We start from the raw sequence: 72089 nt of genomic DNA, 5'->3' as shown, positions 1-72089 counted from the left end.
CAAATGAGGAATTTTGGGTCTTGGCACTTGAATCAAGAGCCTGCATGTTTCATCACTGTGTTCTGTGAACTTCTAGAATCCCCCCATTGAGACCAGAGGCACACTCTCATTGCTGGAGGAAAGCACCAGAGCCCATCTCTCTGTAGGAAGGACACTCCATTGAGGAGCAGGAGATTGGGGAAGAGGAGCCTTGACAATGAATGATCTTTTCAACCTATTAAATGAAAATGGCCTACTGGACAGAGACCCAGTTTGGAGCAGGGAGGTGAGACTTGTAAGCCAGCCCAGTCCCATCTGAGGCCTTTACCAGTCCACCAAGACATTTTGAGGAAGGGGCAATGTCAAAGATGAGGCAGCCCAATTTCTGTTCCAATATGACATGGGCTGGGGAGCAGAGGATACTTTTAATACCTCTATATAAAGAGGTGGCAGGTACACTTCTCCAGAGCAATTTCCCTCAGTTTCTTGATCTGTACAATGGGCATAGTAACAGTACCTGGCACATAGGGTCATGGTGAAGCTTAAATAGTTTAATGTGTATGAATACTTAAAACAATGCTTGGCACATAGTACTCCATTCATGTTAGATAGTAGCTGTAATAGGTTTCTTTTTTAAACCAGAATAGTTAATAAGTTCTTTTTCAACAAAATACCCCATGGTTAAAGAGTTTCTTGACTATTATACAAGTAAGAAACATCAGAATATTCTACAAAGAAAAGCAGTAGTATCTTCTTCCCCTGGACCATTATAAGAACTATTTTGGCTGAGGTAAAAAAATAATAAGTATTTATTTGAGTACTTGCAGTGCAGAGGATACTTTTGTGTAAATCATTTCATTTAGTGCTTTCATCAGCTCTGAAGGATATTTCCTTTCCCAGAGAAGGAAGCCAAGGATCAGAGAGGTTAAGTGTCTTGCCCCTTATTGCAAGTATTGTCTGACCCTCTATGCCATTCTGGACCCAGTGACAAGAGATGAACAATGTGACCTTCAGGAAATCCTTGCAGCCCAGTTTCAGTTGGGCTTGCTCAATCCATTAGAAAAATGGAGACCCCAAATTCACCATGTTCACCTCAAAGTGTTTCACTTTTCAGGCAGTAACAAATCCTCCCAACATCACCAGAAGCCAGGGTCATTGAGCTCCAGTAGCTGACTGGCATCTCGAGAGCAGAGCCAGCTTAGACATAGGGTTAAAAGGCACGTTATGTGTGGAGGTTGTGGGCAGGGGGAATGCTGGGCTCTGGCAAGAACATGCAGTCCAAAAAGTTTTGACTCATGCTTTGTAAATTGGTTTCATGCAAGGTTGTCAATGGAGGCCTGGCTGAATAATAGAATTTTCACCACAGTTCTTCTCTCTCTCCTCTGCAGCAGTCCAAATCTGTGTGCACAGTGTCTGGAGGGATGTGATTGCTTAGCAGGACATGCCCGGTCAGGCACCACGGCTCTAGCTGGACCCATGTGGATCCAAGAGGCCATGGTTCAGAGCAGCCTCAGAGAGCAGCTTAAGTGCTCCACTAACCTCTGCCAGGCCAGCAACAGGCTCAGGCACTCTCAGCCTCCCTGTTCATTACTGTGTGTGTGTGTGATGGGGTGGGTGGGGGAATACTTCAGGAAGTTCCCATGGGATTATTTATGGCTTGACTGCATGGTCCCTGCAGTTCCGACTGTCATTGTGAGTTCCCACTATGTGCAGTTAACTGAAGAGTAGCCCCATCAGGGCCCAGAAACACAAGCAACCCAAATGCAACCATTTCCTAGAGGCAGAATGATTTATTAGGAAAGTTCTCTCAGGAGAGATGAGGTGAGAGAACTAAGTAAAAATGTCATCTGGGCCAGACCAACTTCAGTCTGGTCCCATTGGGAGCCCAGGAGCATGGGTTATACCATAAAGCAAGACTTAAGTTGAGACTTGGGGACTGGTCTTTTTTGCCCTTGTGTCAGTCATTGGTTATTGGCCAGGCAAGGGATGAGGGCTACCCACCGGGGTCAGGTGCCTCCTATTTGGATAAGACTAATTTTCTAGAGGATGGGACAGCTGTTAGTAGCCATTTGGGGGGATGTGTGCAGCAGTCCAGCCATGGGGGTCTGAGTGAGGTACCAGCAGTATCCTTGCACCATGCCCATGGGAATACAGCCAGAGCACAATTCAGCCAGAACCCCACCAAGAGCCATCCTTGTGACTCTGACTCCTAAAAAAGCCAGAAATACAAGGATCCAGGCAGCACTACAATGAGCAATATCTGTGACAGCATAGCCATTATCCCAAACACCCATCCTCTGAAACTACAAAGTCAAGATCTTCCCTCTTATCTCTTCCCAGTAGGACTCAAGCCTACAGGCTCCATCAAGTATGGTCCTAAGAGCTTCTGCCCAGGCTTCTTGAAGCCAAAGCCAGCCCTGTCTTCACACAGCCACACAGGACATCCAACAGAGCTACTCTAAAAATCCAAAGCCTCTGCTCAGAACCTTTAATACAAGTTCACTGTTGAAACACAAGTATCTGCCTCAGGTGTGGGAGAGATTAAATTAGGAGCAATCTTAATACTTTGTGGCAGAGGGAAGTTAGAAAGAGATGTCAGCTTCCCAATGATATACTTATATTAGGGAAATCTAGGTTTAAAGGTATTTCATAAGTTTACCTTTGCCTGCTAATAGAATATAAGCACCAGTAACATCATAATGAGGTAATGTGCTGTACTTCAAGAGACCCAGCAAGTTCTTTGCAATTTTTCTGATAGGGAGAGTAAGGGTGAATAAAAGAAGGGAAAATGGGAATAATTAGCAAAGTAGATTAAAGCAGTCACAAAGGTTATAGTCTCAACAGGTTGAATAGCTATGGGCTTTCTGTTTTCTCAGTGAGACAAGTAAGCTTGGTGCTGTCTTCCTGGAGTATCCAGAGATTGAAGGACTTGTCACAAACAAATAAGCAGATTTTCCTGGGGTCCTCACTGGCTAACTAGCAGTTATCTCCACCTAGTACTCCCCCAAGTCCTCAGGTCTTGGGCAAAAAGGCTATGTTCAAAGAACTCAGCCTAGGACTGGGCTTGTTCTAGTGGTTATGCAATCTGCTTATCAATTGTATGCTGGGTGCTCAGGATGGGTGAGCTGTGATAGGCTCAGGCTCAACTTTGACGGTAATTGATCCTGCTCTAATTGTTCCAGAGGTACACTGTGTCTCATCTTTATTGAGTCTATGGTTTGGGGTGGGCTAATTTTGCATGTGCACCTATATAAGAAAACTGACTGAGTGCCAGTGACCAACCTATTTGGTAAATCAGAAAAGAGGACCTATCCACATGCAAAGAAAATGTGACTCAGAGCTTAAGGCAATAAAATAAACTTCAAAACTCTTATTTACTGTTTATGTCATTTCACACCCTATGCCCATTATGCCCTCATGCCCATCCTCTTTAGGACAGGAAAATGTTTGATCTGCAGGACTTTGAGAAAGTGATGAAAGCCATGAAAACTCTTTCCAGAAAAAGAACAGATACATATACACATACAAGTTTTGGTACAATTTCAAGCATTCATAGATCTCAACCATAAACCCAAGGTTTCAAAATTCTGAAGAGTGGGGAAAGTCAAGGGGATGAGCCACTTTCCTAGCCTGATCCTGAGACGGATGTTGCTTAAGCAAGAGGCCATCCAGAAGCCCCTTGAGACAGCTAGGACCTGGTGTGGGCTCCAGTTTTTATTTCCTTTGTTCCCCTGGTTATTTTCCCAGGCCTCTGGGTCTTTTGGTGAAAGAGAAACCAGTTGCATCAGGACAGGACTTTGTGACTATATGAGAGGGAGGCAAGAGCAGGGTCACAAACTGTGGCTTGCAGATCCACATGAGAGCCTGCACAATTGCCTCTTATATTGTGGAATTTTTGTCACCCCTACTCTATTCCCCAAATGGACCAGCATATAACCCTTAAAGGGAAGGGGTTCTTGTGCTGGTTTTGAAAAGCAGCAAAGTGGTGGGGGGAGGACTGTGGAGATTTTGTACCTTACTAGAGCTAGTCTAGAGGGGAAAAAACCCTAAGGGACAAAGTCATTGTGGCCACACCACAGAAAAAGGAAAGAAGCTGAGATTCTGTAGCCTGGAAGGAGAAACAGGAGGGAAAGTGGGCTCATAAATTGGCTAGACTTGAGAAGGAGTGTGGGTTGTTACCTATGGGACACTGCTAGCTTACTACAAGAACACTAGAGGGGTTCTGAGGTGACTGGAGTCATATGTTTAGAAAGCTTTGCTGTCTCTCAGTGATCACTGGTGGATCATGTCCCCATAACTGTGCATTGTATTTTGGCAATGTTGCATCCAGAGGTGTTCTCTAAACGGTGTTCATGGATTGGAAGAATTAACATCATCAAAATGTGCATACCCAATGCAAAGTATAGATTTGATACAATCCCTATCTAAATACCGATGACATATTTCACAGATATACAGCAAACATCTCAAAAATTTATATAGAACCATAAATGACCCTGAATAGCCACAACAATATTGAGAAAGAAGAACCAAGTAGGAGGGATCACAATATGTAACATCACACTATAATACAGGGCCATATTAACCAAAAGAGTTGGTACTGTTATAAGAACAGACACACAAATCAATGGAACAGAATATAGAGCCAAATTGAACAATGCCCTAGATGAAATGGAATTAACAGATATATACAGAGCCCTCCAACCCAAAGAGGCTAAATACACATTTTTTTCAAATGCACATGGAACATTTTCAAAGATAGACCATGTAATAGGACACAAAACAAGCCTCAACAATTTCAAAAAATTGAAATCATACCAAGAATTTTCTTGGATCACAGGGGACTGAAACTACAAACCAACCCGAAGGGAGAAAACACAAAAACACTCAAAATCACAGAGACTAAATAGCATGCTATTAAACAATGAATAGGTCAAGAATAAAATTAGAGAAGAAATCAAAAGGTTTCTGGAAACAAATGAAAATGAACCCACAACAAACCAAAACTTATGGGAACAGAGCTAAGGCAGTCCTGACAGGGAAGTCCATAACGACACAGGCATACCTTAAAAAGATAGAAACATTTAAAACAAACAAGCTAACCCTAAACCTACAAAAACCAGAGGAACAACAACAAAGACAGCCCAGAGCAAGTAGAAGGAAGGAAATAACTAAGATCACAGCAGAATTAAATGACATAGAGACTAAAAGCACAATTCTAACAATTAATGAATCCAGAAGCTGGTTCTTTGAAAAGATAAACAAAATCAACAAGCCTTTCAGCAGGTTCATCAAGAAAAAAAGAGAGAAAACCCAAATAAACACAATCAGAAATGAAAGAGGAGACATTACAACTGATACCACAGAAACACAAAGGATTGTAAGAAACTACTACAAAGAACTGTATGAGAAGAAATTTGAAAACCTAGGTGAAATGGACAAATTTGTAGAAAAATATAATCTTCCAAAACTCAATAAAAAAGAAGGAGAAAGCCTGAACAGACCAATAACAGCAAAAGAAATTGAAGAAGTAATAAAAAAAACTCCCGACACACAAAATTCCTGGACCAGATGGTTTCACAGGAGAATTCTACAAAGCATTTAAGGAAGTGCTAACCCCCATCTTTCACAGACTATTCCAAAAAATTCAAAAAGATGGAAGACTCCCAAACACTTTTTATGAGGCCAACATCATCCTAATCCCAAAACCATATACACAACAAAGAAAAAAAACTTCAGGACAATATCGGTGATGAACATACATGCTAAATTCTTCACCAAAATACTGACAAACTGCATCCAACAATACATTAAAAAGATCGTGCACCATAACCAAGTGGGATTCATTTCAGGGATGGAGGGATGGTACAATATTCACAAATCAGTAAGTGTAATACATCACATAAACAAAAGCAAAGACAAAAATCACATGATCATATCAATAGATGCAGAAAAATCATTTGATAAGGAACAGCACCCATTCATGATAAAAACACTCAACAAAGTGGGAATAAAGGGAGCATTCCTCAACATAATAAAGGCTATATATGAAAGACCTACAGCCAACACCATATTCAATGGGAGAAAACTAAAATCTTTGCCACTAAGATCAAGAACAAGACAAGGCTGTCCACTTTCACCACTTCAATATAGTACTGGAAGTTTTAGCCACAGCGATTAGACAAGAAAAAGAAATAAAAGACATCCAAACCAGATAGGAGGAATCAAAACTCTCACTGTTTGCAGATGACATGATAGTGCACATAGAAAACCCTATAGACTCCACCAGAAAACTGCTTGACCTAATAAATGAATTTGGCAAAACAGTACAATACAAAGTCAATATCCAGAAATCAATTGTATTTCTGTACACCATCAATGAAACAGCACAAGCAGGAATCAAGAAAAAAAAATCCCATTTGAAATAGCAACAAGAAAACCAAAATACCTAGGGATAAACCTAACCAAAGAGGTAAAAGACCTGTATTCAGAAAATGACATGACCTGAGGAAAGAAATGAAGGAAGACACAAACAAATGGAAACATATACCATGTTCCTGGATTGGAAGAATTAACATCATCAAAATGTCCATACTACCCACATTTACACATTCAATGCAATACCTATTAAAGTACCAATGGCATATTTCACAGACATAGAACAAACACTTCAAAAATTTATATGGAGCCATAAATGACCCAAATAGCTGGTGCAATTTTGAGAAAGAAGAGTTAAGTAGGAGGGATCACAATACCTGATGCTAAAGTATATTACAAGGCTGCTGTAATCAAAACAGCCTGGTACTGGCATAAAAACAGGCATATGGACCAATGGAAAAGAACAGAGAGGCCAGAAATAAACCCAAGTATCTATGGTCAATTAATATTTGACAAAGGGGGCAGCAACATAAAATGGAGTAAAAATAGCCTCGTTAACAAATGTTGTTGGGAGAACTGGACAGCTACATGCAAAAAAAAAAAAATGAAAATCAAGCACCAACTTATACCTTACACAAAAATAAATTCAAGATGGATAAAAGACTTACCTATGACACCATTAAAGTCCTAGAGGAGAACATAGGTAGGAAAATCTCAGATATTTCACACAGAAATATTTTTACTGACATGTCCCCTATAGCAAGGGACATAAAAGAAAGAATAAACAAATGCATCTCATCAAAATAAAAAGCTTCTGCACGGCTAAAGAAAACAGTATTAAAATAAAAAGAGAACCAACTGTATGGGAAAACATATTTGCCAATGATACCTCAGACAAGGTTTTATTCTCTAAATTATATAAAGAACTTACACGACTCCACTCTAAGAAGACAAGCAACTTAATTAAGAAACAGGTAAAGGACTTGAACAGACACTTCTCTAAGAAGGACATACAGAGGATCCAAAGACACATAAAAAGGTGTTCAATATCTCTAGCTATCAGGGAGATGCAAATTAAAACCACAATGAGATACCACTTCACACCAGTCAGAATGGCCATCATGAACAAAGCAACAAACAAGTGTTGGGGAGGTTGTGGAGAAAAGGGGACCCCAGTGCACTGCTTGTGGGACTGCAGACTGGTACAACCACTATGGAAAACAGTATGGAACTTTCTTAGAAAACTAAAAATGGATCTGCCTTTTGACCCAGCAATTCCACTCCTACGTCTATATTCTAAAAACCCTGAAACACCAATTGAAAAGAACTTATGCACCCCAATGTTCAAAGCAGCACAATTTACAATAGCTAAGTGCTGGAAACAACCTATATGCCCATCAATAAATGAATGGATCAAAAAACTATGGTACATTTACAAAATATAATTCTATTGTGCTGCACAAAGAAAGACCTCCTACCCTTTGCAACAGTATGGATGAAACTGGAAAGCATTATGCTAAGCGAAATAAGCCAGGCAGTGAAAGACAAATACCATATGATCTTACCTTTAACAGGAACCTAAAGAACAAAACAAAGAAACAAGCAAAATATAGTCAAAAACACTGAAATGGAGGACAGGCTGATGGTGACCAGAGGGGAGAGAAGAGGGAATTTCAGGGAAAAATGGGAAGGGTTTACAGGAACTAATATGAAGGACACATGGACAAAAACTAGGGGTGTGTAATGGGAGGGAGGAGGGGAGAGATCGGTGGGTTGGCTGGAATGGGAGTAAAAGGCAGAAAACTGTACTTGAACAATTATTAAAGTTAGAAAAAAAGAATATAGAGCCGAGAAATAAACCCATGTCTCCATGGTCAATTAATTCAATCAATGGGGCAGGAGTATAAAATGGAGTACAAATATCCTCTTAAACAAATGGTTTGAAAGATCTGAATGGCTACTTGCAAAAGAATAAAACTCAATAACCAACATACACGATACGTATCAATAAATTCAAGGTGGATAAAAGACCGAAATATATATAGTGAACACCAGTCTGCATTCTCACCTAGAGCCTCCTAGAGTTCTCTTTTCTCCATATCCTTTCCAACACTTGTTTGTTGATTTGTTTAGGATGACCATTCTCAATTGTGTAAAGTGCTATCTCATTGTGTTTTTAATTTGCATCTCTCTTGTGGCTAGTGATGCTCCACATCTTTTCATATGTCTTTTGGCCCTTTGTATGTCCTCCTTGGAAAAGTGTCTGATCAGGTCTTTTGCCCGTTATCAATTCAGTTGTTTGTCTTCCTGGAGTGGAGTTGTGTGAGTTCCTTATATATTTTGGAGATCAAACGTTTGTCTAAGGTATCATTGGGAAATATGTTTTCCCATACAGTTGGTTCTCTTTTTCTTTTAATATTGTTTTCTTTAGCTGTGCAGAAGCTTTTTATTTTGATGATATCCCATTTGTTTACTCTTTCCTTTATGTCTCTTGCTATCAGTTGCTGCATGGAATATCTGAGATTTCCCTGCCTATTTTCTTCTGAAGGGCTTTTATGGTGTCATGATTTATATTTAAGTCTTTTATCCACCTTGAACTTAAACTTCTGTATGGTGTAAGTTGATGAGCAAATTTCATTTTTTTGCATGCAGCTGTCCAGCTCTCCCTACACCATTTGTTGAAGAGGCTATTTTTACTCCATTTTATTCTTCTGCCCCCTTTGTCAAATATTAATTGACCATAGAGGCTTGGGTTTATTTCTGGGCTCTCTAATCTGTTCCATTGGTCTGTGTGTATGTTCTTGTGCAACTACCAGGTTGTTTCGATTATAATGGCCTTGTAGTACAGTTTGATATCAGGTATTGTGATTCCTCCTACTTTGTTCTTCTTTCTCAGAATTTCTGCTGCTATTTAGTGTAGTTTATGGTTTCATATAAATTTTATTTCATTTCATTTATTTATTTTTTTGTTCAGTTACAGTTTTCTCCCTTTTACTCCCATCCCAGCCCACCCCAAGCCCTCCCCACCTCCCTCCCATTTCCACCCCCCCCCCCAGTTTTTGCCCATGCATCCTTTACACTTGTTTCCCTAAATCCTTCCCCATTTCCCCTGAAATTTCCTCGTCTCTCCCCTCTGGTCACTGTCAGCTAGTTCTCTATTTCAGTGTCTTTGGCTATATTTTCCTTGTTTGTTTTGTTGTTTAGGTTCCTGTTAAAGGTGAGATCATATGGTATTTGCCTTTTACCATCTGGCTTATTTTGCTTAGCATAATGCCTTCCAGTTCCATCTATGCTGTCACAAAGGGTAAGAGCTCCTTCTTTCTTTCTGCTGCATAGAATTCCATTCTGCAAATGTACCATAGTTTTTTGATTCATTCATTTACTGATGGGCACCTAGGTTGCTTCCAACACTTGCCTATTTTAAATTGTAACTTTCTGAGAACAGCTTTTTTACCTCCTTGGTTAGGTTAATTCCTAGATATTTTATTTTTCTTGTTGCTATAACCAATGAGATATTTACCCTGATTTCTGTTTCTGGTATTTCATTGTTGGTGTACAAAAATGTATTTGATTTCTGCATATTGACTTTGTCCTGCTGTTTTGCCAAATTCACTTATTAGGTTGAGTTGGTTTTTGGTGGAATCTATAGGATTTCTATGTACACTATCATGTCATCTGCAAACAATGACAGTTTTGTTACCTCTTTTCTAATTTGGATGCCTTTTATTTCTTATTCTTGTCTGATTGCTGTGGCCAGGACTTCCAATATTTAGTTGAATAGGAGTGGTGAAAACCCACATCCTTGTCTTCTTTTTGATCTTAGTGATAAAGCTTTTAGTTTCTTGCCTATTGTGTATAATGTTGGCTGTAGGTCTCTCGTATATGGCCTTTATTACAATGAGAAATACTCCCTCTGTTCCCACTTTGCTGAGTGTTTTTATCATAAATGGGTGTTGTACTTTATTAAATGCTTTTTCTACATCTATTGATATGATCCTGTGTTTTTTGTCTTTCTTTTTTTTTATGTGATGTATTACATTTATTGACTTGAGAAGATTGTACCATCCTTTAATTTCTAGGATGAATTCCATTTGATCATGTTGTATGATATTTTAATGTATTGCCAGAAACAGTTTGCCAATATTTGCTGAAGATTTTAGCATCTGTGTTCATCAGCAATATTGGCCTGTAGTTTTCTTTCTTTGTTATGTGTTTATCTGGTTTTGGGATATAGGATGATGTTAGCTTTATAAAAAGAATTTGGAAGTCATCCCTCTTCCTGGATTTTTTGGAATACTCTTTGAAAGATAGGGGTTAGCTATTCCTTAAATGCTTTGTACAACTCTACTGTGAAACTACCTGGTCCAGGGTTCTTGTGTGTTAGGAATTTTTTGATTAATGGCTCAATTTCATCAGCTGTTATTGGTCTGTTTAGGCTTCCTGCTTCTTCATTCTTCAAATCTTCCAGTTTTGGAAGATTATATTTTTCAAGATATTTGTCCATTTCACCTAGGTTTTCAAATTTCTTGGCATATAGTTCTTCATATTAATTTCTTATAATCCTTTGTATCTCTCTCTCTTTTTTTTAATCCTGATGTTTTATTTGGGTCCTCCCTGATTTTTTCTTGATGAATCTGCCTAAAGGCTTGTCAATTTTGTTTACATTTTCAAAAGATCAGCTCCTGCATTTATTGATCCTTAGAATTATGCTTATAGTCTGTATGTTGTTTCATTCTTATCTGATCTGTGTTATGCCCTTCCTTCTACTTGCTTTGCACAGTCTTTGTTGTTGTTCCTCCAGTTCCTGTAGGTGTAGGTTTAGGTTTTTTATTTGAAATGTTTCTATCTTTTTTAGGGAAGCCTGAATCACTATCAACTTCTCTCTCAAGAGTGCCTTTGCTGTGTTCCATAAGTTTAGGGGTTTTTTTTAGTTTTTTCAAAACTTTTTATTTTTTCCTTGATCTCATTTTTAACCCATTCATTGTTTTGTAGCATGTTATTCAGTCACCATGAGTTTGAATATTTTTTAATTTCTCCTTGAGGTTGGTTTCTAGTTTCATTCCCTTGTGGTCCTAGCTAATGCTTGATATTATTTCTTTTTTAAAAAAATTATTTTAGTTGTTGTTCAAGCATAGTTATCTGTCCTTTACTCCCATCCCAGCCCACCCCCCAGCCCTCCCCACCTCCCTCCAATTTCCACACCCCCTGTAGTTTTTGTCCATGTGTCATTTATATTTGTTCCTGTAAACCCTTCCTCTTTTTCCCTGAATTTCCCTCCCCTCTCTGCTCTGGTCATTGTCACCCTGTTCTCTATTTCAGTGTCTTTGGTTATATTTTGCTTGTTTCTTTGTTTTGTTGTTTAGGTTCCTGTTAAAGGTGAGATCATATGGTATTTGTCTTTTACCACCTGGCTTATTTTGCTTAGCATAATGCTTTCCAGTTCCATCCATGCTGTCACAAATGATAAGAGCTCCTTCTTTCTGCTGCATAGAATTCCAATGTGTAAATGTACAATAGTTTTTTTTTCAATTTTCTAGAATTTGTTGAGGTTTGTGTTGTGTCTTATCATGTGGTCTCTCTTTGAAAAAATTCGTTGTGCATTTGAAAAGAACCTTTATTTTGCTGCTTTGCGATGAGAAATTCTATATATATCAGTTAAGTCCATTGGCTCTAATGCATTATTCATTTCCCAATATCCTTGTTGACATTTTGTTTGGAAGGTGTGTCCATTGCTTACAATATGGGTTTAAAATCCCATGTTATAATTGTGTTGCTCCCTGTATCTTTTCTGATGTCCTCCAAAAATTTCCTTATATATTGAGGTGCTCCTATGTTGGGTGTATATATGTTTACAATATTTATATTTTGTTGATAGATTATTCCACTGAGTATTACAAAGTGTCTTTCTGTGTCCCTTTTTATGGTCTTTCTTTTGAAGTCTATTTTGTTTGATATATGTATTGCTACCCTGCCTTTTCTTCCAATCCATTTGTCTGGCATATTTTTTTTCATAAATTCAGTTTCAGTGTGTGTGGGTCTTCAGATCTGAGATGGGTTTCTTATAGACAGCATATCTGCAGGTCATGATTTCTTAGCCATTCATCTATGTCTTTTGATTGGAACATTTAATCCATTTACATTTAAGGTTATTATTGATAGTTACTTATTGATTGCTATTTTACTCCCTGCATACCTGTCTTCCTCTCTCTCTCACTCTTTTTCTTCCTCTTCTTCAAGCAGTCCCTTTAGCATATCTCGCATAGCTGGTTTGGTGTAGATGTATTCTTTTAGTTTTCTTTTTCTAGGAAGTCCCTTATTTTACCTTCTATGTTAATTGAAAGCTTTGCTAGATAAAGTAGTCCTGATTGCAGGCCTTTGCTTTTCGTTACTCAGGGTATTTCTTGTCATTTCCTTCTGGCTTGTAATGTGTCTGTTGAGAGTTCACCTGCTAACATTATTGGGGCTACCTTGTATGTTACTTGCTATTTTCCTCTTCCTGCCTTTAAGATTTTCTCTTTGTCTTTGAATTTTGCTATTTTATTATGATTTGTCTTGCTGGGGTCCACTTTGTGTTCCTCTTGATTGGGACCCTCTCTGCTTCCCATGGTTGTGTGACTTTTTTTCTCATCAACTTAAGGAAGTTTTCCATCATCATTTTTTCAAACAGATTTTCTATTCCTTGCTTTTTTTCTTCTCCTTCTGGTACCTCTACTATATGGATATTATTCCCTTTCATACTGTCTTGCATGTATCTTAATCCCTGTTCATTCTTTTTGAGGCTTTTTTCCTTTTCTTATTTTTTGGGGGAGTTTTTTTCTACCTTGTCCACCAGGTCACTGATTCAATCCTATGCTTCACGTAGCCTGCTTTTGTTTGTTCTACTGTTCTTTGTTGGGGACGGCCCTGCCTGGTCTCAGGAAGCTGTAACCTCCCATGACTTAGGCTGAGTGAAAGACCTCTGGACCAGAAGCCACTAAGGAGACAAAACTTACTTCCCTGGCATGAACGCTGCCTGTTCTAATGCCTGGTTCCCTTTTGCATGATCCACAGTCAATGACAGGTAACAATTCTCTAAGAAAGAGATAGAATCTAAGACAGACACAATCATGTGGGAATGCCCTAAGGGAAGAGATTCATGGGGCTGTGGAAATGAAGGGGTGATCGACATCAACCCCTGCCCCCTCAGCTTTGTCAAAGCCTGAGTCTTTGTTCTTAGATGTGAGAAATCCAAGTCTCCTGGCTGCCTCTGTCTTCTGCCTTCCTCAGGCCTGCAGGGGCAGTATAGCTCAGACCAGAAATGGTGAACCCCCAGGGTAATCAGGCGTGGGACATAGAATATGCAAGATCCTGTGAGATCTGTTTGCTGGAGGGTGTTATTAACTTGGAATTTAAAGGCACAGACAGGAAACCTTTGGAACCTGCAGTCCTTTCATATATTAAAACTCCAATCTCTACCCAGAATCACAGCAGGAGTTCTGTTTGCACCTTTGTAAGTCACCTACATCTTTTGATCTTTTCTGCCAGACTGTGAATTCACAAACTAAGTCTGTTTTCTCAATAAAAATCTGCTTGGGAATGGAGACAGGGCACCCTCCAGGAGAGAGGGTGGCCAAGCAGTGCCCTCCAGGAGAGAGGGTGGCCAAGCAGCACTCTCCATGAGAGACAGAGTGACCCTTCTATCCCTATTCCCCCACAGGACCTGGTTGTCTCTGTGTATGTTTTTCTCGTGTTTCGACAAGCATCCACAGCCAAGATGGATACTGCTGGCTGGTATCCTCCACAGTTCTTCAGTTCAGAAATTGTAGTCTTCAATTCCTCTTGGCACTTGTTGATTGTGTCTGTGTCCTTTTTTATGCTGATATATTTTCTAGTAAGTTCCTCATAGTTTTCCTGTAGTTTTTGGTAATTCTCAATGAGCTCATTGAGCTTCCTTATAACCATTGTTTGAATTCAATATCTGATAGTTGACCTACCTCTATTTTCTTTAGCATTCTCTTTTTAGGATTCCTCCTTTCATTTCAATTTGGGGTTTATTTGTCTTTCTATTATTTGTGAGACTCTTCTTGTTTGTTTCTGCTTCTTAAATTTTTCTGTTTGACTTCCTGACTTTGAGGTGTCAACTTCTTTTGTGTGAGGCCTGTGAGATTCAGTGGTGCAGTGTCCTTGATCACATGAACCTGATGCTCTTGATATGTCCTTTAAACCATTTTTGCTGTATAAGTGGTTCTGGATATAATTTGTTTTTGATTGTTGTTGTGCCTTTCTTTGGTGGGTCCTTTCCTTTAGTTGGTTGACAGGTGGTCACTCCACACACCACATATTGTGCACTGTTGTGCAGGTGCTGCCAGAACAAAACCATAAATCCCAGAAAACAAACCCACACCGCAAAAACTCTTCCCCACAAACACACTCTCAACAGCAAATGAACCAGTATTAATTATGGTGTAAAGAGATTAAGATTATTATAAGAAAGGAGAGTGGATATAAGATGATCTACTAAAAGAAATTTCATTTTGAGAGCATAGGGAAAGAGCAATGAAAAGAGTTGCGAGTTGGAGCAATGGAAAAAAGAAGGTAAAATTTACATCATGAATAAAAAGGGAAGGAAGAATGTGAAATGGCTTATGAGAAAGGAAGTGTATAATAGTATTAGGTTTAAACAGAAATTGAAATAGTATAAAATAAAATAAGGTGAGAAAGAGAAAAAATGAAGGGAAACAGTAATTAATTAATAAAAATATAGGAACCAAATTGGAGAGCAAGATCCACCAGAGTACTAACAATAACATTTGAGCTAAAATTAGTATAGGTGGTATTGGAATAAGAGGAAAAAAAGAAACAAAGAAAAGTCTAAGAGATGTTTAAAGGAATAAGAAGTAATTTTGAAATGGTAGAGGGAGAGGGAGTATTAAGAGTGAGGAACAAAAACAAGCCTATGATAGGGAAAAATTAAAATTTGAGATGTAAGAAAAGAAAAATGGAGAATAAAGAAAAATCCAAGGTCAAGATAAAAGAGAAATAGAAGAAAGACAAAACTGGAAAAAAAAAACAGGCTAAGACAGCAAAATTAAAATTTGAGACAAAAAGAAAGAGTAAGAGAGGAGACCAGTAAAAATTGATATTTAAAATACAGAATTAGTAAAGCTCTAGTAATAAAAGTGATAAAACAATGCAACAACAACTTCCTTACCCACAACCAACTAGCAAAGACTGCTAAAGGTGGAGAGAAAATGTGGGTATTTTAAAGCAGTGGAAAAGGATGTGAGATTACCCTTGAGAAGAAAATTGGTTTTATGTGTCTGGATGGGGAAGAAATAGTAAGAGCATGGAATGGAAACAAGTTGTAGCAAGACAGAAAATAAAATTTGAAATGAAAATTATGTGAGGAAAAAAGAAGGTAAATAGGCTAAGAAGAGGCAGGGGCATAATATGTGAATTGAAATACACTATAATATAAAATCTAGTGACTTAACATGTACAAACTTGGACAAGAAATGAATGTTGAAAGCTATGCAGGAAAAAAAAATATTGCAAATCATGAGGAAGGCCACAGTGGATTTCATCTTGGTAGCCTCTTGTATTTACCACTGTTTTTTTTCTTTCTATATATGCCTCTTGTAATGTCAGATGTTGACTCCATCTGACCTTAGGCAGCCTATTTGTTACTTCCAGTGATCTGCTGTCCATGGGTGTCTTTTTCAGTTCAATCTTGTCCCTCTGCACTCAGCAATCAGATTTAAGTAAAGTATGGCAGGGCTGAATACCTCCTGGGGTTTGGGGTATTGTGTCTCCTCATGCTGCTGTTGTATGGGGAAGATTCAGCACTGGGATCCCAATAGCTACCCTCTCAGTTCTCTCTGCATGGCCTCCATCCCCAATCTCCTCAAGTCTCTCTAGTCCACTCTGCCATCCCTTTGCCAATGATCTACTGTTCGTGGCTGTCTCCTTTGGTTGTTAATCTAGTCAATCTGTACTCAGAAGTCAGCCTTAAGCACCACAGGGCAAGGGCAGAGACTCTCCTGTGGTTGGAGCTATTGTTTCCCCTCGGGCTGCTGTTCTTGGAGATGAGTGGCCTGCCTGAGCAAGATGGCTGCTGCCACATGGGGGATGACTCATCACTGGGATACTGGTATCTACTCTTTCATTTATTTCCCCAAAGCTTAGCTTCTTCTCAGGCACCACCATCCCATTCTGCTCCTGCCTTTGCCAGAGCCCAGGGTAAGTGACTACAAATGAAAATTTGTGTGTTGGCCCTTTAAATGGTTCTTGTATCTCCAGCCATCTGTCCCAGAAGCCCTGCTACTTTAGATGCTGTTTGTTATCTGTGTGCTTTTTGGGTTCTAGTGCTCTAGGCTGGGAATCCTAGCTTAGGGTTTATACCCAATTCTTTTCATGGCAATCCAGTCAGATGCTAAATTATCCTTCTGGCACTACTGTCTATGAGTGCCCATCCAGTCTTCTTGAGCTTCTATCTCACTCCTAGCAGACAAGTTGTGTGAAAGCTGATTCTTGTGTCTGTCTGAGGTTACGAGGCTTCTCTCTCTATTGCTCAGGTGTTTGCTCTGGATAGATTCTCAACAATTAAGTTGTAATTCCAGATTGGTCCCAGAAGGAGGTTAGTGTAACTTCACTCCTCTGCCATCTTCTCAGTTCCCCAACTAAAGAATTTGTTGATGATTTTAATACAAAATATGAAAGACAAAAAAAATGTTTAAATGGATTCCAAAATTTTTGACCTGAGCAACTAGAGAATGGTATTGCTGTTTGCACAGTTGGGAAAGATTGTGGGTAGAGAAATTTAAGAAAGGAAACTGGCAATTCTGTTCTAGAGATGTTACACAGATATTAATGTAAGTTACATGAGTCTAGAATCAGGAGCAAGACTAGTTAACCTTATATACCTGAGAATTGTCAGCATATAGATGGTATTAAGCTCACAGGTCTGGGGGATATCACCTACAAGTGGGTGCAGAAAAAGAAGAGAGGAGTCAAGACCTGAGTCCTGGAAATGCCAGGATAAGGCAGCAGGAGATATTGAGAAGCAGTGGCCAGTAGATAGAAGAACTAGATAAGGAGAACATAAATCAACAAATAATAACTGCCCAAATACAAAATAAAATATTAGTAAATCAAATTGAGCAGTCATTAAAAGAATAGTACCTCATAATCAGTTTGGGTTTTCCAGACTATATAGGCTGATTCAGCTTTATAAAATGTGTTAATATAGTTCACTGTATGAAAAAAAGAAAATTCTGTGGTTATCTCACTACAAACCAAAAAAGTATTTTGTAAAATTCTCCTTTATGACACTATTTTCCTTTAAAAAAGTGTCAACAAAGCCGAAAAAAAATTGAACATTATTAATTCTATAACTTAAAAAAACAAGTTAAAAACATCCTCATTGTGCCTGGAAATAATACACAAGTTCCCATCCTATTCAACATTATTCTGGAGAGAGGCAGATGGTGATGAGATAGGTGGGAGCAGACTCCACTTCCCCCTCCCTATACACAGGTGAAACACCTAGCTGATCTTCTGAGGAACAGAGTGAACAGCAAATGGTATCCCAGCATATATGAAGGTTAGAGGCCAAAATTGTAGAAGACTTTGAAAACATCAGATGGTAAGGAGATTGCCTTGAGATGATAAGGTCCCTGGGACCAGTGTGGGGACCAAGGTGGTTGAAGCCCCAGACCAAGCATCTGTGGGGCCTGGCAGGTCTGCCACCAGCTTGGAAAACATCCAGGTCAACAGCTCCCTCCCCTGCCAAACAGAGAGATTTGAGCAGGACCGGGATGGACCTGGATGCTTGAAGTAGCCAGAGGAAATAAAGATGAAGTGGCAAACACACAGGGGCATTGTGCACCCATAGATTGTGGACACCAAATGGGTCATTACCAGAGAAGTTGGAAAACTCGGTGATGCCTGGAGAAGGGGGAAGAGCTGGGCTGTGTGAGAGGTTTGGTGCTTGTTTGGAGCATCGTGGTCAAAGAAAAGGATTTTTTTTAAAAAAGCTCTTGGTGTCTGTTTAGGGAATTCTCCTCCAGTGACTGCACCCACCTCATGAGGCTGAACCCCTGCAGCCTCTGCAGCCTCTTCTGCAGGCCCACCCACATCTGTGGTCCCAAGAAGGTGTACCAAACCCAGCCCCAGCCATGGAAGGTGAAGCCTTGTGCCCATGCCTGCAGGCCCAGAGGCATAGCATACCCTATCCTACCACCACAGCAGCAGAGGCAATGCTCGCATGCCAGCAACCATGCCTCAGCAGCAGAGGAGGCCACGTGCACAAGCCTGCTGCCCCAGAGGTGCATGCCAATGCCTGCTACGCCCACTATTTGGGGCCAGACTGGCTCACTAAGAGGGTGGTAGAGATGCCCCCACAGAAGAGAGCAGCAGGGTTCAGGGAATCAGCAGTCCTGAGAAAGACATAACTTGGTGAGGGAGCTGAACTACCCTGAAGAAACTTTGAGAGTCTCTAGTATCTAGGACAGCAAAGAGTGAGAAGATGGTGTATGAGTTGCCCCTGATTGGTGCACCTCAAACACAGCACAACTGGTGGGCTGAAGGCATAGGCCTAGTGTAGAAGGGCACTGGAGGCCTGGCAGTAAACTGAGGAACTGGAGTGGAGGCTGAAAAACTGTGAAGACCCCTGCTCAGACCTGGCCCCATCTGCTAACAGGAAAGAAGAAAAGTGAAACCCAACCAACCCTCCTTAGCCTGTTCCAACCAGGAAGACCATCGGAACTTGGCCAGTTCAATGCCAGCAGGAGGCTTTTTTTATTTTCTTTCTGTATTTCTTTTTTATTTTTCCCATAGGTAAGACAATAAGACCTGGAGCTATGAAAGGACCAGAGTCTGACCCAAAGAGAGGTCATCTAAACAACTGAGAAACTGAGGCAAATTTCACATGGCTATTCCAGAGAACTTGCAAGTTATTGTTTAGTTATATTATTATTTTTTCATTATTTTTACTTTTTTCTTTTATTAGTAGTTTTTCATTTCCCTTCTTTCTGTTTAGTTTTCTTCATTTTGTTTGTTTAATTGCATTGTTTCACTGGTTTTCCTTGTTCTTTCATAGGGTATTTTTAATTTTCTTATTTTCACTTCATTTGTGTTACAACAGCACACTACTCTAGGTCATGTAATTTGTACTTTTGTTATTCAGATCACATAGATTCTATCATATTATTTTTGCCCTATTACAATTGTAAATAATTGTTGTTCCATACAATTGTAAATACCACACAGCACCACTCCTGGATCTTAGCTCTTTCCAGAACTTTATTACTGTTGTGGTTAACTTTATTCTCTTGCATACTAAAGCTATTTTCTGCCCTTTACTCTCACTATATCTTATAATCTGACCTCCCACAACCTCCCTGTTTCTTGGACCCACTCACAAATCTTCCCCACCCCTAACATGAGTCTTATCTTTTTTCCACCAATTCTAACAAATGACTAGTTTGGTGAATCATCACAGTTAACACTATGCTTATCCAAATGATCTCCTATCTCTTCTCTATGGTTAGTATTTTAAGTCACCTAGAATGCACTCCCACTCTCTTAATCCATTTTGCCTTCACCATCCAACTGATCACATACAACAGCTGTGAACACTACTATACCTGCTGAAAGACAGACCCCAAATTAAGGAAACACCAACAGGTAATAATGGCAGAAGGTGAAGGATTGAATGGAAGCCACACTAACCTTCACCCAGGGCAAATCTGGAATTACAACTAAACAGTGGAGAAATTACCCAGAACAAACAACTGAACAATAGTGAGAGATAAGCCTCAAAACCTCAGACAGACAGAAAAGCCAGGTTCAGCACAACCTGTCCCCACATGAACAACAGAATACAAGACATAGTGGGTGGAGTGACCCTCAGTTAACCAACTGGAGGGAAGGAACCACCTAAGAAAGACCCAACAACAATCAAAACCCAAAGGCATTCGGAGAGCCAACATACATGATAGCCCAAGACCAGGACATTCAGGAGATCAAGGAGACTGCACCACTGAATCTCATAGGTCTCCTACCATAGAAGTTCACATCATAAACCCAGGGAGTCAGAACAGATCAATTTAAGAAGCAGAGGCTAACAAGAAGAGTCTCACACATGATGGGAGACAGAGAAAGAAACCCCAAATTGAAGGAAAGGAGGAAGCCTCAGAAAGAATGCTAAATGAAATGCAGGCAAGTCAACTATCAGATATTGAGTTCAAAGCAATGATTATAAGGAAGCTCAATGAGCTCACAGAGAATTACCAAAAACTACAGGGAAACTACAATGAACTCACTGCAAACTACATCAACAAGAAAAAGGAAATGGGAACTATCAACAAGGGCCAAGAGGAAATGAAGAACACAATTTCTGGGATTTCCATCCAAGATGGGGGCATAGATAGAGACACTGTGCCTCCTTGCACAACCAAGATAGGGACAACAACAATTTAGAAACAGAATAACTACCAGAACTGATAGAAAATTGAACTGTATGGAAGTTGGACAACCAAGGAGTTAAAATAGACAAGTTCATCCAGGCTAGTAAGAGGGGCAGAGTTGGGCAGCTGGGCGGAGAGGGGTCATGGCACAAAGAGTGGTTGGACCAGGTGCATAAGGCATCCTGAGCACACAAGACCGCAGCAGGAAGACTCTGGGCTTGCAGGCAGTGGATGGCAGACCCCGGGTGTGGGGTGGCAACCCGCAGACACAGCAAGGTGGCAATTGTGAAGCCAGGCACTGCACACAACCCAGGGTCCCATCTCTGAGAAATAGAGCCTCAGGGCACTGATTGAAAACACCTGGGGGGAGGGTTGAGGCACAGGAGGAGACTCCCAATCTCACAGGAGAGTTTGTTGGGGAGACCCATGGGGTACTAAAACATGCACAAGCTGACCCACATGGAAATTAGCACAAGAAAGGCCCAGTTTCCTTGGGGGAAGTGGTGGAAGGGATTGAAGTCTGATGGAGAGAGGAGTAGTGCCATTTTTCCCTCTCAGACCCCACCTCCACATACAGTGTCACAACCCAGACACTATGAACACCTAAGACACTGTTGCCCCACCCAAGTGAATACCTAAGGCTCTGCCCCTCATACATAACAAAGGGGACAAGACAAAATCAATGGCTCAAGCAAAAGAACAGATCAAAGCTCCACAGCAAATACAACTAAATGACCAAGAGATAGCCAACCTATCAGATGCACAGTTCAAAGCACTGGTGATCAGGATGCTCACATAATTGGTTGAATCTGGTTGCACATTAGATGGAAAAATGAAGGCTACACTAAGTGAAATGGAGGAAAAGGCACAGGGAGCCAATAGTGATGGGAAGAAAACTGGGACTCAGGTCAATGGAGAGTGGACCAGAAGAAAGAAAGAAAGAAAGAAACAGAAAAGAAGAAAGAAACAAGAATTCAAGAAAATGAGGAGAGGCTCAGGAACCTCCAGAGCATCTTGAAAGGTGCCAACATCCGAATTATAGGGATACCAGAAAGAGAAGAGGAAGAGCAACAAGAGAAAAGCTATTTGAACAAATAATAAAAGAGAACATCCCCAATATGGCAAAGGAAATAGACTTCCAGGAAGTCCAGGAAGCTCAGAGAGTCCCAAAGAAGTTGGACCCAAGGAGGAACACACCAAGGCACATCATAATTACATTAGCCAAGATTAAAATGAAGGAGAGAATCCTAGAAGCAGCAAGAGATAAGGAGATGTAACCTACAAAGGAGTTTCCATCAGACAGTCAGCTGATTTCTCAAAAGAGAACTTGCAGGCAAGAAGGGGCTGGAGAGAAGTATTCCAAGTCATAAAAGGCAAGGACCTTCATCCAAGATTGCTCTACCCAGCAAAGCTTTCATTTAGAATGGAAGGGCAGATAAAGTGCTTCTCAGATAAGGTCAAGTTAAAGGAGTTCATCACCTCAAAGCCCTTATTTTATGAAATGTTAAAGGCACTTATCTAAGAAAAAGAAGATAAAAAAAAAAACCATGTGTAGTAAAATGACAACAAACTCACAGTTATTAACAACCACACCTAAAACAAAAACAAAACCGAAAGAAACTAAGCAAACAACTAGAACAGGAACAGAGCCACAAAAATGTAGATCATATGCAGGGTTAGCAACAGGGGAGTGGGAAAAGCAGAGAGGGGGAAAAGGTACAGAGAATAAGTAGCATAGATGGTAGGTAGAAAATAAACAGGTGGAGGGCAAGAATAGTATGGGAAATGTGGAAGCTAAAGAACGTATGACACATAGACATGAACTAAAGGGGGGAATGTGGATGAGACAGGGTGTGCAGTGTGGAGGGGAATGAAGCAGGAGTAATGGGGTAACTGTAATAGCATAATCAATAAAATATACATATTTTTTTAAAAAGAACACAATTTCTGGAATCAAGAACACAGCAGAAAGAATCAAAAGCAGACTAGATGAAGCATAGGATCAAATCAGCAAGCCAGAGGACAAGGTAGAAAAAAAAAAACACCGAGAAGGATCAAGAAAAGGAAAAGAGACTCAAAAAGAAACATAATAATATCCATACAGTAGGGATCCAGAAGGAGAAGGAGAAGACTATGTGATAGAAAACCTGTTTGAAAAAGTAATGATGAAAGACTTCCCTAATTCAATGAGAGAAAAAGTGACACAAATTTAGAAAACACAAAGTGTCCCAATGAAGTGGAACTCATTGAGGCCATTTAATAGATCATAATTAAAATGGCAAAATTCGAAGACAAAGAGAGAATCTTAAGGGCAGCCAAGGAGAAACAGAAAATAGCACAGAAGGGAACCCCACTATGACTAGCAGCTGACTTCTCAATGGAAAGGCTCCAGGACAGATGGGATTGGCAAGTCATATTCCAAAAAATGAAAAACAGTTGCCTAAAACCAAAACTACTCTATCCAGCAAGGCTCTCAATTAAAATGGAAGGCCAAATACAGATTTCTGAGTGAAAAGAAACCTCAAAAAACACACCTCCTCCAAGCCATCACTGCAAGAGATGCTAAAGGGTCTGCTTTAAGAAAAGGGTGGCGGGAAAGAGTGACAGAGAGATAAACACAGGTATGAAAAAAATGATAATGAATAAGTACCTATCAATAATAACCTTAAACATAAATGGATTAAATGCCCCAATCAAAATACATAGAATAGCTGAATGGATAGGAAATCACGTCACACATATATTCTGTCTACAAGAGACCCATCTCAGGACAAAACACCTACACAGACTGATAGTGAACAACTGGAAACATATATTCCAAGCAAAAGGACAGGAAAAAAAAAAAAGCCTGTGTCACAATACTTACATCAGACAAAACAGACTTCAAAAAAAAAGGCCATAAAAAGAGGCCCCAAACTTCACTTTATAATACTCAACAGAAGAATCCATCAAGAAGACATGAACAATGTAAATACATATGAAATCAACATAGGACAATTGAAATACATAAAGAAAATCCTGGAGGACTTGAAGAAAGATATTAACAGCAACACAGTTATAGTAGGGGATTTTAACACCCCCTTGTCAAAAATGGACAAATCTTCCAAAAAGTATATATAAACAAATATATTGCAGCAGTGAACAACATCCTAGATCTAATGGACTTCACTGATGCATACAGAACTTTTATCCAAAAGAAGCAAAATACACATTCTTTTCAAATACACATGGAATATTTTCCATGGAATACATGGAATGTACACATGGAATACAAAACAAGCCTCAAAAAAATTCAAGAAAATTGAAATCATATCAAGCATTTTCTCTGAACACAAGGGACTGAACTACAAACCAACCTCAAGGGGAAAAAACCCAAACCACTCAAAAACATAGGGGTTGAGTAGCATACTATTAAACAATGAATGGTTCAAGAAAGACAGCAAAAAAGAAATAAAAAATTTTCTGCAATAAAAAAAAGAAAATGAACACACAACAATCCAAAACTTGTGGGGCATGGCAAAGGCAGTCCTGAGAGGAAAGTTCTAAGTGATACAGGCCTACCCAAAAAAAGATAGAAACATTTCAAATAAATTGCCTATCCCAACACTTACAAGAACTGGAGGAACAACAAAGACAGCCTAGAGCAAGTAGAAGGAAGAAAATAACCAAGATCAGAGCAATATTAAATGACATAGACATTAAAACACAATTCTATGGATCAATAAATCTAGGATCTTGTTCTTTGAAAAGATAAACAAAATCAACAAATTTTTAAGGAGGCTCATAAAGAAAAGAGAGAGAGAGAGAGACAGAGAGAGAGAGAGAGAGAGAGAGAGAGAGAGAGAGCCCAAATAAACATAATCAGAAATGGAAGAGGAGAGATTACAACTGACACCACTGAAATACAAACAATTGTAAGAAATTACTATCAAGAACAATATGCCAAGAAATTTCAAACCTTTGTTGAAATGGACAAATCTTTAGAAAAAATATAATCTTCCAAAACTGAATGAAGAAGAAGCAGAAAGCCTGAACGGACCAATAACAGCCTACAAAATAGAAGCAGTAATAAAATAAAAAAAAAAAAAACCTCCCAGCACACAAATTCCCTGAACAAGATGGTTTCATGGTAGAATTTTACAAAGCATTTAATGATGAGCTCACTTCTATACTTCACAGCCCATTCCAAATAATCCAAGAAGATGGAAGGTTGCCAAACTCTTTTTATGAAGCCAGCATCATTCTAAACCCAAATACAGATAAAGACATAACAAAGAAAGAAAACTACAGGGCAATATCACTGATGAACATAGAGGCTAAAATCCTCAACAAAATATTGGCAAACCACATCCAGCAATACATTAAAAGATCATACACCATGATCAAGCTGGATTCATCCCAGGGATGCAAGGATGGTCCAATATTGGCAAATCAATAAATGTAATACATCACATGAACAAAAGGAAAGACAAACACCACATGATCAAAGCAATAGATGTTGAAAAACATTTGATAAGGTACAGCATCCCATTTACAATAAAAACACTTAGCAAAGTGGGCATAGAGGGAGCATTCCTCAATAGATTTAAGGCCATATATGAAAGACCTACAGACAACATCATACTCAATGGGCAAAAAATTAGAGCCTCCCCACTAAGATCAGGAACAAGACAGGGATGTCCGCTCTCAGCACTGCTATTCAACATAGTACCAGAAGTCCTAGCCACTGTAATCAGACTAGAAAAAGAATAAAAGTCATTCAAATTGGAAAAGAGGAAACAAAACTGTCATTATTTGCATATATAGAAAATCCTATAGACTCCGCCAAAAGACTACTCAACCTACTAAGTGAATTCAGCAAAACAGCAGGATAGAAAGTCAATATCCAGAAATCAAAGGCATTTTGTACAGTAACAATGAAATATCAGGAGAAATCAGGAAAAAAATCTCATTTCATATAGCAACAAGAAAAATAAAGTACCTACAAATAAACCTAACCAAGGATGTAAAGACCTGCATTCAGAAAATTATACAACACTGAAGAGATATATTAAGGAAGACACAAACAAATGGAATGATGTACAATGTTCATTGATTGGAAGAGGTAACATCATCAAAATGTCCATACTACCCAAAGAAATTTATAGATTCAATGGAATCCATATTAAATTATCAATGACATATTTCACAGATAAAAAACAAATATTTCAGAAATTTATATAGAACCATGAATGACCCTGAATAGCCACAACAATACTGAGAAAGAACAAAGTAGGGGAGACCACAATACTCGATATCAACTGTATTAAAAGGCCACTGTAATCAAACAGCCTAGTACTGGCACAAGAACATACACATTGACCAATGGAACAGAATAGAGAGCCCAGAAATAAACCCAGGTCTCTATGGTCAATAGTATTTGACAAAGCAGACAGAAGCATAAAATGGAGTAAAATTAGCCTCTTCAACAAATGGTGTTGGGAGAGCTGGACAGCTACATGCAAAAAACTGAAACTCAATCACCAACTTACACCATACAGAAAAGTAAATTCAAGGTCGGTAAAAGACTTAAATGTAAGTCATGGCACCATAAAAGCCCTAGGGGAAAAAATTGGCAGTAATATTTCAGATATTCCACCCAGCAATGTTTTCACTGATATGTCCCCTAGAGCAAGGGACATAAAGGAAAGAATAAACAAATGGGACCTCATCAAATTAAAAAGTTTCTGCACAGCTAAAGAAAACAGCATTAAAATGAAAAGAGAGCCAACTATATGGGAAAACATATTTGCCAATGATATCTCAGACAAGGGTTTGATCTAAAAAAATGTATGTGTGTGTGTGTATATATATATATACACACATACATATATATATGTACACATATATATATATACACACACACACATATATATATATATATCATGATTCCACTCCATGAAGACAAAAAAAATCAATTAAAAAAATGGGCAAAGGAAAAAAAATGGGCAAAGGACTGAAACATACACTTCTCCAAGTAGGACATACAGAGCACCCAGAGACATGTGAAAATATGTGCAGCATCACTAGCCACAACAGAGACGCAAATTAACACCACAATGAGATACCACTTCATATCAGTCAGAATGCCCATCATAAACAAACAAATCAACAAACAAGTGTTGGAGAGGTTGTGGAGAAAAGGGAACCCTAGTGCACTGTTGGTCAGAATGCAGACTGGTGCAGCCACTGTGGAAAACAGTGGGGAATTTCCTTAGAAAAATAAAAATGGAACTGCTTTTTGATCTGGGATTTCCACTGCTGGGATTATATCCTACGAAGCCTTAAACACCAATCCAAAAGAACTTTTGCACCCCAATGTTCATAGCAGCATAATTTATAATAGCCAAGTGCTGTAAGCAACCTAAGTGCCCATCAGTAAATGAATGCATCAAAAAATATGGTACATTTACACAATGGAATACTAGACAGCAGAGAGATAGAAGGAGCTCCTACCCTTTGCAACAGCATGGATGGAACTGGAAAGCATTATGCTAAGTCAAATAAGCTAGGTGGTGAGGGACACATACCATATGATCTCACCTTTAAGTGGAACCCAATCAACAAAACAAACAAGCAAGCAAAATATAACCAGAGACATTGAAATTAAGAAAAGTTTTTTAGTAACCAGAGGACAGGTGGGAAGGGATAATAGCAGGAAGGGGGGATGGTTTTCAGGAACAAGTATAAAGGACACATAGATAAAACCAAGGTGGGTGGAAGCAAAGGAGGGAAGTCGAAATGGCTGGGGTGGGGGGGATTAGTGGGAAATAATAGCAGACACCCATAATTGAACAACAATAAAATAATTTAAAAATGAATACATTTTCAAAATAACCATGTTCTGGTGGTGCTGGCTACTACATTAAAGTAAGCGGAAGAAGGAGGGAGAATAAATAAAAGATGATGAAAGAAAAATATATAATTTTGAGATTATTTTCTTCTTTACATAAAGAGTGGAGAGGCAATTGGGCTCAGTGCCTCTTAGCAACAAAAAGTCAGTAAGGTTAAACTTTACATTTATTGATCATGGCTTTTCTAGTTGTTTGCTACCATGTATTTCTCTCTTCTAACCAGATTCCCATTCCCTGTTTGCCAATCCCACTGCCCAAAGTCATTTTTTCCTCATACTGCTAATATATGTGCATGTCAGTGCAGCCAGCCTACTGCCAGAGCCCACTTTGTTTATGTTTCTTTCCTATCCAAAAGTTTCCTAACTGGAGGAGAATTAAAAGAAAGGGTGGCCTAGAAAGTGTTAAACTTACTGAATAAATAAATATTGCCAAGTTCTCAATTTCTGGAGCAAATTCAAGGGTTGAGCTGCACATATAATCTGAGACTGTGTTTAATTCAAAGATAACTTGTTTTGAGATTTGAATGAGTTGAATGTCTTTCCAAGTGCATATGAAAGACAATCATTGTCTGAATTGTCCAGAAATTATGAACATTTAAAATAAAATTAAAACTGAAGTTTGAATAGAAAATAAATAATAGATAAAAGAATAAAGTCACAGCTCAAAGGCTAATTTTCCAATGGTCCTTCCCTCACTCTGATTTGGATCCCTTCATCCTGAGAGGGAACTTCAGGCAAAGAATCATGTAAAGAAACAGCCTAAATTGATGTGTCCTCTCTCCCTCTAAACTCCCCTTGCGTCTGAATCTTCTAATAGGGTTTAAAATGTGCTGTATTTAGGAAGAAACCTGAAGTCCCCCTTTCCCCGCTTTCTGATCTCTTGTTTACCCAAATAGGTCAGACTGGTACTTGAAGGCCAGAAGCCTTAGCACCCATCTTCAAGAGTTTTTGCAAACCCTCCCTCTTCCACCTACTCCAGATCATGTGTTTCCAGGCTTCACCAGAGCACACCAGTAGAATACAATGTAATCTGCAACTGCTGGAGCTGGACTTAATAGGTACAAAGAGTAAACAACTTCATCCTTTTATTCTACAACAGCCCCTCCATGCACATTCTTTACTGACAACTGGAGAACCTTTAGGAAAATCTTATAACTATGGGGGTAAATCTCAGAAAAAAAAGAAGTCCAGTACAATATAACAATAGAGCTTCCAATTCTTATCCTATTTGAAACCCCTATCCCCAAGCTTATGTTGGCTCAAGTTGGAGCCCTGAGGAGTGGGGAGCAGGGGCAGTCAGTGTGTCACTATGTTCTCAATCTACCTTCACTCATTTACTGTTGTTTGGACCACCACCCCCAAGGTCAGATAGGGTAGAGATGGGAAAGAAAGAAAAGACAGAAAGGTCTTTATTGACATAAAGGATGACATTTATGCTCTCTGAGCATGGCAGACTCCAAATACCTTTCTTTTGTCAAGGTCTTATGTTCATTCTCTCATCTAAAATTCTGTTGATATGGGTGACACCTCTCTACTAGTTGCTTATGACCTTGACTTCCTCTAGTCTGCAACTGAGGGCACAGCCACTCCTGACATACCTCTGTGAGGTCCACACCAGCCCAGAGGAAGTAAACTCCCTTCATGCCCTGCCAAACTCCAGGAGAGGAGCAATCTGAGGCCACCTCATCCCTCTCTAACTAGCCTCCTGAGTCCTGGTCAGCCACAGCTTCTCAACTTTAGACCTTCTCAAGCCTTAGCCAAGCTATTGAATGGTTCTGTTCAACTCCCTCCTTTGGGTTAAATGGGAAGGAATCAACCCTTTTTTATTTCTTATGGGAAGAGGTAGGCTTTCAGCCCGCAGCTCATTCAAAGGAAAGTCTCCCAGCAGACTTACCAACTTCTCTGCATCTTGCTTTTACAACTTTGAGGTGAATGAGAAACTAAGGGTTACACAACCAGTTTCACACACCTTTATGCTGGGTGGAGGGATAAGTATAGTTCTCAATTCTGGAGCTTCAGCCACATCCTCCTTCACAAGGGACCTTACCCAGATTCATCACCTACCCCAAGTGCGGGAGCACCAAACTCAAGATCACTCATTTCATTCACCCACAAACATTCTTTGAGAATTTAGCTTAGGCTGCCATGACAAAATACCATAGCCTGGGGGGTTTCAACAATAGAAATTTATTTCTCACAGTTATCAGGGCTGGGAAGACTAAGATCAAAGAGCCAGCAAGGTATGTTTTATTCTGAGGCCTATTCTCTTGACTTGTGGGGGGTGCTGCCATCTTTCTGTGTGCTCACATGCTGAGGGGATGAGGAGATAATTCCACCATTTGGGCCCCACTCTCATTACCTCATCTAACCCTAATTGTGTCCCAAAGACCTCAGCTCCAAATACCATCACATGGGGGGTAGGGCTTCAACATATGAATTGAGGTGGGAATCGGGATACAAACATTTAATCCATAATGAGCACCTACTGTATGTCAAACCTTATACTGAACCCTGAAGATAAGAGCAACCACAAAACATGCCAGGTGGGAAAGAAAGACAAATTATAGATAAATGATTGCACCACAATATGAGACATGCAAAGTGACAGCCAGAGGAAGGGTTAACAGAGGCAGCTTCCTGAAAGTCTCTGACCCTAGAAAGGGCTGCAGTGGTGTGGAGGGGCCCAGTGGGCACAAAACATGGGTGTGTGTCCATCAGACATGTGGAGACCACTCACCAGGCATTGCATCTCATGGAGGGCAGGGTGCCCTTGAATATCTGCTTTTTTGCAGTAACATATGTCCTGCCAGGGTGGGCATCCTGATACAAAACCAGGATGAGGTGGTCACTTCAGCAGCAGATATACTAAAACTGGAATCATACAGAGAAGATTAGCATGGCTTCTGCATAAGGATGACATGCAAATTCATGAAGCACTCCATATTTTTCTTTTGGAATGTATTTGACAAGAAAAATTTAACACTGTTTTCACCTCAATGTAGAAATACAGTGGTTTTGTGTTTCTTTCTTATAGTGCTGCCAAAACAAAATAATCATTTTTGCAAAAAAGAAAAAAAAAACCAGGATGAGTTTTAATTGATGTTGATTGAACACTTGACATCTGGCTGGACTGGGCCAGGGGTTTCCTATACTTTCCCAAAAACCTGGAAATGAGGAATGGTACTTCTATTTTATAAATAAATAAACTGAAGTTGAAATACAGAAGTGAGTCTCTGCATACAGGAAGCAAATACATTCACAGCCCAAGAGAAGACTGCATGCTGTTTGGAAGAACAAATCCCTAACCATAAGCTCCCAGCACCTATAGGTTTCCCAGCACACAGGCATTTCCATTCACTTCCAGCTTTTTCCTCAAAATGCCATAAAGGAAATTTTGTCTAATTCTAGGTTCTTTGCATTTTGTTTAGAGGCTGAGATAAAAATGGGTTTATTGTTCCATCTGTGGTTGCCTAAATAAAAGTGGTTCTGAACCAGGTAACACAATCTACCCAAATCTTTTAACTTCTATTAAAAACCATGAAGGGAAATTTATCAGGATGTGCCTGTGACAATTTGAAAATCAAAAAGTCCTCTTTTATCTTCCAGTTTATTTACAGGTACAGCCTAGTGACAGCAGCAAATATTTTTCTAGTGCAGTGACTTGGATGGGACACAGAGACAAAGTAGCAAACAGGTAATCCCATGTCCCTAAAAACTAGTGTAGCACTGCCACTGTCAGACAATCCTGAAGCAGGTCCCAGCCTACTGAGGCCACCAGCAGACATAATCCGTCAGTTGACTCTACCTCTCAAAGGAGCAAGCTAGGTATCTCCTGCTCCCTTCTACTCCAGGAGAAAGGAAAGAGAAATCTGGAGGCTCCTATTAGGAAATGGACAGAATGAGTAGAAGGGAAGACTTCCAGAAAGACTTTCTGTTTCCAAAAATCTGTTAGATAAAAAACAGGACCTAAGATAGCTCTGACTTTATCATCTTTTCTAGAAATTTTAGAGTAAAACACCTGTTTCTCTGGGGTGGCTTCCAAGTTGTCTTCACAGAAGATACCTTTTGATATTTTTTATAAACCCTTTCCAAGGAGCCTCTGGGCACTGTTACAATCTTTCTAAATTACAGTTCAGTTTTTTTACTAGTTCACATTCAATATTATATTAGTTTTAGATGCACAGCATAGTGGTTGGATACTTATATCACTTACAAAATGATCCCCTGATAAGTCTAGTACCCACCTGGCACCACATAGTAATTACAATATTATTGACTTTATTCCTTATGCTGTACTTTACATTGCTGTGATTGCTTTATAACTATCAATTTGCCTTTCTTAATCCCTTTCCTTTTTTGTCCAGCCCGCCCCCTCAAAACCCTTTCCCATCAGGTAACCATCAGTATATGCTATCTATGAATTTGTTTCTATATTTTTTGCTCATTAATTTTTTTCAGATTACACATGAAACTAAAATTATAAGGAAATTTTCTTTCTTTGTCTGACATATTTCACTTAGCATAATACCCCCCAGATCATATATGTTGTCATAAATTGTAAGATTTTATATGGTGAAGTAGTTCCATTGTATATACGTACCATATCTTTCTTATCCAATCATCTATTAATAGACACTTAGGTTGTCTTCATATCTTGGCTACTGTATATGATACATAGTGAACAAAGGGGATTGCTGGGTCATATTGCATAGTTCTATTTTTAATTTTTTGAAGAAACTCCATAATGCTTTCCATAGTAGTTGTACCAATTTAAAATCCCACCAACAGTGCACTAGGGTTTCCTTTTCTCCTCACCCATGCCAGCATTTATTGATTTGTTGATGATAGCCACTCTCTCAGGTATGATTTTAATCATGGCTTTAATTTGCATATCTCTGATAATTAGTGACATGTTCCATCTTTTCTTGTCTTTTGGAGTGTATGTCATCTTCAGAAAAATGGCTAGTCATTTTCTCTGCCAACTTTTTTTAAGATTTTATTTTTTATTTTTAAACTTTTTTTTATTGTTCAAGTACAGTTGTCTCCATTGCCCCAGCACCACTCCTCCCACCTCGGCCATCCCCACTTTCCACCCTTGATCTTACCCCTTTGGTTTTGTCCACGTATCCTTTATAGATGTTCCTGAAAAGCCTTCCCACCTCTTCCCCCCCAATGTCTCCTCCCACCTCCCCTCTGGTTACTGTCAGACTGTTCTTAATTTTAATGTCTCTGGTTATATTTTGCTTGTTTGTTTGTTTTGATTAGATTGCACTTATAGATGAGAATTGAATTTTTTTTTTGTATGCGTTATACTACATGAGTTCTTTATGTTTTCTGGATGTTAACCCCTTATTGAATGTATCATTGCAAATATCTTCTCGCATTAAGTAGATTTTCTTTTTGCTTTATTGGTGGCTTCCTTTGCTGTACAAAATATTTAGTTTAATGTAATCCATTTGTTTATTTTTTTCTTTTGTTGACATTGCCTAAGGAGATATATTAAAAAAATATATATCTAAGAGAAATTCTATGTTTTTTTTATTTCAAGTATTACATTTAAGTCTTTAATTGATTTTGGATTAATTCTGTACATGGTTTAAGAAAGTGATATAGTTTCACTGTTTTTGCAGGTATCTCTCCAGTTTTCCCAAAATCATTTATTAGAGAAAGTGTCTTTACCCCATTGTATATTCTTGCCTCCTTTGTCATAAACTTATTAATCATATAAGTGAGGGTTTATTTCTGGGCTCTCCATTTTGTTCCATTGATCTATGTGGCTGTTTTATGTCAATACCATGCTGTTTTTATTATTATGTCCTTGTAGTATGGTTTACTATTAGCTAGCACGATTTCTCCAACTTTGTTCTACTTTCTCAAGATTGCTGTGGCTATTCAGGGTCTTTTGTTGTTCCATATAATTTTTTAAATTATTTGTTCCAGTTCTGTGAAATATACCTATCAAAGGCATACATTTGATATACCAAAATACATTGGTATTTTGATAGGGATTGCATTGAATCTATAGATTGCTTTGGGTAGTATGGACACTTCAATGGTGTTAATTCTTTCTATCCATGAACATGAAATACACTTCTATTTATTTATATTTTCTTCAGTTTCTTTCTTCAATGTTTTATAATTTTCTGAGTACAAGTTTTTTACCTCCTCGATTAACATTATTTTTAGGTTTTTAAATGCAATTGTTTTTTGTTTATTGTTTTTAATTGTTGTTCAAGTACAGTCTCTCCATTTTCCCTTCTTAATTTCTCTTTCTGATAATTCAGTATTGGTGTATAAAAAAGCAACCATTTTCTCAATGTCAATTTTATATCTTGCAAATTTACTGAATTTATTTATCAATTCTAACAGTTTTTTGTTGGAACCTCTAAGATTCTCTTTATATAATATCATATCACCTGCAAATAGTGACAGTTTTACTTCTTTCTTTCCAATTTCAATGCCTTTTATTTCTTCTTTTTGTCTGATTGCTGTGTCTATGACTTCCAATACTATGTTAATAACAGTAGTAAAAATAGGCATTATTGTCTTGTTCCTATTACTAAGGAAAATGCTTTTAGATTTTCACTGTTGAGTATGATGTTAGCTGTGGGTTTGTTATGTATGGCCTTTATTATATTGAGGTGTGTTCCCGCTATCCACACTTTGCTGAGAGTTGTTATTATAAATGAATGCTAAATTTTGTCAAAAGTGTTTTCTGCATCTATTGATATGCTCATATGGTTTTTATGTGTATGTAGTGTATCACATTCATTGATTTGAAGATAATAAAACAACCTTGCATTTCAAGAATAAGTCCCACTTGATCATGGTGTATATTTCTAATATACTACTAAAATTACTTTGCTTATATTTTATTGAGGATTTTTGCATCTATGTTCATCAGGGATATTGACCTATAATTTTCTTTTTTGTAATGTCTTTTTCTGGTTTTGGAATTAAGATAATGCAGGTCTCATAAAATGAGCTTGGGAGTCTTCCTTCTTCTACAATATTTTCAATAGTTTGAAAAGGATAAGTGTTAAGTTTTCTTTGAATGTTTGGTAAAATTCACCAATGAAGCCATCTAATCCAGGACTTAGTTATTACTCTGTTAGATTTCCTATTTCTTTCTGATTCAGGCTTAGAAGATTGTGTGTTTCTAGGAATTTATCCATTTCCAATTCATTGGCATATAATTTTTTTGTGGTATTTTCTTACAATCCTTTGTATTTCAGTAGTGTCACTTATCACTTCTCCTTTATTTCTGATTTTATTTATTTGGTTATTTAATTTTTTTCCATGAGTCTGGTTAAATGCTCACCAATTTGATTTATCTTTTCAAAAAACCAGGTCTCGGTCTCATAGATATCTTGTATTGTTTTTTAGACTCAATTTCATTAATTTCTACTACTCAGATCGTTTTACTTCCTTCCTACTACCCACTTTGGGGTTTGTTTATTCTTCTATCCATTGATGTTAGTAGGGTGTTAAAATCCCATGTTATTTTGGTATCACTGTCTATGTTTTTCTTTATGTCCACTCATATTTGCTTCATGTATTTTTAGATGCTCCTATTTTTGGTGCATTAATGTTTACAAGAGGGTTGTATCCTCCTGTTAGATTGATGCCTTTATCACTATGAAACATCCTTCTTTGTGTTTTTTTATTATAGCCTTTTTTTAACATCTATTTTGTCTGATATAAGTATTGCCACCCCAGGTTTTTTGTTTCCATTTGCATGAAACATCTTTTTCCAACCCTTTACTTTCAGCCTGTGTCTTTTTATCTGAAGTGAGTCTCTTATAGACAGCATTTATATGGGTCATGTTTTCTTAGCCATTCAGCTACCCTGTGCCTTTTGATTGGAGCATTTAATCCATTTACACTTAGACTAATTAATTATATATTTAGTTATTAAAATTTTATTATTCATATTTTTACCTTTTCTTTCCCTTCTTAAAGAAGACCCTTAAACATTTCTTGTAATACTTGTTTGGTGCTGATGAATTCCTTCAGCTTTTTATCTGGTAGACTCTTTTTTTCTTCTTTGATTCTAAATGATAGCATTACTGGATAGAGTAATCTTGGTTGTAGGACTTTGTTTTTCATCACTTTGAGTATTTTTTGCCAATTCCTTCTGGCTTGAAATGCTGTTGAGAAATCGGCTGACAGATTTATGGGAACTCCCTTCTAGGTAACTAACTGCTTTTCTGTTGTCATTTTTAAGGTTCATTCTTTGTCTCTAAACTTTGGCATTTTAATTATGATGTGTCTTGGTATGGTCCTCTTCGGGTTCATCTTGATTGAGACTCTGCTTTCTGGACTTTTGTGTCTACTTCTTTCATCAGGTTAGAGAAATTACTATTTCTTCAAATAGATTTTCAATCCCTTGCTCTCTCTTTTCTCCTTTGGCATCCCTATAATGCAAATGTTGTCATATTTAATGTTGTCCCAGATATCCTTTAAACTATTCTCATTTCTTTGATTTTTAATTTTTTGTACCTTTTTTTCCCTGCTGTTCCATATGGGTATTTTTCACTACTATGTCTTTCAAATTGTTGATTCAATCCTCTTCTTCATCTAATATGTTATGGATTTCATCTGATGAATTCTTTATTTGTTACTGTATTCTTCATTTTTAACTTTTTTAATAGTTTATACCTTTTTGTCTATGTTCTCACTGAGTTTAACTATTCTTCCTCTATATTTATTGAGCATCCTTATAACCACTGTTTTGATCTATGCATGTGACAGATTGCTTGTCTCTATTTTATTTAGTTATTTTTCTCAAGGTATTTTTCCTTGTTCTTTCATTTGGGACCTGTTTCTTTGTCTCCTCATTTTTCTTGTTTTCCTGTGTTTGTTTCTATATATTAGTTAGATTTGCTACATCTCCCAATCCTGCAGAGTGGCCTTATGTGACAGGTACCATTTGGAGCTCCATGGTGCAATCTAGCTGGTCACCTGAGCTAAGTGTCTCTCATGTAATTAGTGTTTGTCCTTTGTTGTAGTTGGGTAGTGAGAGAGATTGACCCTCACTCAGGCTGACAGGCTGTGAGGGCTGGTCATGACTACAGTGGGCAAGCAGTGATGTCTGACACCATGGTGTACGGTTCATTTTAGCATGATTCTGGTGCCTGCCCAGTCTACCCTTTGTGTGTTCCAGTTGTGGAGCTAACTGGGTAGTGGTCTGGTGTTGTCTGAAGCCAGTCACTTAGCGTGTTGTTTCTGCGGTCTCTCTGAAGAAGCTTTAATGTAGGTCAAGGTCAGCCACTGCCTGTGCTGGTCAAGGACCACCTGGTAGGAACTATAAAGTAATCTTCAGTTTGTGGATGCCTGTGCTTGGCTTGGAGGCACATGGAAGTGGCTCTGCCTGTACCAGGTTACTGGCCTCATATGGAAATAGATGCAGCAATAGTTACAGGGCATGTCAACACCAGCCACTGCTTATTTGGGATTTGTGGACCTTTGAGGAAATTTTACTAAACTCCACAGTATTGACTGAGGCCTGACTTCTTATGAGGAACAGTCACTGAAAGAAGTTCAGGCCATTTCAGAAACTGGGTGGGTCAGGGTTTCAGAGAATCACTAGGGTGGGAGAGCAGTGTTAGCCAGGCTGATGGTGACACAGATGTGTCCCTACCTATGCCTGCCAGCACTTTGAACTTCTAGCCCTCACCCTGAAATCAGTCAATTTAGTTTCTCCTTGCATGTCCCTGGCATTTTTTGAGCTGTTGTCCCTTGTATGGATCTTGAAGTAGGTGTTTGTAAGCTATTGAGTATGTGCTCAGGTCCTTTAAGAGGTCACTTGGGTCTATAGTAGCCATCTGTTTTACCCAGATGGAGCACAGACTGATGTTGTGGGAACTCCTTTTCCCAGCACTGGAACTCCAGGCTAGAGATCCCAATGTTGGGATGGGACTGCTCACTCTTCAGGGGGGACCTCCATAGCTACGATATCCCTCCTGATTCTCAACTACTGCATGTGGTTTTATGACCAGTCAGTTTTGCATCTACACCCCTACTATCAGTCTTGACATTGCTTCTTTATATCTCTTGTTACAGGATTTCTATTCAGCTCATCTTCAGTGTTTCTCAAGGGTGCTTCTTCAATAATTTAGTTGTAATTTTTATGTGGTCATGAGAGGAGGCAAGCATAGCCATCTTGACTGGAAGTCTGTTTTGATGTTTCTCACTATTGACACTGAAAAGACACCAAGGGGGAATGACACCCTGGAGGTATTGGCACACTAATACCAGGCCAGGATCAAACTCAGCCTCAGACTTGTCCACCAAAGACATTTTCTTCTATAGTCAACCACACTTTGAGACCCTTGCTTGTAGTGTTCAGGCTCAGCATTTTGGGCTGGAGATACTAGAGAAGACAAGATACAATTCAACTCACAGTCTGGTGGTGGAGTCAGGCAAGAAAGGATATCATTAAACATGAGGCAGGAAATACATGATGGCCACACAGTAGCTGGCAGCTGTTTGTTCATCTTCCCTCAAACAAGGACTGATTTGAAGTCAGAACACAGAGCAGAGTGAGTGAAAGCATCTGTGAGTGAGCACATAAGTAGTCCAGTGTGTGGGGAGTATGCAAAAGTAGGCGGGAAATGGCATGCCTGTGGGGCACACAGGGGCCCATGGCCTAGGCTTTCTAGATGGACCACCATCACTACCCAGCTAGCACTGCTGGGTGCACAGAGTTGGGGTGGCTGTAGATCGGCTCAGGACCTGCAAACTACTGGGGCAGTGAGACAAGACCTGGGATGTGAGGACTCCAAGACACAGCATGGCAGGAATGGGCATGTGAAGATCTTTGTGGGGAGCAGGGTCAGCACACCATCAGTGCTGTGTCTCATAGTACAGCTGAAGGGATCTTCCCAACACCATCCAGGAAAGATTCAGAGAGAAACTTTAGCTAAAACTCTCAGAGACACTATAAGAAGATGGCCAGCCCTGACCCTAAAAGACTGTGTGAGTATTGGGTAGGGGGAGCATGTGGAGAAGAGGATCCTGAGGGGCTAGTGCTACAGCATGGGGTTCATATAGAAAGTCTTTTATAAGGGGAACTGATGCATGACCAGCGGTTCTGCAGGGACCTGGGTTTGCATGCCTGAGAACATGAAAGGGGCAAAGCAGCTTTGCTAACCAAAAACTCACAGGCAGAGAATACATTGAAGGGACTTGACCGAGCAGAGCTTGTAAGAAGAGGGCAGCACAGAGTGCAGGATTCATGTTAAACTCTCACAAGAAGTAGGCTCAGATCTTGAAGGCAGGAGCTGAGTGACTGAGATTTGCTACAATCAACCAGAGCCTTTCACAGGCAGGTGAACCCAACACCATCTGCAGGATTACAGCTTTGACAGTGAGGGCAGGCCCAGGAGTTTCCTGTTGCTTACACTTCCTCAGGAGAAAAAAGAAAAAGAGCCAACAGGGCCCTTCACCAGATGCTGTGTGCTACACAGCTCCTTGGCCCTGATTTACTAAATCCAGCAGGGCAGAAAAAAATAGAGACAGGTACAACAAGATACTATCTTCTCTCCTGCAAAGCTGTTTAACATTCATCTCATATCTTTCAAATTGGGGCAAAATACAGCACCAGGTTTGATAGTATAGTTTATTTCAAATCTCATATATTGCCCTCTCCTTATTTTACTCCATACAACCTTCTTCTTTCCCTTTCATATTTTTTATTAATTTCTGTTTTCTCTCTTGGTGTGACTTGTTTCTATTCACACGATAATTATTGCTCCACCTCCAGCCACTCAAAACCATTGTGACAGCCACTGTTCATCTCATATTCCTTCTCCAATTCTTAAAAATACCATATTCTCTCTCCACCAGCATAATCTTTACCCATACATTGTGGATAAAGTTGTTGTTTTTACAGTTGTTCAATCTTATTTGAAGATAGTGACTATCTTCGCATTTCAAATAAATTTCACTGTTTCCCTTGACTATTCCATTTTGACTTCTTCCTATCTCACATTTTGTTCTTTTATTTTTTTACTATATTTTTTATTTTAATATTGTTCATGTAAAGTTTTCTGCCTTTTAATCAGATCCCAGCCAAAACCTTGCCCTCCTATTTCCACCCCCTCCTAGTTTTTGTCCATGTGTCCTTTATATTTGTTCCTGTAAACGCTTCCCATTCTCCCCTGAAATTCCCTCTTCTTTCTGGTCACTGTCAGCCTGTCCTCTATTTCAGTGTCTTTGACTACATTTTGCTTGTTTTTTTTGTTGTTGTTTTCTTCTTTAGGTTCTTTTTAAAGGTGAGATTATATGGTATTTGTCTTTCACTGCCTGGCTTATTTTGCTTAGCATAATGCTTTCCAGTTTCATCCATACTGTTTTGCAATGGGTAGGAGCTCCTTCTTTCTTTCTGCTGCATAGAATTCCAATGTGTAAATGTACCATAGTTTTTTGATCCATTCATTTACTGATGGGCACCTAGGCTGCTTCCAGCACTTAGCTATTGCAAATTTTGCTGCTATGAACATTGAGGTGCAAAAGTTCATTTGGATTAATGTTTCAGGGTTCTTAGGATATGATTCCAGCAATGGAATTGTGGGGTCAAAAGGAAGATCCATTTTTAGTTTTCTGAGGAAATTCCATAGTGTTTTCCATAGCTGTTGTACCAGTCTGCAGTCCCACCAACAGTGCACTGAGTTCCCCTTTTCTCCACAACCTCTCCAACACTTGTTGTTTGTTGCTTTGTTTATGATGGTCATTCTGACCAGTGTGAAGTGGTATCTCATTGTGGTTTTAATTTGCATCTCCCTGATAGCTAGCAATACTGAGCATCTTTCCATGAGTTTCTGGATCCTCTATATGTCCTCCTTGGAGAAGTGTCTGTTCAAGTCCTTTGCCCATTTTTTAATTGGATTGCTGGTCCTCTTAGAGTGGAATCATGTGAGGTTTTTATATAATTTGGAGATTAAATCCTCTCAGTAATCATTCCCAAATATATTTTCCCATATGGTCAGTCCTCTTTCCATTTTAATATTGTTTTCTTTGGCCATGCAGAAGCTTTTTATTTTGATGAGATACCATTTGTTTATTCTTTCCTTTATGCCCCTTGCTATAGGGGACATATCAGTGAAAATATTGCTACGTGAAATATCTGAGATTTTCCTGCCTATGATCTCCTCTAGGTCTTTAATAGTGTCATGACGTATATTTGAATCTTTTATCAACCTGGAATTTATTTTTGTGTATAGTATAAGTTGGTGCTAGAGTTTCATTTTTTTGCATGTAGCTATCCAGCTCCCACAACACCATTTGTTGAAGAGGCTATTTTTACTCCATTTTATGTAGCTTCCCCCTTTGTCAAATATTAATTGACCATTGAGACTTAGGTTTATTTCTGGGCTCTCTGTTCTTTTCCATTGGTCCATGTGCCTGTTTTTGTGACACTACCAGGCTGTTTTGATTACAGTGGCCTTGTAATATACTTTAGTATCAGGTATTGTGATTTCTCCTATTTAGCTCTTCTTTCTTAAAATTGCTGCAGCTATTTGGGCTCATTTATGGTTCCATATAAATTTTTGAAGTGTTTGTTCTATGTCTGTGAAATATGCCATTGGTACTTGGATAGGTATTGCATTGAATCTGTAAATTGCTTTGGGTAGTATAGACATTTTGACGATATTAATTCTTCCAGTCCAGAAACATGGTATATATTTCCATTTGTTTGTGTATTCCTTAATTTCTTTCTTCAGTATTGTGTAGTTTTCTGAATACAGGTCTTTTACCTTTTTGTTTAGGTTTATCCCTAGGTACTTTATTTTCCTTGTTGCTATATCAAATGGGATTTTTTTCTTCATTTCTACTTCTGCTGTTTTTTTATTGGTATACAAAAATGTCTTTAATTTTTCGATATTGACTTTGTATCCTGCTGCTTTGCCAAATTCATTTATTAGGTCAAACAGGGGGTTTTTTGCCGAGTCTATAAGATTTTCTATGTACACTGTCATGCCATGTTCAAACAGTGAAAGTTTTGTTTCCTCCTATTTGATTTGGATGCCTTTTATTTCCTTTTCTTGTCTGATCACTGTGGCTAAAACTTCCAGTACTATATTGAATAGAAGTAGTGAAAGTGGGCAACCTTGTCTTGCTCCTGATTTTAGTGGAAAAGATTTTAGTTTTTGCCCATTGAGTATGATGTTAGCTGTAGGTCTCTCATGTATGGCCTTTCTTATGTTGAGGAATGTTCCCCCTATTCCAACTTTTCTGAGTGTTTTTATCATAAATGGGTGCTGTACCTTATCAAAAGCATTTTCCACATCTATCAATATGATCATGAGATTTTTGTCTTTACTTTTCTTTATATCATGTATTACATTTATTGATTTGTGAACATTGTACCATCCTTGCATCCCTGGGATGGATCCCACTTGTCATGGTCTATAATTTTAATGTATTGTTGGATGTGGTTTCCCAATATTTTGTTGAGAATTTTTAGCGTGTATGTTCATGAGCGATATTGCCCTGTAGTTTTCTTTCTTTTAGGGGTCGTTTTCTGCTTTTGGGATGAGCATGATGCTGACTTCATAAAAAGAGGTTGGGAGTCTTCGATCATTTTGGATTTTTTGGAATAATCTGTGAAGGATAGGGGTTAGTTCTTCCTTAAATGCTTTGTGGAATTCTCCTGTGAAGCCATCTGGTGCAGGGATTTTGTGGGTTGCGAATTTTTTAATTACTGCTTTAATTTCATCAGCTGTTATTAGTCTGTTCATGCTATCTGATTCTTCTTCATTCATTTTGGGAAGATTACCATTTTCCAGAAATTTTTCCATTTCACCTAGGTTTTCAAATTTCTTGCATACAGTTCTTCATAGTAATTTCTTACAATCCTTTGTAATTCTGTGGTATCAGTTGCAATCTCTCCTCTTTCATTTCTGATTGTGTTTATTTGGAACTTCTCTCTTTTTTTCTTGATGAGTCTGCTGAAAAGTTTGTCGATTTTGTTTGTCTTTTCAAAGAACCAGTTCCTGAATTCATTGATCCTTAGAATTGTGCTTTTAGTCTCCATGTCATTTAATTCTTCTCTGATCTTGGTTATTTCCTTCTGTCTTCTTACTCTGGGCTGTCTTTGTTGTTTTTCTTCCAGTTCTTGTAGGCATAGGGTTAGGTTGTTTGTTTAAAATGTTTGCATCTTTTTTAGGTATGCCTGTATCGCTATGAACTTCCGTGTCAGGACTGCCTTAGCTGTGTCCCATAAGTTTTGGGTTATTGTGAGTTAATTTTCATGTATTTACAGAAAAAATTTTATTTCATTCCTAATTTCATTGTTGACCTATTCATTGTTCAATAGCATCATATTCAATCTCCACGATTTTGACTGTTTGGGTTTTTTTTCCTTTGGGGTTGAATTCTAGTTTCAGTCCCTTGTGGTCCAAGAAAATAGTTGATATGATTTGAATTTTCTTGAATTTGTTGAAGCTTGTTTTTTGTCGTATCATGTGGTCTATCTTTGAAAATGTTCCAAATGTGCATTTAAAAGAATATGCATTTGGCTTCTTAGGGATGAAAGGCTGTACATATATCAGTTAAGTGCATTTGATCTAGGGCAGTGTTCAGTGCCACAATATCTTTGTTGATATTTTGTTTGGAAGATCTGTCCATTTTTGACAGTGGGTGTAAAATCCCGTACTATAACTGTGTTATTGTCAATATCTTTCTTGAAGTCCTCTAATATTTTCTTTGTTTGTTTGTGTGCTCCTATGTTGTGTGCATATATATTTCCAGTGTTTATGTCTTCTTGGTGAATTTTTCCGTTGAGTATTATAAAGTGACCTACTGGTTCTCTTGTTATGGCCCTTTTTTTGGAAGTCTATTTTGTCTGATACGAATATTGCTACCCTGCCTTTTTTTTTCCTGCCCATTTCCTTGGAAAATTTGTTTCCAGATTTTCACTTTCAGTCTCTGTACATCTTTTGTCTGGAAGTAGGTCTCTTTAGGTAAGATAAGTATGGATCATGCTTTCTTATCCATTCAACTATTCCATGTCTTTTTATTGGAGCATTTAATCCATTTACATTTAAGATTATTATTTATAGGTACTTATTCATTGCCATTTTTCATACCCGTGTTTCTCTTCCTCTCTCTCATTCTTTTCCTTCCTTTCTTAAAGCAGTCCTTTTAGCATCTCTTGCAGAGCTGGTATGATGGAGGTTTATTCTATTAGACTTCTTTTGTCTGGGAAGCTCCTTATTTGGCCTTCTATCTAGATTGAAAGCCTTGCTGGTTAAAGTTGTCTTGGTTGCAGGCCTCTGGTTCTTATTACTTGAAATATTTCTTGCCATTCTCTTATGACTTGGACCATTTCCATTAAGAAGTTTGTAGATAACCTTATTGGGGCTCCCTTGTATGTGACTTCATGTCTCTCCCTTGCTGCCTTTACAATTCTCCCTCTTTCTTAGAAATTTGCTATTTTCGTTATGATATGTCTTGACATGGGCCTCCTTGGTTTCTTCTTGATTGAGAATCTCTGTGTTTTCTAGATTTGAGACTTTTTCTCTTATCAAATTAGGGAAGTTTTCCACCATTAATTTTTCAAACAGGTCTTCTACCCTTTGCTCTTCTTCTTTGCCTTCTGATATCACTATAATATGGATATTTTTACGTTTCATATTGTCCTGCATTTCCCTTAATTTCTCTTTATTCTTTCTGAATGTGTTTTCCTTTTCTTGCTCTTTCTGGGGTTTTTTTGTTGTTGTTTTTTTGTTTTTGTCTAACTTGTCCTCCAGTTTCCTGATCTGATTTTCTACTTAATCGAGTCTGCTTTTGATTTCTTTTACTGTGTTCCTCAGTTCAGAAATTGTATTCTTCATTTCCTCTTGGCCCTTGTTGATACTTTCTATTTCCTTTTTCATGTTGATATAATTTGCATTGAGTTCATTGTAGTTTTCCTATAGTTTCTGGTAATTCTCTGTGAGCTTATTGAGCTTCCTGATAACCATTACTATGAACTCAATATGCGATAGTTGAGTTGCCTCTATTTCATTTAGCATTCTTTCTGAAGGTTCCTCCTTTCCTTTCATTTGGGGGCTGTTTTTTGTCTACTCATTGTTTGTGAGACTCTAGCCTGTTCTTCTTAAATTGATCTGTTCTGACTCCCGGGGTTTATGGTGTGAACTTCTATGGTAGAATACATGTGGTGGATACCGACCAGCAGTATCCATCCCTGCTGTGATGCTTGTCCAAACACTAGAAAAACATACACAGAGACAACCAGGTCCTGTGGGGAAATAGGGACAGGACAGCCACTCTCTCTAGTGGAGAGCACGCTGTCTTTTCACCCAAGCAGGTTTTTATTAAGAAAACAGACACAGTTCCTGGATTCACAGCCTGGCAGGAAAGATCAAAAGGAATAGGTAATTTTCAAAGGGATTGACAGAACTCCCACTGTTATTCTGGGTAAAGTTTGGAGTTTTATTATTTGAAAGGACTACAGGGCTCAAAGGGCTAGTTTTTGGTTTCCTATCTGTGCCTTCAAATTCTAATTTAATAACATCCTCCAGCAAACAGATCTCACAGAATCTTGCATATTCTATGTACCAGGTCTGATTACCCTGGGTGTCCACTGACTCTGGCCTGGACTGCACCACCCCGGTTATTTCCGCAGGCCTGAGTCAACAGAAGAGACAAAGGAAGCCAGGAGACTTGGAATTCTTACAACTAAGAACAAGAACTCAGGCTTTGACAAAGCCAAAGCCGAGGGTGCAAGGGTTGATGTCCATTACCCCTTTATTTCCACAGCCCTGAGTCTCTTCCCTGAGGCCTCCTCATGATTATGCCTGTCTCAGGTAATTCCCTCCATGGGAAATCTTACCCGTCATTGGCTAACAAATCAAGCATAGGAGGCCAGGCATAGAACAGTCAGCATTCATGCCAGGGAAATAAGTTTTGTCTCCTTAGTGGATCCTGGTTCAGAGGTCTCTCACACAGCCTAAGTCACAGGGGTTTACAGCTTCCTGAGACCAGGCAGGGTGGACTCCAACAAATACCTGTGAGATTTAGTGGTGCTGTCTCCTTGACCTCCTGAGCTCATTTGTCTTGGGCTGTCATTTATAATGGCTCTGTGTTTATGTTTGTGTTTTTTATTATTTTTGAGTCTTTCTTTGGTGGGTCCTTCCCACCAGCTGATTAACTGAGGGTCACTCTGTCCACCACCTCTTGTATTTTGTTGTGCTGGTGTGGGCAGGTTATGCTGAAGCTTACTCTTCTGTGTGTACAAGGTATTGAAGGTTCTCTCTTGCTTTTGTTCAGTTGTTTGTCCTGGGTAATATCTCCACTATTTCTTTGTATTTCCAGATAAGTCCTGGATTGAGTTTAGTGTGGCTTCCACCTCCTCCTTCACTTTATTCTGTCATTATTTGTTGGTGATTCCTTTGTTGCTGGGTTTTCTCTTCCAGCAGGTATCCTAGTGGTCACAGCTTCCATCTACCCTTTTTTGTGATCAGTTGGAGGGGGAAGGCAAAATGGTTTAAGATAGCAAGAGTGTATTCTATGATATTTATAGTAGCAGTTGGTTGAGAAGAGATAGGAGGTACTTTGGCTCTGTATAGTGTTAACCATGGCATTCCACCCAACTAGCCACTTTTTAGAAAGGGTGGGAAAAAGATAAGACTCTTTTCGGGGAAGGAAGGATTGTGAGTTTGATCTAGAAAGCATTGAGCTTGTGGGAGGTCAGATTCTCAAGTAAGGTGAGAGTAAAGCATAGTAAATAGATGTAGTGTGTTATAGAATGGAATTAACCACAACAGTAATAGAGTTCAGGAAACCGTGAAGTGAGCTAAGATCTGGGAGCAGTGCTGTGTGGTATTTACAATTGTATGGAACAACTATTATTTACAATAATAATGGAGCAACAATTATATGACAGAATTTATGTGATCTAGATAACAAGAATAGGAAGTATAGGACCTTTAGTAATGTGCTAATGGAACACAAGTGAAGTGAAGGACAGTAAATTAAAAATAGACTATGAAAATGAGAATAAGGGAAACCAGTCAAACAATACAATTTAACCAGCCAAGAAAAGAAGACTAAACAGAAAGAAGAGGTATACAAAAATACTAATAATATTAAATAAAAGATGTAAGAATACAACAAGGATTGAGCAGGACCAGGGGAGGCCTTGTTGCTTGGAGGCACGGAGAAGGGCGTAAGACTGAGAGACAATCACACAGGGGTTGCGAGCACCCATGCAAAGCCCTGAGAAGAGGGAGTGCCTCAGCCTGTGAGACCAAGGGCGGCCTGGCTGTATGCCCACACACCCAACCCAGTGAGAGTGTGGTTCTGTGGAAGACCCAGACCGCACATCCCTGAACAAGGAAAGGGCATGGGCATTCGTGGGTTTCTGGAGCCTGTGGTGGTGAACTTGGGGAAGCATGCACCCCTTCAGGATTCCCGACTCTCATAGTGTGAACCTGGAAAAGATGCGGCACTTCATGGGTTTCTGGAGCTCGCAGTGGGAAAACTGGGGGAAGGGTACAACCCCTCGAGATCCCTGGAGCTTGCACCATGAAGATCCAAACCTTGAGATCCCTGGAACTTGCACTGTGAACCCAAATAATTAGATCAGCTCTGGGGAGAGTGCTAGGCTAGCCCTGGGGACAGTATGGGAGAGACTGACTGAGTTCTGACTGAAAAGGGAGAAAAGCATTCCAATCGCCCCTCAGCCTGCTGAAGCCAGCAAGACCATAAAAACTGGTTTGGCCAGTTAGAAACCAACAAGAGGGTTTTTTTTTTGTTGGTTTTGTTGCTGTTGTTGTTGTTATGTCTTGGCCATTGTTGTTGTTTGATTGTTTGATTTTATCTTGTTTTTTAAGTTACTTTTTATTTTTTTAATTCTTATTATTTTTATATCTCTCAATTCCTTATGTTTCTTATCCTTTCATCCTAGTGTTATTCCTTCCACTTCAAATTTATATCTCCTGCATTCCATCTTCTGCACTTTTTTCCTTTGTTTTTTGAGCCTGCAAGTTACTGCAAATTTGTATTATCTTTCTCTCATTTTACTGACATTTTTATTTTAATAGTATTTTGGTATTCCTTTACTTTCTGTATAATCTTCTTTGCTTGGCTGGTTATACTGTCATTTGATAGGTTCCCCCTGTTATCTCATTCACAGTGTGTTGCTAATTCACTGTCCCTCATTTTTGTTCCATTAGTAGACCACTTAAGATTCTATATCCTTTATTCTTGTTATCTAGATCGCATAGATTCTACCACATGATTGTTGCTTTAATATCACTGTAAATAACATCTATTACATATGATTGTGAATATGATAACAACACCCCTCACAGATCTCAGCCCACTTCACAATTCCCTGAACTCTATTATTGTAGGGGCTCCCTTTATTCTTTTACACACTACTCCTATTTACTATACTTTATTCCCACCTGGCCTCAGAATCTGACCTCCCACAGCATCACAGCTTTCTAGATGCAACTAACAATCCTTTCCTCCCCAATAAGAGTCTTATCTTCTTTCCATCCTTTCTAAAACATGGCTAGTGGGGTGAAAGATCACAGTTAACACTATATGTAGCCAAAGGATCTCCCATCTCTTCTCTACTGGATGGTACTGTAAATATCATAGAATACTGTCTTGCTGACTTAAACCATTTTGCCTTACTCCTCCAACTGATCACAAAAAAAGAATAGGAGGAAGTTGTGAACACCAGGATACCCAAAGGAAACTGCACCACTGAATCTCACAGGTATTCTACCACACAAGTTCATACCATAAACCCATGAAACCAGAACATATCAATTTAAGAAACAGAGGCTAACAAGAAGAGTCTCATGAACAATGAGAAGACAGAGAAACAATTCCCAAATGAAGGGAAAGGAGGAAGCCTCAGAAAGAATGCTAAATGAAATAGAAGAAACTCAACTGTCAGATATTGAGTTCAAAACAATGATTATCAGGAAGCTCAATAAGCTCACAATGAGCTACCAGAAATGACAAGTAAGGAACAACAAACTCATTGCAACTTATATCAGCATGAAAAAGGAAATGGACACTATCAACAAGGGCCAAGAGTAAATGAAGAATACAATTTCTGAGCTGAAGAGCACAGTAGAAGGAATGAAAAGGAGGATCGATGAAGCTGAAGATCCAATCAGCGGATTAGAACACAAATGGAAAAAAAAAAAAAACACCCAGAAAGAGCAAGAAAAGGAAAAGAGGCTCAAAAGAAAGAAGAGGGATTAACATAAATTCAAGACAATGTGAAATATAATAATATCTGTATAATAGGGATACCAGAAGGAGATGAAGAAGATGAAGGGATAGAAAACCTATTTGAAAAAGTAATGATAGAAAACTTCCCTAATTTGATGAGAGAAAAGGTCACAAAAACTCAGGAAACAAAGAGTCCCAATGAAGGGGAACACAAAGAGGCCCACCTCAAGACACATCATAATCAAAATGCCAAAATTTCAAGACAAAGAGAGAATCTTAAAGGCTGCAAGGGAGCAACAGGCAGTAACATACAAGGGAGCCCCAATAAGGTTAGCAGATGACTTCTCAATGGAAATGCTCCAAGCCAGAAGAGAATGGCAAGAAATATTCCAAGTAATGAGAACCAGAGTTCTGCAACCAAGGCTACTTTACCCAGCAAGGCTCTCAATCAAGATAGAAGGCCAAATAAGAAGCTTCCCAGACAAAAGAAGTCTAAAAGAATACACCTCCACCAAACCAGCTCTGCAAGAGTTTCTAAAGGAACTGCTTTGAGGAAAGGAAGGGAAAGAGAGAGAGAGACAGGAACACAGGTATAAAAATGGTATAGAACAAGTATCTATCAATAATAAGCTTAAATGTAAATGGATTAAATGCTTAAATCAAAAGACATAAAATAGCCGAATGGATAAGAAAAAAATGACCCACACATATGCTGCCTACAAGAGACCCACCTCAGGATATAAGACATGCACAGGCTGAAAGTGAAGGGCTGGAAACAATTTTTTTCCAGGCAGACAGGGAAAAAAGTCGGGGTAGCAATACTCATCTCAGACAAAATAGACTTCAAAAAATGGGCCAGAAAGAGAGACCCAGAAGGTCACTTCATAATACTCAAGGGAAGAATCCACCAAGACGACATAAACATTGTAAATATATATGCACCCAACATAGGAGCACCCAAATAAATAAAGAAAATCTTAGAGGACTTCAAGAAAGATATTGACAGCAACACAGTTATAGTGGGGGATTTTAACACCGCACTGTCAAAAATGGAAAGATCTTTTCCAAACAAAATATCAACAAAGATATTGTGGCATTGAACAATGCCCTAGATGAAATGGACTTAACTGACATATATAGAGGCCTCCATCCCAAAGAAGCGAAATACACATTCTTTTCAAATGTACATGGAACATTTTCAAGATAGACCACATGATAGGACACAAAACAAGCCTCAACAAATTCAAGAAAATTGAAATTATACCAAGCATTTTCTCAGATCACAAGGGACTGAAACTAGAAACCAACTCGAAGGGGGAAAACACAAAACACTCAAAATCATGGAAATTAAATAGCATGCTATTAAACAAGGAATGGGTCAAGAATAAAATTAGGAAAGAAATCGAAAGGTTTCTGGAAGCAAATGAAAATGAACCCACAACAAACCAAAACTTATGGGACAGAGCTAAGGCAGTCCTGACAGGGAAGTTCATAGCGATACAGGTATACCTAAAAAAGATAGAAACATTAAAACAAACAACCTAACCTGACATCTACAAGAACTGGAGAAACAACAACAAAGACAGCCCAGACCAAGTAGAAGGAAGGAAATAACCAAGATTAGAACAGAAATAAATGACATAGAGACTAAAAGCACAATTCTAAGGATCAATGAATCCAGGAGCTGGTTCTCTGCAAAGATAAACAAAATCAATAAGCTTTTAAGCAGGCTCATCAAGAAAAAAAGAGAGAAAACCCAAATAAACACAATCAGAAATGAAAGAGGAGAGATTACAACTGATACAACAGAAATACAAAGGATTGTAAGAAAGTACTATGAAGAACTGCATGCAAGAAATTTGAAAATCAGGTGAAATGGACAAATTTGTAGAAAAATATAATATTCCAGAACTCAATGAAGAAGAAGGAGAAAGCCTGAACAGACCAATAACAGCAAAGAAAATTGAAGTAGTAATCAAAAAACTCCCGATACACAAAAGCCCTGGACCAGATGGTTTCACAGGAGAATTCTACAAAGCATTTAAGGAATATCTAACCTCTATGCTTCACAGACAATTCCAAAAAATCCAAAAAGACAGAAGACTCTCAAACTCTTTTTATGAGGCCAACATCATCCTAATCCCAAAACCATATAAAGACACAACAAGGAAAAAAATTTCTGGCCAATATCCTTGATGAATATAGATGCCAAAATCCTCAACAAAATATTGGCAAATAGCATCCAACCATATATTAAAAAGATCATACACCATGACCAAATGGGATTCATTTCAGGGATTCAAGAATGGTACAATATTCACAAATCAGTAAATGTAATACATCACATAAACAAAAGCAAAGACAAAAATCACATGATCATATCAATAAATGCAGAAAAAGCATTTGATAAGGTACAGCACCCATTCATGATAAAAAACACTCAGCAAAGTGGAAATAGAGGGAGCATTCCTCAACATAGTAAAGGCCATATATGAGAGACCTACAGCCAACTTCATACTCAATGGGTGAAAAGTAAAATCTTTTCCATTAAGATCAGGAACAAGACAAGGATGTCCACTTTCACCACTTCTATTCAATATAGTACTAGAAGATTTAGCCACAAAGATCACACAAGAAAAAGAAATAAAAGGCATCCAAATCGGATAAGAGGAAACAAACTCTCACTGTTTGCAGATGACATGATAGTGCACATAGAAAATCTTATAGGCTCCACCAGAAAACTACTAGACCTACTAAATAAATCTGGCAAAAGAGTGGTATACAATCTCAATACCCAGAAATCAAAGGCATTTCTGTACACCATCAATCAAACAGTAGAAGCAGAAATCAAGAAAAAAAATCCCATTTGAAATAGCAACAAGAAAACCAAAATACCTAGGAATAAACCTAACCAAAGATGTAAAAGACCTGTATTCAGAAAATGACATGACATTGAGGAAAGAAATCAAGGAAGACACAAACAAGTGGAAATGTATACCATGTTCCTGGATTGGAAGAATTAACATTGTCAAAATGTCTATACTACCCAAAGCAATTTACAGATTCAATGCAATACCTATTAAAGCACCAATGGAATATTTCACAGACATAGAACAAACACTTCAAAAATTTATATGGAACCATAAAGAACCCCAGATAGGTGCAGCTATTTTGAGAAAAAAGAACAAAGCAGGAGGGATCACAATACCTGATACTAAAGTGTATTACAAAGCCACTGTAATCAAAACAGCCTGATACTGGCATAAAAACAGGCACATGGACCAGTGGAACAGAATAGAGAGCCCGAAATAAACCCAAATCTCTATAGTCAATTAATATTTGACAAAGGGGGCAGCAACATAAAATGGAGTAAAAATAGCCTCTTCAACAAATGGTGTTGTGAGAGCTGGACAGCTACGTGCAAAAAAAGTGAAGCTCGAGCACCAACTTACACCATACACAAAAATAAATTCAAGGTGGATAAAAGACTTAAATGTAAACCATGTCACCATTAAGGTCCTGGAGGAGAACATAGGTAGGAAAATCTCAGATATTTTACACAGAAACATTTCAATTGACATGTCCCCTGGATCAGAGGACATAAAGGAAAGAATAAACAAATGGGACCTCATCAAAATAAAAAGCTTCTGCATGGCTAAAGAAAACAGTATTAAAATAAAAAGAGAACCCACTGCACGGGAAAACATATTTGCCAATGATACCTCAGACAAGGATTTAATCTCCAAATTATATAAAGAACTTACACGGCTCCACTCTAAGAAGACCAGCAATCCAATTGAGAAATGGGTAAAGGACTTGAATAGGCACTTCTCCAAGGAGGACATACAGAGGATCCAAAGACACATGAAAAGATGTTCAATATCGCTAGCTATCAGGAAGGTGCAAATTAAAACCACAATGAGATACCACTTCACACTGGTCAGAATGGCCATCATAAACAAAGCAACAAACAACAAGTGTTGGAGAGGTTGTGGAGAAAAGGGGACCTCAGTGCTCTCTTGATGGGACTGCAAACTGGTACAACAGCTATGGAAAACAGTTTGGAATTCCCTCAGAAAACTAAAAATGGATCTTCCTTTTGACCCCACAATTCCACTGCTGGGATTATATCCTAAGAACCCTGAAACACCAATCCAAAAGAACTTTTGCACCCCAATGTTCATAGCAGCACAATTTACAATAGCTAAGTGCTGGAAGAAGCCTAGGTGCCCATCAGTAAATGGATGGATCAAAAAACTATGGTACATTTACACAATGGAATTCTATGCAGCATAAAGAAAGAAGGAGCTCCTACCCTGTTGCGTGTGGGTCACCGGCCAGCAGTGACCACGGAACGCTGTGGATGGCTCGACGATAAACACGCGAGAAATAACAACACACATGCACAGAGACAAACTAGTTTCTGTGGGGAAGTAGGGACGAAATGGCCACCCCCCCTAGTGGGGAGTGCGCTGATTTACCGTCCGTACCTGCTTTTATTGGGCTCATTTTGCATAATAATTCAGGTAAAGTACAGTACTCATTAGGGGGAAGTAAGGAACCACAGAAAACAAAGAACTCTGCCGGTCTATTGAGTTGGGGTCAAAGAGCTGTAAGACTGAGGAACAAACTAACTTCCTCCTAAGACCCTTCTCATTCAACTGAGAGCATTCTAAACAAAGGAGGTTTCACAGTAATTTACATGTTCTTTCTTAGGCCTGATCACCCAGGGGAATCCGCACTTCTCAGTACCAAGCTGTATCACCCTGTCATTGTTTCAGGCTTAGGTGGAGCAAGGGAACTAGGTAACCGAGAGATAAGGAGATTTTCTTCCAGACACTGAGAACTCAGACTTTGTCAAAGCCGAGGAGTGAGGGTCCATCACCCCCTTTTGCTGCAGCCCTCCAAGTCCTTCTTTTGGGGGGCCTCCCAAAGTGATCGTGCCTGTCTTAGGTCGTTCCCCCGTGGGGAATCTTACCCATCTTTGGCTAACCGACCAAGCTTTTTGGGGGTTCAGTCATGAATAAAGCAGCAGAAGCAGCATTCCTGCCAGGAAGACAAGCTTTTGTCTCCTTGCTGGCTCACGGTTCCAAGGGCGTTCCCTTAGCTTTAGCCTAGGCGGGGGTTTCAGCCTCTGATACCACTCAGGGCGGTTCCCAACACTACCCTTTGCAACAGTATGGATGAAACTGGAAAGCATTATGCTAAGCGAAATAAGCCAGGCAGTGAAAGACAAATACCATATAATCTCACCTTTAACAGGAACCTAAAGAAGAAAACAAACAAACAAACAAAACAAGCAAAATATAGTTAAAGACATTGAAATAGAGAACACGCTGACAGTGACCAGAGGAGAGAGAAGAGGGTATTTCAGGGGAGAATGGGAAGGGTTTATAGGAACAAATATAAAGGACACATGGACAAAAACTAGGAGGGGGTGGAAATAGGAGGCTGGTGTGGAGGGATGGGTGGGTGGGCTGGAATGGGAAGAAAAGGCAGAAAACTGTACTTGAACAATGACTAAAATAGTAAATAAATAAATAAGTGAATAAGTAAATAAATAAATAAAATTCCAGGTCCTTGTCCTTAATAATTTTTTATAGTTTTGTTTTTCTTGTTTGTTTTTTCATTTATTTAACTACAAAAATACACATTGCAGAAAATGGAGACAAGCAAAAAGAATATAAAGAACAGTCCAATCCCACCTATTTAGACATAACCACTGAGAATATCTTGTTATGTACATTCTGGATAGTTTTCTGTGTGTGTGTGTACATGCTTACATGTGCATGCATGCACACATTTTACTACTTCCCAAGAGTGCTCCAGAACTTCAGTCCCTTGTGCTATAAACCAAAAGTATTAACAACAAACCTGATCAAAGTTTGAAAAGTACTAAATATTTTATTTTCTTCTTGGAGTTTCCTAGTATTCAATGTAATGAATATTCATTGTGATATTCACTACAAATTAAGCTCTGGAGAGATCCACACCTATAAAAAATGCTTAACTTTGCTGTTCCCTAAACTCTTTGATTCTAGACTTCTCTTTCTACCTGGCAGTAATATCCATATTCCTGTTTCTGAGAAAACATTTTGCCAAATAATAAGATAAATACCCACATATCCAAAATTTTAGTTTACAGTAATAAAATCTTATCAAATACTCTGTTTTTTCTTTATTTTTCACCTGAGGATATATATTTATTGATTTTAGAGAGAGAGGGGGGAAGGGCAGGAGAGAGAAAAAATTGACGTGAGAGAAACATCAATTGGTTGCCTCCCAAAGCCCAACCAGGGATGGAACACACAAAGACTTTATGGGATGTGAGGGAGTGGGTCATGCAAACATCTAAGGCAGGAGTGGTCCAGGCAGATGAAGGGCAAGTGCAGAGTCCCTGAGATGCCAGCATGTCTGACCATGCATTTCTGAACACTCATTAAGCTTTGGGACTCTGGGACCTATGAAAGGCAGAGGCTTGACTGGATCTGATGCTGTCATGGCAATTGAAGGGTAAGGACTGGGCTTGAGCATTCTTTACTGTTTGTACAGAACAGGGCACATCTATAGCACCCCAAACTGTTAGGGAGCAGAAATTGTCATATTTGACCAAATCATTGTTTTAACCAGATTGTTATTGGTATCAATGTACTTTCAACTGAACTCCTCCTGTTCTGTTCCTCCCTGGTCCATCCCTTTGTTCCCCAAATGAAAAAGATGCTGTCACCATTCTGACTTTCTGTATTCAAAGCTACTCCCTCCCCTGAGAGCTGCTCTGGTGAGCACACGGTTGTCTCACCTTAGCTGGGATCAGGGAAAGACAAGGGTCTGGTCATAGAATTGGGGGAGGGCCTATATACCTGAATGTAGAAGACCTGCTAAGGAAATCACCCCAAATTACCACTGCTTTTCTTCAAGGTGTGTGAGAACAACAGATAGGAAAAGGTAGAAGCAGTTCAAGACCCATGGAAACCACAAATAGGACCTAGGAAAATAGAGGGAAAACATGGGAAAAAACACAGAAGACAATGACAGAAAGGGAGATAGACACAGAGTAAAACAGAGACAAACAGAAATATTGACCAAAAAGACAGAGAAACCAGGGTGTAGGGAGAAACAACAAGAAGGGAACAGATGAAGGGGCCCCCATGGCCTCTGTGGAAGGATGTAGGCAAGGAGACAGAGAGGAGTCGGGGGACTCAGCTGGTCCTCACTACCATGGGCACATGGAGCCCAGAAACCTCCTTCCAGAGAGTGGAGAACAACCCAGGAGTGGGAGACTAGTGCTGAGAGGGAGCTGGCACACTGCCCCAGCTGATACTGAGAAGCCTGGAGGTTCAGGGTTGTCAGGTATGGGTAAAACTCAAGCTGGCTTGGAAAGACCTTCTGAAGACCTCTTTAATAATGAAATATCTAAACGGCTTAAATGCCTGGGTTCATATCCTGGTTCTACTGCTTCAAGGTTATAAGATATCAGGCCAGTTCCATCACTTCTCTGAGCCTGCTTCCTCCTCCTTAAAATGGACATATTACTTGTTGTGCAGTTTGGGTGAAATAAAGCACATACAGCATTGAGCATAGTGTCCAGTATACTGTAAGCACATCTGGTACTGTCTACTGGTATTATTATTGCTCACTGGCCTCCCCACCTGGGAGTGGATGACTGAAAAACTCACCTGTAGCTGAGGGCCTCATCCTCTCCAGGTGGGTACACTGGAGTCTAGATGCTCTTTCAGCTCTCATCTTGCTCACAGTCTATGCTGGCTCTGACAGGTACATACTCCAGACACCAGCACCAAATGCAACTTCCAGCACCCTCCAGGCAAACTACATCAGGTGCCCATATCTAGGGTATAGGATGCACAGGGTCCCAGCCAGAGTATCCTTCTGGCTTCTAGCACAACCACAGCTCTGCTCACAGCTGCCATATTTATAGTTCTGCAAGCACTCAACCCTGGGGTGGAAAAGATCCAGACAGACCTGATGGCCAGGACCTTGAGTCCCTGGATCTGCCTGGGTCCTGGCCTCTATAGACCATGTCTTCCCAAGGCTGGGATTTCTCATTCACCTTCCTATTTTCTTACCACCCACAGGCTCTGTCCCAGACCCAGGTCCAGACTTAAGGTTAGGAATCTTAGCAGTTCTGGCCTGATGCTTATATCATCATGGTCCCTGTGCTGGTCCACATGGGTCCTGGGACTAATAACATAAGGTCTACTTTGCTCCTAGTGTTCAAGGCTATCTGGATACCTTTCTCAAACAGTGGTCTCTCCAAGCTTAGGTCTCTGCCCTGCTAGTCTCAGACTTCCTGCTTAGAGCTAGGATTCTGCTGCCACCATCAGCATACCCCAAGGCTGCTTGCTGTCGCTTCTTCATTCTGTCTACTTATCACAACACCTGCCATTCTACTCTGGATGCTTCTTCAACAGTAGCCATGACTGTGACCACTTGGCCTGAAGATTGCACCTCAGGCTGTCAGCCCATCTTCTCTGAGCTCCTGCAGCTGACTCTATCTTGCAGCCTCTTTCCCTCACTCATCCCAGGGGTGGTCGAGCCCCTTACTCTAACAATAACTCACTGCCCAATGATGCTACTCTGGAATCCAGCCCCTCTGGGACCTGGCATTATCTTTACCTTCAAAATTTTGGTGGCATGAAGACTTGACATATCATTAAGCATCGGTTTCCCCGCTCAAGTGTGGGAAAGGCCCTGCCCTGCCTGCCTCCAGGATGGATGGGAAGGAAGACTATAAGCCCTGGTCTTGGACATGAAGACTCATCTCATTTGCACACATTCCAATGAACCCCACCCTGGGAGTCATATTCCTTATTCTCCATGCACAAGAGAAGGTGCCTGATGTAAATATGCTCAGCTGTGGACTGTGTTGTTCTCTGTGTCTTTCTTTCTCCTCCACTTTCACTCCTTCAGCAGTTTTAGATCAGTGCCAGCTCCATGTAGAAAAAGGCACCCCTGTCCTTCTATATCTCCGGCCCAAAAACCTGGGTACAAAATCAGTCAAATGCCATCCCATGTCTGTCCCTCTGTATATCCATCTAACTCTGACCCCTCTCTCTAGTTGTATGTTTCAGTTTGGGTATTCTGCTGTCTCTTTTGGAGTCTGTTTGTCTCTTTCTCTGCTCTGCTGCCTCCTTTACTTTCTTTCTCACTCTCTTAACATCACTGTGTTGTCAAGTATTTCCTCCATCAGTACTTGACAAGCTGAAAGTTCTTCCACTTGCACAGTGAGCCACATGGGCAGACTGGGTTATGTCTGTTTTAGCCTCTCTTTACTGAATCCCTTATTTTTCTCTTTGCAGTGATGGTTATTGATTCTGTCTTGACACCTTGGTTTGTTTTGTCAGCCCCTGCCTTCCCTTCTTCTTTCTGTGACCATTGCTCCTCTTTTATTTGTAATTTCCTCTTGTCACAGCTGCTTCCCTCCCAGCCTGCCACAGCACAGAGGCAGGGATTTTTGTATTAATTCAGCAGTGCAGCTCCATCAGCCCTTCTCTCATGCAGTAAGTTTGGATGGTGGCCAAGAACAGGTGAATATGAAAAGAGGGGAGGGGACAGAGAAGAAAGCTAGAGCTAGACCTTTCTCATTTTGGTTGTTCTAAAGCAAAGCTTGAACCATGCTGACTTCCCCTACTTAGAAATCCCTTGTAGTTGCCCTGGTCCCACAAAGGATGTGATGTTCAGTGGGGCGGGGCAGGGGAGGTAGTCTTTTACGATTTTACTCTGATCTGTGTTCCTAGCTTCATCTCTCAAAATCACAAACTTTACACTCCAGAAACACAAGATTGTCTATTTAGTATTCCCTTCCACATTTCTAGGCCTTTGTGTATGCAGTTCTCTGTCTATTGTGCCTGTCTCTGCCTCTCACTATAGTTTTCACACAGAAAACTCCTATTCACACTTCATGGCCCAACTCAAATGTTACCAATTCTGGGAAGCCATTCCTCATAGCCCCCGTACTTGAGCCAACTAGAGGCAGAGTTAAATCTCTCCACCATGCTAGTGTAATTCTTCAAAATGGTAGAAGAATTTCTTTGTTTACCTGGCTTCCCAGGAGTGGACCGGATTTTGTTCTTCTAGTAAGTATTCAGGAAAAGTGTGTCAAGTAGAACTGGATGGAGTTTTCTAAATCATTGCAAATATCCTCCTGGGGAGTTAGTTCCAGAAGTTTCAGAGGTTCCAGCAGGTACTAAGTTTGCCGAGGCACAGATATGAACCACTGGGGACTTAATTGAGTTTAGAGCCAGGGTCTTGTTACACACCAAACTGTCCTGATGCAGAGGTGCCCCACAAACCAGACAGCTCTCTACATAGTTTGGCACCATCTTTGGCTAGGCCCTGGAGCCAAACACAGTGAATGGTCAGTGCTGAGCACTTTGCCACTTCCATGGGGCCTAGAGCATGATGCGTGGATTGAATGAGCTAAAGGGCAGATGTGAGGAAGGATTCAAATTTAGAGTCCCTGAAGTCAAATCTATGGACTTCCCATGCCTGCATGGATTTCCCACGACTGGCAGACACTTAAGACCTTGAGGCCTATAGTCAACCCACCTCCTTCCATTACTGTTCTCCTTCCAAACCACCCCAGCAGCCATCAATGACCTCTCTTGGGGCTGGCTGGTCAGCAGCTTCTTCCTGGTGCTATTTAAGCAGCTGTTTCTGGCAGAAATTAGCATTCCAGGCATAAACAAGTGCAGCATTATGGAGAGTGGACCTGTGATTACCAGGGTTGGAGCTTACCTTGCAGGCATAGGGGGCAGAATTTGGGGTCTGTGAGCCATCTTAGGACATGTTGATCAGACTAGGAAGGAGAGAAGACACATCTACTCAGTGCCCAACCCTGAGATCCATACGGGTGAAGCTCCAGGAGCTGGCCTGAGGAGGAAACTTTAATTAATCTCTTTGTCCTCGCCAGTAGCCCCAGAAGGTAGATAATAGGTGGGACAGAAAGATTGTGGAGTTTGTCCTGGCACAGGATAGAACCATGCAAGGAAGGAATAATCATCTTCTGACCCTGACTGTGTGTCCCACAACCTCATCAAGATTTGGGCAGTATGTGATACAGATACCATTGCTTTTAGCAGATTAGGAAGCTAAGGTTAAATGGTAAGATTACTTGCCCAAAGTCATACAGATAGCAGGTGACCCAGTTGGGATCCCATCCCTGATCATTCTGACTCTGAGGTCTGTACTTTTTCTGTTGTCTCCATTTCCTGGGGTTCTCAATCCTGTGAAAAACTATAATCCTGGCACCATTTCAACCCCAGTTATTTTCTCACCTCAGCTATTGTATCCAGATTCCAAGATGTACCCCTTTGATCTCCTTGAAATTAGACCCTGATATAGTTGCCTCTCACACTGAATCAGGGCCGAACTTTGTGTCCAATAGAATCCACTAGGAGTGACTTCCACGGCCAGGTCATGAAAGGCACTGCAATTAAAACCTTGGCCTCTTAGATTGCTCACACTGGGAAGCAGTCCTGCAGAAATTCCACATGAGAGATACCGACTTGCCAGACATGTGAGAGGGCCACCTTAGAAGTGGGCCTCCAACCCCTGTCCAACCTTCAGTTGACCACAGCCCCAGCAACATCTGGACTGCAACCTCACGAGAGACCCTGAGCCAGAATGAGCTGACTGAGCTGCTACTGAGCACCAGACAACATGAGAAGTAATAAAATAATTAGAGTCATTTTAATTTGCTACATTTTCAAATAATTTGTTGCACAGCAATACATAACTAGTATGCCTGTCCTCCTCAGAACAGAGGGCAGTCATGTTTTAGAGCCTCCCACAGAGCCTCCAAGCTGAGAAATGGATCTGGGTTTTGTCCCTTGGATGTAAGAAAAGCCCTAAGGATGTGGAGAAAAGAGAACCCCAGTGCCCTGTTGGTTGGAATGTGGACGGGTGCAGCCACTATTGACAACAGTATGGAATTTCCCAAGAAAACTAAAAACGGAACTACCTCTTGACCCAGCAATTCCACTGCTGGGGTTATATCCTAAGAAAACGGAAACACCAATCCAAAAGAACCTATGCACTCCAATGTTCATAGAAGCACAATTTACAATAGCCAATTGCTGAAAGCAACCTAAGTGCCCATCAGTGAATGAATGGATCAAAAAACTATGGTACATTTACACAATGGAATACTACACAGCAGAAAGAAAGAAAGAGCCCCTACCCTTTGCAACAGCATGAATGGAACTGGAGAGCATTGTGCTAAGTGAAATAAGCCAGGCAGTAAAAGACAAATACCATATGATCTCACCTTTAAGTCCTTTAAGTGGAACCTAAACAGCAAAACAAACAAGCAAGCAAAATATAGTCAGAGACACTGAAATTAAGAACAAACTGACAGTGATCAGAGGGGAGGTGGGAGGGGCCATTGCGAGGGACAGGGGAAAGGGTTTACAGGAACAACTATAAAGGACACATGGACAAAACCAAGGGGTGGTGGGATCGGGATGGGAAGTGGTGGTGGCTGTGGTTGGAATAGTGGTGGAGGGTAAATGCAGACAACTGTACTTGAACAACAATAAAAAAATTCATCTATAATAATAAAATAAAAAAGCCTTTGAGTGGGCAAGAAGCCAGACACCCTCTGCCCAAGTATCCCTTTTCCAAGATACTTTTTCCTCCTTTTAGAGTGTGACAAAACCCATCTCTCCCTAAGATCTCAGAAAAGTACCCAGTCACTGCTCTAGCTTTGGATTGAGACACGATGAAGGTGGAGTTGTCCCTTAGACCTAATTAGAAAATGTCTTTTTTCCTCCCCAGTGAAGATAAATCCTAGTTTCTGAGGAAGACACCAGCTGGATATAGATGAACCAGTGGTACTATCGGATGGATGTGTCTTTTCAAGATATATAGCTGATTTCTTCCCCTACTAATGTGGAGACTGCAATTCCTGCAGGGGTCCAGGAGAACCCTGACTAGCACCTCTGTGTCGGAGAACTCTGGGACCATCTGCAGGAGAATATATCCTCTCTGTCTTGGCCTTCCCTGTTTCTAGCTGGAGCCTAAGGAGAGTCTTAGGGGCACTATCTCACCCAGCATAATATCAGGCTCTAAGGCTGAAGAAGAGGCTGGTGCTTGAGCCCACACCTTGGTGTGTTGTTGGGTTTCTGTAGACTTTACCAAACAAACACGGCCCACGTTGCTGCCTTGTCCCCTTTTCCTCTCTTGAAGAAGGCAGATGAAGAAGGCATTTTTAGGTTGCTATGCTGTGTTCTTATTTGAAAAGCTGCCTTTAGAAATAACTCATCTGACTGGTTTATTACCTTCAGTTTGGTTTATTATCTTCTTTATCCCTCTGCCTTTAGGTACTAAAATCATGTTTGTCATGTAATGGGCCTCCTGGGTGGGAGTAGGGGACATCTGAATGCCTAGAGACCCTACCTCAAATTGCAAGGGGATCATCCCAGGTCATTTCTGGTTCTCCTGCTTTTCAAAACAGCTGGAAGTTCCAGGAAAAAAGAGGTACCAATCAGTTTCAGAAATTCCATCTCCCTTTGTCTTGAAACAGAGGGAAAGCATTAGAATGAGCTTGTGCCACCACTCTTTCACACCAGTCCTAGTCTATCAGATACCACCATTTTATATAGCAGGATTCTCTGTCCCAGCACCCCCAGCCACACTCACTCATTCCCCTGACCATGGCCATGCTCAACATCTGTCTTCTTATTTACTCATCCTGGTTTCTTTACTTTTTCTGTTGTACCATCCAACATGTAGTTTATTTTTGCCCAGGCCTGTCCCTGAGGCTATCTCTGGATCATGCTTGTCTTGCTAGTTCTTTGCCTTTCTCAGAGAACATGCCATGACTGACAAGAAGTTTGTTCTTTAATAGCATTATCTAACACAGCACCAGTGTCACTGCAAACACTCAGGTCCTCCCCAACTATTCTGGGAGAGGCAAGAGGAGCTTCTCACTCTGTTTTCCAAGGTGGCCAGATGGTCACTCTTCTGTTCCCACTATGGGTGATTTTTGAAGTTCTGCCCACTGGCAGGAAAACAGAAGGGACAAGTGTTCCATCTGGTATCATGGGCTGAGCAGGACACTGGCATCAGGGCAAATCCTGATTAGGTCACTTTCAACTTATCCAAGTCTCTACATCTCAGTTTAATCCTCTGAAAAGTAAGTTTTACCTACTGTAAAGAGAAGTGAGACAAAGCATAGAAACAGCTAACAAAGGTTTTGTGACAAAGAGTAACAGGGTTGATAGTGACCAGGTTGCTGCTGAGCTGGTGTAGGCCCTGCTCACATCTAGAACCAGGAGATCTAGGAAGCAGGGCATTTGGCACCTGAATCAAACAAAGGATCATCAATAGCACCTTAGCCCTGGATGGACTTCAGTCTCTGAGAGCAAGCATCATCCCAACTGTTCATTTACCAGCAGACACAGTTGAGACCTACAAAGGCCAGTGACTTATCTGAGGACACCAATCTACCATTAGAACCCATGTCCCTGACATTCCATTGCCCCTTAGCTTAAAGCTGCCTCACCCTGTTTCACAGGCAAATAAGCCAAGGCCATCAGAAGCAGGACCAGTCCCTATAGACTCCACCTGAGCCATACTGCCACCCTAGACCACATTTTGGTGGCCCTTTCCAAGACCAGAGTCCATTGCTCAAAGATGGGGTCATGCAAGAAGACACCATTAGTATCTGGGGATGCATAAATTTAAAAAAGCCATTCCGAACCCTTTCACTGTCTTCCCACCTGGGGTAGTGTGGCCTGTAGTTTCCTAGGAGCCTATTCCTGTGATGTAAAATCCATTGTCCCTTGCAGAAGCTGGATATAGTAGGTGACAGATGTGGAGAGGATGTAGATCAGTGGAGGGCAGTCAGAGAGGTCACCTGGCAGCAGAAGGAGTATGTCTCCATTAAGCTGGTCTAAGGGGCAGAAACTGCAGGATCTGAAACACCAGTCCTCATTCCTGAGGAGGGGTGACTCTCCCTCTAAATTTTCTCATCCCCACTCTTCTTTCAGCAGTGCTTGATGTGGCAGCACCCAGCACCTGTTACTTGAGAGCTCTAAGGCTCCAGGAAGGGCTTCTTGCACATGAAGGAGGTGGGAAGGACTCCTAGTTGGAACTGAAAACTCAACAGAGGCAGGGGAGAGAGAGAGAAAGAAACTGGGTGTGGGATACTCCATGCCAGTCTCTGATTCTGACCTGTGGCAGAGAAAAATAGGTGGTCCAGAAGCCTAAAGCTGCAGGCTTGGGGCCAGGCACACAGTGCTGACCACTACCTTCACCCCAAGGCAAAATCCCTAGAATTCTTATGCTGTCTTGGGCCCTAGATGCCCCATATCCTGTCACTGGCCCTTAGCCCTCTGTAGTATGCAGGACAAGTTGCATGCTCTGTTGCAAATAAGGAGACTGAAGTTCAAGCTGGTTAAATGGCTTGCACAAGGTCACCCAGATGTTTATCTTTTCTCTTTATTAGTACTACTTATCTTTAATATAATAAACAACTTGAGGAGGCTTGTAATAAAGTACTATGAATCCTTCTACAGATATTTGGTTCTCTCTCTGTACCTGGCATTGTTCTAGACTGAATGGTGGGCAAAAAAAGACAGATTTTTACTCCCATAAGCATATGACCTAGCATATTATAATCTTATAATAGTGCTCAGAAAGAAAGGAGGATGACAGTGTGAGAGTGTGCATCAACTATACATAAAAAGGTCAGAGAAGCCTGCTCCAAGAAGGTTGCATTTAAGCAGGTGCAAAAGCCTTAGGCAAAGTTTATTGTGTTCACATTGCACAGAGAAAGTCAGTGTGGCTGGAGTGGAGAGAACAATACAAGCTGAGAGAGTAAGTGTCCATGCCAAAGGCCTCTATGGTGAGAAGTTAGAGTTTAAACTGATTAGAATAAAAGCCACTAAGGCGTTGTAGGTGGTGAGTGGCATGGGATAATGCAAGGGTTCTTCCTGCTGCCTTGAAAGAATGGGCTGTACAGAAGCAAGAATGGAAGCAGTTTCAGCAATAATGCAGATGAGAAATGATGGTGATTGGGCTAGGGAATGGCAGTAGAGCTGAAAGAAGAAATCATCTTGAGGTCTGAGAGCATTGTCCTAATCAAGCATGATCCTGAACCTTGCAAGATGGTCTCAGGGGCCTGGGTTCCTACAGAGGAAGAGCTGGAGAGAGAATGTAAAAATGACTCTCTCAACAGTAGCTCTTGGACAGCAAGTCAAGTATGGAAACCAAGGGTAGAAATAGAATCCTACTACAGAGAAGCCATCAAGTAAGGTCAACTAAAATTTGGTATACACTGTAGGGTTCTCCTTCAGAGATCAAAGCTTTGAATCACTTGTTTCTGAAGAGCAGTAACTCAATTATGCATAACAGGGAAGACTGAAGAGGCATGATATAAAGCAAGGACAACATTCAAACATGACCTCCACACCTGTACTCATGACAGATATCACTGGTGAATTGTGCCAATCTCCCTGCTGAGCTCAGACTTAGCTGCATTTTCTTTTTCAACACAACCCTCCAAGCAGCTACTCCCAATCCACTCACATGCAGTGAACTTTCTCATCATGTCCAGTGTGGAGAAATAAGTACCAAGTTTGCTGTCCAAAAGACTTGGGGTTTATCTTTGCTTTTGTCTGTGGACAATTTATTTAGCTTCGGACTAAATGTGATTATATATGAAAGCACTTAGCCTACTGTCTGGTACAGGTAGGCTCAATAAATATTTTTTTAAATAGCCTCTTTTTCCCCATTCATGCTTCTGTTCCTAAATGTGCATACACATACACTACATATACTCCACACTCATTCGCACAGTGCACATTCACACACACTTATATACACATGAACACATTGACACACAAGGCATAAAAGAATAAAAAAATTATTTTAACATCTTCCACTGAATTTTATCTCAGGGAAGGAAGTTTCTTTTTTACATATTTATTTTTTATTGTTTATTCTATTAACTTGCCCCAATTTTTTCTCTTTTGCCCCTTTCCACCAAGTCCACCTGGAAAGTCTCTTTTGTTCATGAAATTATCTTGATAAGTCTAAGTACACAGACTAACAGAAATCAAGGGGAAAAAACATAGTGGTTCTGCATTAAAATTAAGATGAAATTCAGGGGCAGTGGAAAGTAAAATAGCACAGAGGTGTGGGTGCTGCAGAGCAGCATGGTAGAGTGGGCAAACACTTTTAAAGAATAAGTATGTCAATATTCAACATGAAGCTATTTGCATTTCTGAGATATAAAGCCTCTCTGTCTCTAAAAGAGTACACACTACATGATTCCATTTATATAAAACTCTAGGGTCCTGGCCAGGTGGTTCAGTTGATTGGAGAGTCATCTCATACACCAAAGGATCACCAGTTTGATTCCTGGGTAAGGGCACATACCTAGGTTGCAAGTTTCATCCCCAGTCAGGGTGTATATGGAAGATTTGGTGGCAAAAAATGGATGTTTCTTTGGCACATCAATGTTTCTCTCTTCCCTCTCCTTCTCTCTCTCTCTCTTTCTCCCTCCCCCCTCTCTCTCCCTCCCTCTCTCTCTCTCCTCTTCCACTCTCTAAAATCAATGGGTCCTCAGGTGAGGATTCAAAAAAACTCTAGCGGGGATGTCCAGCCCATGACCTGCAGGCTGTATGTGGCCCTGGATGGCTATGAATGGGACCCAACACAAAATTATAAATTTACTTAAAACCTTTTATTTTGTTCATTGATTTTCATTAAATTTTATGTATTTAATTTGTGACCCAAGACCATTATTCTTCCAGTGTGGCCTATAGATGCCAAAAGTTTGGATACCCCTGAGTGTAAGGAATGCAAGCCAATGCATAGTGACAAGAAGCAGTTGAGTATTTGCCCAGAGTGCTAAAGGGAGAAACATTGCAAGGGTTGGGGGCAGGAACTTGTTCAATATCCTCACTGTGGTAATGGTTTTAATGATCAAATTAAAGACTTTAAATGTGTACAGCTTATTGTGTGTTTTTAATACCTCAATAAGCCTTTAACATGTTTTTAAAAGTCATTTATATCATCTTAATTAATTTTTTCTCTCATGCTTGCAGATGTGTTAACTTCCCCTCACCTTATAACTTACCCCAAGAAACAGTTTTCTTGTCTCCCCATATTTCAGTCAAGTCTGACACAGGTATGAATGCCTTCTGTGAGTGATTTGGGGTGAGAATTTGAAAGATGGATTGAATCCCACATCTAAGTCAAAATTGTAGCACTGGAATAGCATGTGTAGGACAGAACATACAGCCATAAACTGAGAAAATTCAGCAGAAGCACGAGCACAGAGCCAAGGACATCATGAGAATTTAAACTTACTCTTCTCTCTGGAAATTCCCAGAAGTCTTAGAAGGGAGACTGAACTTTCATAGGATGTGTTTCAGGGGTTCAGGCCAGTGTCATGGATGTTAAGGCACAGGGAGATCTGTTGACACTTGTGTTCCTTATATAGACAGAAGCAGCAGTGAGTAAAAGTAACCTAACCAATAGGTTGTGTCTTCTTCAGTTCATTAACTTTAGAGACAAGTAGTGCTTTACACTCTTATTAACTTTCCTGAAGTAATCAAATGCAGTGAACCTGGACATGAAAAATGATTACTGACTGTCATCTTTACCTTGAGAGTTACAATTATGACCAAATTTTTAAAATCTTTGTGTACTTAATAATAAGCAAAAGAGTTGGAAGACGGCAGCGAGGTAGATGGGAGTGGAGTCCACTTCCACCTGCACACAGGTGGAGCACCTAGTTGATCTTCTGAGGAACAGAGTGAACAGTCAACCTTATCCCAGCATATATGAAGGTTGGAGGCCAAAATTGTAGAGGGAATTGAAAAACAGACAGTAAAAAAAAATAAAAAAAAACAGACAGTAAGGAGATAACTTTGGGACAGTAAGGTCCCTAGGACCAGAGCTGCTACAGCTCCAGGCCTAGCACCTGCCCAGCCTGACACAGAATTCTTGGAAGAGAGCCAAACCAAAAGCTCTCTCCCCTGCCAAACAGGGAGGATACAGTGGTACAAGGACAAACCTGAATTCTTGAAGCCACTGGGGAAAACAAAGATGAAGTGGCATAGGGGCGGTATTCACCGCTAAGACAATGGACACCAGCTGGGTCATTACCAGAGAAATTAGGGAGCCAGATGATGTCAGGAGAAGGAAGAAGAGTTGGTCTATGATGGAACCTGACTCATAGTCGTAGGTCTGGTTGGAAAGTTGGGTTGTGTGAGAGGCCAGACACTTGATAGGAGCGACAGGATTGAATAGGAGAATTTTGTTAAAAAAAAAAAAGTTGGTGGTGGTTATTTAGGGGACTCTTCTGCAGTAGCCACACCTGCCACCCTGGCAGTGCCCCTACAGTCACCATCACAACAAAGGCCATGACCCTGCTATCCTCCACCCAACCTCAGTGGAGGCACCAACACCCACAGTGGAGGCAGTGACCCCAACCCACGGACCTGGACTAGCTTGCTAAGAGGAAGGAGGAAGCACCTCCTGCGGAGGAAAGCAGCAGGGCTCAAGGAGTTAGCAGTCCCTAGAAATACTTAACTCAGTGGGGGAGCTGAGCTACCTTGGAGAAACTTTGAAAGTACCTAGCACCTAGAACAGCAAAGAATGAGAAGGTGGTGTGTGAGTTGCCCCTAATTGGTGCGCCTCAAGGACAGCACAACTGGTGTACTGAAGGTGCCAACCTGGCACAGAAGGGCACAGAGGGCCTGGCAATGAACTGAAGAACTGGGCTGGGGGCTGGGTAACCGTGAAGGCCAGACCTGGCCCCCATCCTCTCAAAACTACAGGAAGGGAGAAAAATGAAACCCAATCCCCCACAGCCTGCTGCAGCCCGGAAGACCAGCAGAACTCCCTTGGTCAGTTTAAAGTCAGCAGGAGGCTTTTCTTTTTTATTTTTTCTCTATTTTCCCCCCAGGTAAGACAATAAGACCTGGAGCTGTGAAAGGACCAGAGTCAGATCTAAAGAGGAATCACAAGGCTAATCCCAACAATTGAGAAACTGAGAAAAACTTCACTTTCCCATTTCCAGAGAACTTGCATATTATTAATTTTTTCATTATTTTTACTTCTTTTCTTTTATTAGTATTTATATTTTTCTTTTCAGTTTAGTTTTCTTCATTTTATTTGTTTGTTTAATTGCATTGTTTGACTGGTTTTCCTTGTTCTCTCTTTCATAGCATGTTTTAAATTTTCCTTCTTTCACTTTACTTATGCTCCAATAGCACAATACTCTAGATTGCGATCTTCCTATTCTTGTTATGCAGATCACATAGATTCTGTCATATGATTGTTGTTCCAGTATTATTGTAAATAATTCTTCCACGCAATTGTAAATACTCCACAGCACCCCTCCTGGATCTTACCCATATCACTGTCTTCTGAAACTTTACTACTGTTTTAGTTAACTATATTCTCTCCCACACTATGCTTATTTTCTATCCTTTACTCTCACTATATCTCATAATCTAACTTCCAACAAGCTGAATTTTCTGGACTCAAATCACAATCCTTCCCCCTTCTAACAAGAGTCTTATCATTTTTCCACCCTTTCCAAAAACTGGCTAGGTGGGTGATATATCAAGGTTAACACTATACTTATTCAAAGGATTTCCTATCTCTTCTCTATGGTTTGGTGCTTTAAATCTCATAGAATACACTCCCACTATCTTAATCAATTTTGCCTTCCCCCTCCAACTGATCACATAAAAGAGTAGGTAGGAGTTGTGAACACCACTATACCTGCTGAAAAAGAGAAGCCACCAACAAAGGAAACACCAATAGATAATAATGGAAAAGTGAAGGAATGAGTGGAAGCCACACTAACCTTCAGCCAGGACTAATCTGGAATTACAACTAAATGATGGAGAAATTACCCAGAGGAAACAACTGAACAAGAGCAAGAGAGAAGCCTCAAAACCTCAGACACACAGAAAAACCAGCTTTGAAACAACCTCTCCACACCTGCACAACAGCATACAAGATGCAGTGAGGGGAGTGACCCCCAGTTAACCTGCTGGAGGGAAGGGCCCACCAAAGAAAGACCCAACAATAATCACAACCCAAATACACCCAGAGAACCAACATAAATGACATCCCAAGACCAGTGAGCTCAGGAAATCAAAGAGACTGCACCATGGAATCTCACATTTCTCCTACCATACATGTTTACACCATGAACCTAGAGAATCAGAATAGATAAAATTCACAAGCACAGGCCAACAGGACTCACAAGCACAGAAGAGTCTTACAAATGGTGGGAACACAAAGAAAGAAAAGGAAGAAGCCTCAGAAAGAATGCTAAATGAAATAGAGGCAAGCCAACTATCAGATATTGAGCTCAAAGAAATCCTTATGAGGAAGCTCAATGACCTCACTGAGAATTATCAGACACTACAGGAACACTACAATGAACTCACTGCAAACTATCAATATGAAAAAGGAAACAAAAGCTACCAACACGAGCCAAGAGGAAATGAAGAATGCAATTTCTGAATTAAAGAACATGCTAGGAGGAATCACAAGCAGGCTAGATAAAGGAGAGGATCAAATCAGCAGGCCAAAGTAGAAAAAAACTCAAAAAAAAAAAGGAAAAGAGAATCAGAAATAAAGGAGAGGTGTTAAGGGAACTTCAGGACACCATGAAATGTAATAATATCCACATAATAGAGATACCAGTAGGAGAAGAAGAGGAGAAGGGATAGAAAACTTGTTTGAAAAATTAATGATAGAAAATTTCCCTAATTTGGTGAAAGAAAAAGTCACACAAATCCAGGAAACACAGAGAGTCCCAATCAAGAGGAAACAAAGGAGGCTCGCTTCAAGACACATCATCATTAAAATGGCAAAATTCCAAGACAAAGAGACAAACTTAAAGGCATCAAGGGAGAAACAGGAAGTAACATACCAGGAAGCTGCAATAAAGCTTGCAGCTGACTTCTCAGTGGAACTGCTCCAAGCCAGAAGGTAATGGCAAGAAATACTTCAAGTAATGAAAACCAAAGGCCTACAACCAAGACTACTCTATCCAACACGGCTCTCAATTAAAATGGAAGGCCAAATAAGGAGCTTCTTGGACAAAAAAAGCCTCAGAGAATACGCCTCTACCAAACAAGCACTGCAAGAGATGCTAAAGGGACTGCTTTAAGAAAAGGAAAAAAAGTGTGAAAGAGAGGAACACAGGTACAAAAAAAATGGCAATGAATAAGTATCTATCAATAATAACCTTAAATGGAAATGGATTAAAGGCTCCAATCAAAAGACATAGAATAGCTGAATGAATACAAAATCATGACACACACCTAAGCTGCCTAAAAGAGACCCACTTCAGAAGAATAGATGTACACAGACTGAAGGTGAAGGGTTGAAAAAAAATATTCCAAGCAAATGGACGAAAAAAACCCAGAGCGGCAATACTCATATCAGACAAAAAAGACTTTAAAAAAAGGGCCCTAAAAGGGACCAAGAAGGTCACTTCTTAATACTCAAGGGAAGAATCCATCAGGAAGACATAAACATTGTAAATATAAATACACCCAGCTTAGGAGCACCTGAATACATAAAGAAAATCTTTGAGGACTTCAAGAAAGATATTGACAGCAACACAATTATAGTAGGAAATTTTAACACACCACTGCCAAAAATAGATAGATCTTCTAAACAAAATATCAACAAAGATTTTGAGGCATTGAACAATACCCTAGATGAAATGGGCTTAACTGACATATATAGAAACTTTCATCCCACAGAAGCTAAATCCACATTCTTTTCAAATGCACATGGAACATTTTCAAAGATAGACCACATGATAGGACACAAAACAAGTCTCAATAAATTCAAGAAAATTGAAATAATATCAAGTATTTTCTCTGACCACAAGGGACTGAAACTAGACAGCAACCACAAGGAAAAAAAATTAAAACACATAGAAACTCATGGAGACTGAATAGCATGCTATTAAACAATGAATGGGTGAAGAATGAAATTAGGGGAGAAATCAAAAAAATTCTGGAAACAAATGAAAATGAACTCACAACAATTTGAAACTTATGGGACACAGCAAAGGCAGTCCTGAGAGGGAACTTCATAGCAATACAGGGCTACCTGAAAATGATAGAAACATTTCAAATAAAGAACCTAACTCTACACCTACAAGAACTAGA

At 39.9% G+C, this 72089-nt stretch overlaps 1 non-coding gene across 1 annotated transcript; it reads left to right on the top strand.

Moving 5' to 3' along the window:
* The first annotated feature begins 30541 nt into the window (after positions 1 to 30541).
* Positions 30542 to 30644, top strand: LOC123820076. Its single transcript, XR_006785884.1, has one exon. It is a non-coding gene; the product is annotated as a U6 spliceosomal RNA (small nuclear RNA).
* The last annotated feature ends 41445 nt before the right edge of the window (positions 30645 to 72089 follow it).

The sequence above is a fragment of the Phyllostomus hastatus genome, unplaced genomic scaffold (genome assembly GCF_019186645.2).
Source record: "Phyllostomus hastatus isolate PE091 unplaced genomic scaffold, TTU_PhHast_1.1 phas_contig_113, whole genome shotgun sequence".
NCBI lineage: Eukaryota > Metazoa > Chordata > Mammalia > Chiroptera > Phyllostomidae > Phyllostomus > Phyllostomus hastatus.
The sequence above is the reverse complement of the archived record's forward strand: the minus strand, read 5'-3'. Positions and strand labels throughout refer to the sequence as shown.